This window comes from Pecten maximus, chromosome 18 (genome assembly GCF_902652985.1).
Source record: "Pecten maximus chromosome 18, xPecMax1.1, whole genome shotgun sequence".
In the NCBI taxonomy this organism is placed as follows: Eukaryota; Metazoa; Mollusca; class Bivalvia; order Pectinida; family Pectinidae; genus Pecten; species Pecten maximus.
In genome coordinates this window covers 21,197,462-21,258,409 of record NC_047032.1, presented here as the reverse complement: position 1 = coordinate 21,258,409, position 60,948 = coordinate 21,197,462, and the positions used below count along the sequence as shown (strand labels likewise).

Below are 60,948 nucleotides of genomic sequence, written 5' to 3'. Positions count from 1 at the left end.
GTAAAAAAGAAAATCCATATTTAGTAGAAAAGTGGAATAACAATATTCAATGCGAGAATAACAATATACAAGATTGTTTTGAATTTATATTCAAGAAATTGTCTGATAATGTCTTAAAAATTTTTAAATGGAAGCTGATACATAATATTATTCCAACTAGGAAAAATCTTAAAAGATGGCGGATTGAAAGTACAGATGTATGTCCATATTGTAATAAAGTTGATGACAACTTGCATTTTTTCATAGAATGCTCACATCTAGATGAGTTTTGGAATACTATAACAATGAATTTACATAAAATGGGAATATTTACAAAAATAAGAACACTAAAATGTATTGTCATTGGGTATCAACCAGGAAAAAAGAAGTTTCAACAGTTGAATTTTCTACTTGTACTAATAGGCTATAATATATATAAATCATTTTATGTCAGTGAAAAAAGAACAAAAACTGTAGATATTTACAATATGTTCATGGCAGACCTAAATTTCTACACGAAGTATTTTCATAAGGTCCTGGACCAATAGTTGTATGGTATGCCGACTTGGAACCTGGGCAGATCTTCGTCTTAATGCTCCAAATCCATTCTAAAAATAGATTAAATGAAAAAAATAACATGAACAAGATAAATTAGTTAAAATAATAACTCGACCTTCTTTTAATATAACGTTAAATCATTGTCATTTTTGCAGTTTGTTATAACTAATTAAAACACCTCATGGATGTTGTACGTTGTAATATTTGTTTCTCGATCTGGACCAAAACTGCGAGTCAGAATCACAGGTAGGCCTAGAACTAGTAAGAATCAGAAATAACTTAGTCTAAGTCTTTGGTAAAGCAGTATATGATAGAAATTATTCTCAATAATGTAAATTTAAATTCTGAACTGTTTACATAACTATGAATAAGACTTACTCGGTAATACTGTAAAGCGCAGTCTCCAAACAACCGCAGTCGATGACACGTGTTGTGGACAGACACACGTTATACACTCCTACACGTGGTAAACTCGGCAAGGAGCACTTGATTCGGAGTAAGCTCCCCTAACAAGGCTGCACAACACCATTTTAACATGTACGGAATAAACGGAATGAATGAATGAAGTATGGCGAATGCTAGCCCTCGTGTGTGAGGACATTTTTTGTATTTTGTTGGTGTCTTTGAAAATAAAATTTTTGAACCTAAAAAAAAAAAAAAAAAAAAAAAAAAAAAAAAAAAAAAATATCATAATTAATATGCAGTCATACAATAGACCGGAATATTTCCAAATGGAAGAGTCCAGTGTCATATTGGTAGACGACTGAGGGCAATGGATCACAAGGCTGTCGTCAGTACCAAGGGGAAAATATATCGGTCTACACAACACATTAAATGACTTCTTTATTACATAGCAATAATATCATTTCAGAATCAAACAACAAATCACTTAAAATGATGATCTGCGGTATGTTCGTGTTAAGTCTCCTTGTGATAGGCCGAAACTTTTGCCGATTTATAGTGCTACCTCACTGAAGGATACTGCCGAAGACACCCCAACCGGTCACATTATACTGACAACGGGCCAACCAGTCGTCCAACTCCTTGTATGCTGAGCGGATTTTTCTCTCTATCGGTTCGGTACGAATACGGTACATAATAGTTCTCCCCCCCCCCCAAGATTTCAAAAGATCGTCGAAAACAGTGATATCTTTACTATTAGGAAAGTCATATTTATACAGATTAGAATCGGTTATTCACAAATATGCGTGTTCAGTGTATTATATACAATTGTACATATATCAATGCAATAATTCTCGAATTACGTAAAGGGTACGATATAAAATATACACGTATCACATTATACCTAACAAATTCAACTGTCATTCGAGTTCACAAACTTGACAACGAAAAATAAATACACATACTTATTCTTTAAAAAAAGTCGGGGTTTGGCCATGTTTTTAATTGATTTAGAAGATTGTAATCATATCAAGTGCAAAATGTTAAAACAAAATATTGATGCTCAACGCATACTGTTATACAAAGGTAAAAAAAAATCACATTTGCCATGTTAATCGAAATTAAGTAGCATTCAACTCCAAATATTATTATCAAACGAAACTGATCTGAAATGTTAGATAGCCTGAACTGTCAAGAATGATGCCGTCATAAAAAAAACCTTCTTATAATTTGGTAGGGATAACGAAGTTTGTTACTACTCGAGAAGCATTGGAATGTTTTTTAGCTTTACATCATATTCAAATCGCTCTACGTTCGTGGTCGATGGATACTACTCAAACTTCTCATGTTGGTTACCCTAAGTCCGTAGATGTGTCTATTCAAGTTTGGGTCTGATTAGGTTTGTTTGTTTGTTTGTTTTTGTTTAACGTCCCATTAACAGCCAGGGTCATTTAAGGACGTGCCAGGTTTTGGAAGTGGAGGAAAGCCGGAGTACCCGGAGAAAAACCACCGGCCTACGGTCAGTACCTGGCAACTGCCCCACGTAGGTTTCGAACTCGCAACCCAGAGGTGGAGGGCTAATGATAAAGTGTCGGGACACCTTCACCACTCGGCCACCGCGGTCTGATTAGGAAGGTAAAATGGCTCAAGACTACAAGCAATATAGTTGTATCAAAAACATGTACTGTGGTGGCGTCGCAATCTAATTAAACTATAGGCGAACATAGCATGACTAGAGTACATGCATAGCTTGGGTAATCTGTCGGTCTGCTTCAAGTCATTTCGTTCAACGATGCATATACCTATATACTTGCTGTACAGAAATGGTTAACTTCAGATATATGATGTGAGGAAAGGGTGATATCGATGACATCGAAACATTGAAAATTCGACCTGAAAGTGAAACATTGTGATAACAAAGGTCACAAGAACGTTATAAATTCACTTCCAAGATTCTGGAAGTAGTCATTTGATTTGCTAATCCAAAAGGTCATCCTGACGTGACACCTTATGCGATTTCGTTAGATGTTCATGTTACGTAGTGAGAATGACAATGAGATTGATGGCGTCAATGTATTTCACTAATTTAAAAACAATATTACGATCCCTTCTCTATATACGACCGACTGATTTAGTGGTAAATTTTATACATTTTGTATATCTTTCCCGTTTTATAGTCAGGTAATGTAGTCATTAAATCTTCTAATGCGGCAAAATATAAACTGTAAAAAACACGTATACGTTTAATTTAAGATATCACCCTAAACCATACACGATATGGAGGTTTCCATGAGCCTGCTGCCATAGTCATTTTCCATATTGTAAAGGAAATTTGAACCTGCGATGTTTTGCGGTGCAGCCTTCGCTGAAGAGTTTTTTTTTGTTTCAAATTTTGGAAAGTGTGCGATCACCTTGCGTACACCGTACATAGCTATTGGATAATAACTTGCGGGGATATCGATGCCGGGTATCTTGGCTCCGCACAGTCGTTGACGCTATCTGGTCGCTCAAGCCAGTATGTGACCATTTCTCCTTTTCCCTGAAATAACAAAGGTCACTTACCTATAAATTATTTAAATGTTGTTTCCCTTTTAATATCCCTTAAATACTGCTTCGTGTACCAATAATTATGTCACCGCTGTACAACCAAATATCCATTTTTGTTTGATGTAATTATGCCATTGCTGTACAACCAAATATCCATTAATGTTTGACGTAATTGATTCGTTAATGAGTTCAGCTTGTGGCTTAACACCAGCGATACATTAAATGTACAAGTTTAAAAACTGTTGTGTTACGTGATTATACATCCTCATATGAAGACAGGTGTCAAAAAAGACGAAGCCAGGTCAGAAAGAGTAGAAAAGGAAAGATTACTTTGGTCTGGTTTAATTTCCCATGCGTGCAATATGATACGGTACGTTCGAGTTAAGTCTTCTTTGTGAAAGGCCGGACCTTTTGCCGTTTTGCAGAAAACACACAGATGAACAATGTGCAATTAAAACGTAAGATTTATCAATTCTGAGCATATAGCCTCGTTTACTTAGCGTGGTAAAACTATTTGCGAAATATTTACCAATTATTAACGACTTTCCTAAAAAAAAAAAGGTTGTGTCAACTTACCTTTATCTCCACCATACCACGCAACTTTGGTTGGAAACAGTCGTATTTCTTCAAGGCTTCTGCAGTTACCTCAGAAATTTGAATTTTAAGAGCTACAATAAAGTTGGATATAAAAATTATTGATATAAAAGTGTTGTTTTTATTTTCATTTAGAATATACGAAAGAGGTAACTATCCGCTTGTACTTTTGTCATTTAGTGTATAACATCCCTACCAGGACAAACATGAATCGATAAAATGTGACTCTTGCCTCTCTTTGCTTGATGTGTCTGGATGGAGCTTCTAAATGTCATTATCATTCTAGTAGGGCGTAAAATAATATCAAACCAACTTTTGGTTGGGTTTCGTGCGGTTATGGTTATTTAACGCCCTCCTAAAGGCTGTGATTAAGGATGGTTTCCCCAGTGTGCTAGATGCAGTGTAGTGATGTGTATTTTAGGATGCTGGCGTATGTTCGTGTGTGTCGCATTGTGATAATGCAAGACTGATGTCTTCATAGTGATACCCCACTAAACAAAATTGTAAGGCATCAAATAGGACATATCACCGATCATATAAGGTCAACCGGCGAACAAGTCTACATGTCGCAACCAGGAGACAGAACACAAAACCTTCATCACTGGGGTGAAATTCAACTAAAGGCCAACAACCAGGCAGTTTCAGAGAGGAAGAATGTGTTTAGAACAAAGTGAATACATAAAATCCCATATGATTTGATGGAAGACACGAAAAGAATAAATATAAGTTTTAGCCCCACATGTCAATGAGGAATCAGGACAGACTGAGGGAGCAGTTTGCAAAATGGTGTCCTGAAGGAGCAATTCGACGATGTTTCGACGGATTATTATGCTTTGAATTTACAAATTCGTATTGAGTGACACGGTTTGTTAAAGATGAATGTTTCAATGTTTCTTATGGCGGTCGTTATAGTATGCGCCGTGTCAGTTTGAAACATGTTTTTAGTCGATTGAAGTGAGGTGGGATACTTTTTCATTTCGCTCGTGGGGGAGTTGCCAACCTTTTAGTTTCTACAGTACAAAGACCACTGCCATATATAAAAAAAATAAATTAACATTTTATTTGTAAGGAAACATGGTCAATGGTTCGCTCAAGTGATACTTACGTTTTCCAGTTGATTCCATTCTCGAAGCCACATTTACGGTGTCGCCAAACAAACAATATCTCGGCATCTTTATCCCCACTATACCGGAAACGACTGGTCCTGAGTAAAAATATCATGAAACAAACTCATTTTAAAGCTTCAGAGGGAAATTTACCGTTATATTAAAAAGAAAAATTCTACGTGTTTGCTATTACTTCTAGAGAAAAAAAACATAAACAAGAAGCCAAGATGGCCTGCATCGCTCACCTGATCAGTAGCATGCTGGGAAGAAGAGACAATAAGTTTGTTCAAATTGATGACCTTGATCTGCATTCAAGGGCACAGCGGTCAAATATGCTAAAATCTCTAAATTCTCGATAACAAATAGTCCTAGGGAAATGATATTGGGTCTGTAGCATGTTAGGGTAAAAGGGTACCAAGTTTAATCAAAAGAATGCCATTGACTTTCATTCAAAAACACAGAGGTCAAATAGGCTAAAATTGTTAAACTTCTCAATAACCAAGAGGCCCAGAGAATTGATATTTGTTCTGTAGCATGCTGAGGTAAAGGGTTACTACTTCTGCTCAATGAATGACCTAGACCTCCATTAAAGGTCACAGGGGTAAAATAGGCAAAAATCTTTAAACGACTTCTTCGCAATAACCAAGAGTCCCAGAGAGCTTATATTGGGTATGTAGCATGCTGAGATGAAGAGCCAATAAGTTTGTTCAAATGGATGACCTTGACCTCTATTCAAGGTCGCAGCAGTCAAATAAGCTTAAATCTTAAAACTACTTCTACTCAATAACCAAGAGTCTAAGGGTCATGCATCGCTTAGATCAAGAGAAGACCTTCATATCAATATTGGCAATTTGCCCTCTTTTGCCCCGCACCTCATGCTCTTGGTGGTAACGTAGTGAGAATGACCATCTAGATTTTAATTAAATTGTGTTGTGATATTGTAATACTGATATTACCGGGGACTTGATGTATATGTCACCTAAAGATATAAAAAAGGGCAATAACTCTTACTGGAAACACCACTAAGCCATAATAATTATGTCCTCCATAACGAAGGTGGGATCATATTGTTTTTACTCCGTTTCTTATTATTAACATTTTTTTTCTTCTCATTTCTTCGCCGAGGTTTCCGTCACGTTTCTCAGAAACGACTTGGAGCATCTTCATGAAACTTAACAGCCACACTCATTCAGGACAGTTCACGTATGTTTATTTTTATTGCAATCGGAAATCAATGATAGCCGTCAGAGCTAATTTCCGTCTCCAATTCCGATACAAAAATGGTACATAGGGATTTTAGGGATGCCGAATAACGTGTACATTTTCGGAAAGTTTGGTTACCACTGTAACGAAATGGAGGACTCTGATTGGTCGAAATTTAGAAATTGTAAGATTAAATTGAAAATTGGTATAGATAGGTTATGAGGGATATCAAACACATTGGTATGACTGTTGGGATGTTTGGGGAACATATGTAATGGTCCCCATTACAATCAGCACTTGTTTTTTTTACCAATGAAATATCGAAAATTATTCAGTTTATAAAAGTTTTTATGATACTTTTCACTTGTAAAAAATAATCCAAATGTTTACCATGGAAAGATACCATGCTCTGTCGGTTACAAATGCATCTCATAAAATTCCGAAAATAAAATGAAACAACAAACATTTTTTTATAATTTATGTACAGACAAATAGTCTTTCCCATTTTTCCAGTCCTTATCCAAGATGTTAAGACGCAATATAAAAAAAGTAAATTGCTGTCGGACGGACGAACGTTCGCCGGGCTCTGACATAAGTTCATCAATTTAATTCTAATCACTGATTAAGAAGAAGCAATTGTTGACGGACGGACGCCACGTTATTGCATCAGCTTACCGTGGTCTCTTCGAACCAGGCGAGCTAAAAAAGAAAACATTTGAAACATTTTTCAATATGTCATCCACATAATATTTATCATGTAATGCGGTAATAAAACCACGATGAAGTTTGTTTGATACGCTCCAGAGACTTGGTTTGGTTTATTTTGTTTAACGTCCTATTAACAGCTAAGGTCATTTAAGGACGGCCTCCCGTGCGTGCGACATGAATGCGTGTGGCGAGTGCGTATGTGTGTTTTGGGAGGCTGCGGTATGTTCGTGTTAAGTCTCCTTGTGATAGGCCGGAACTTTTGCCGATTTATAGTGCTACCTCACTGAAGCATACTGCCGAAGACACCCAGCAGCACACCCCACCCGGTCACATTATACTGACAACGGGCGAACCAGTCGTCCCACTCCTTGTATGCTGAGCGCTAAGCAGGAGCAGCAACTACCATTTTTAGAGACTCTGGTATGTCTCGGTCAGGGGACAGAACCCAAAGCCTTCCTCACAGCGGCGAACGCTCAACTAAAGGCCAAAAGTAAGGCATTGTCAAGGGAGACGTTAGGAAGAATAGAGTTGTTCAGAAAGAAGAGAAAAGATAAGATCCCAAATTTAGTCGCCTCTTACGATCATGCAATGGGGGCAGCAGGTGCAATTCTTACGCCCTACCTGCAGGGCAGGCTCAAGAGACAATACAAGTCGTTTGATGCAAACCTCTATAGAGGCTAATGTGATACATTGTACTAGCTTACCGGTATGTATTCCAACTCTAACTTTAACACCAATGTTTTCTTGTGAAACATGAGGTACAACTACTTTAGAAGAAGCATCCAGTAATGCCATTGCCATTAACGATATCTCCTTGGCGTGAAGATCTCCGTTGACTTCAGGTATCCCAGATACCACCATATAGGCGTCACCTAAATCGGACATAAAAAATATAGTTTAACAAACAGATGGTTTTATTGTTAATTTCAGGTACCCTAAATACCACCATATAGGCAGCACCTTAATCGAAGAAAAACAATATATAGTTTTACAAGCGGATGGTTGTATTGTTCCGGTAACTTCAGGTACCCCAGATACCACCATGCAGGTGTCACCTTTATTAGACAAATTAATAACAGTTCTACAAACGGATGGTTGTATTTTTCGTTACGCTCCTTTATAGAACAACCTAAATCAATGCAAGGGGATTGGAGTGGAGGTTGTTTGGTTTGGTTTTATTGGTTTAACGTCCTATTAACAGCTAAGGTCATTTAAGGACGGCCTCCCGTGCGTGCGACATGCATGCGTGTGGTGAGTGCGTATGCGTGTTTCGGGAGGCTGCTGTATGTACGTGTTAAGTCTCCTTGTGATAGGCCGGAACTTTTGCCGATTTATAGTGCTACCTCACTGAAGCATACTGCCGAAGACACCCAGCAGCACACCCCACCCGGTCACATTATACTGACAACGGGCGAACCAGTCGCCCCACTCCTAACTTCCTGAGCGCTAAGCAGGAGCAGCAACTACCATTTTTAAAGACTTTGGTATGTCTCGGCCAGGGGACAGAACCCAAAACCTTCCTCACAGCGGCGAACGCTCAACGAAAGGCCAAAAGTGAGGCAGTGTCAAGGGAGAAATTAGGAAGAAGAAAGTTGTTTAGAAAGAAGAGAAAATATAAGATCCCAAATTTAGATGCTAGTGGAGGTTGTCTGACGGACGTATTACGCTTTATTGCAGTTAGCAAACGGACCTTTCTTGCCTGGTTGTTTAAAAGTCACTGCAAGTAAAGGTTCATATAAGGACGAGTGCCCAAGGATTCACAATCGGAAGAAAGCAAATCACAGAAAGAACGGCCAGATTACTATTCTCTTAAATTGTTCAATGGGGATAGCAGATCTATTTTTTTTCACTTTAAGGTAAAAGAGCGATAAAAACCGATGTCTCGCATAATCAAACAAGAGGCCCAGGGGCCTAAACGGTCATCTGACTCTAAATTAAAACCCTTATATTATTGTAGTATGCATTCTCTGTAGCAAGTATATAGTGGCACTGTTAGCCATGGTGGCCATCTTGGATTTCTGACCAACCCAATAAATAACAACACTTGGTCTGGACCATCTAAGGATAATTTCTGGTAAGTTAGAGCTGAATCCCACTGGTGGAATTTGAGAAGTTTGAAATAGGTGTTGTTCAGGAAAACCATGATTGCGCAATCATGTTACAAAATGGCCGCCATTGCTGCTATGTCAAAGTTTTTACGAGGCTGAAAAAATAACAACACCTTGTTGGCCCTCCTTTCTTAACATCCTCACCAATTTCCAGCTCAATGGCACCAGTGGAACTGGAGAAGAAGTTTAAAATGTGTTTTTTAAGATGGCGGCTATGGCGGCCATCTTGGATTTCGGACCGACCCGGAAAATAACAACACTTGGTCGGGATCATATCAGGATCGTTTCAGGCAATTTTCAACTCAATAGCACTGGTGGAACTTGAGAAGAAGTTTAAAATGTGTTTTTCAATATGGCGGCTATGGCCGCCATCTTGGATTACGGACCGACCCACAAAATAACTACACTTGGTCGGGATCATATCAGGATCATTTCAGGCAAGTTTCAGCTCAATAGCACTGGTGAAACTTGAGAAGAAGTTTTAAATGTGTTTTTCAAGATGGCGGCTATGGCGGCCATCTTGGATTTCGGACTGACCCGAAAAATAACAACACTTAGTCGGGATCATATCAGGATCATTTCAGGCAAGTTTCAGCTCTATAGTACTGGTGGAACTTTAGAAAAAGTTTAAAATATGTTTTTCAAGATGGCGGCTATGGCGGCCATCTTGGATTTCGGACCGACCCGAAAAATAACAACACTTGGTCGCGATCGTATCAGGATCATTTCAGGCAAGTTTCAGCTCAATAGCACTGGTGGAACTTTAGAAGTTTAAAATGTGTTTTTCAAGATGGCGGCTATGGCGGCCATCTTGGATTTCAGACCAATCTAATAAATAACAACACTTGGTCGGGATCATCTCAGGATCATTTCTGGCAAGTTTCAGCCCAACAGCACTGGTGGAACTTGAGAAGAAGTTTAAAATGTGTTTTCAAAATGGCGGCTATGGCGGCCATCTTGGATTTTGGATTGACCCGAAAAATAACAACACTTGGTCAGGACCATCTCAGGATCATTTCAGGCAAATTTCAGCTTAATCCCACTGGTGGAAGAAGATTGAAATGTGAAAAGTTTACGCTCGGGTCAGATGACCTAATAAAACACTTGTAGTTTGTATGAAAGAAATAAAGATGAAAAATGGTTTCGCATTCAAAGAAAGTCAAGCCAATGTATTATGGAAAGCATCCATATGTTGTAAATGCATTTGGTTATAACAAATACACAAGGTAGAGCAGGCAGCAAGATAGAAGGACAATCACACTTCATCAATTATTGAAATCAGATTATGTATGTATCGACTGAAAAGGTTGATATAATTTATGATGCTTGCTTACTTATTCAATCCTTTTTGTCTAGTGCTGTCATGGTCGATGTGACTTGAACTCATTAACGGACTGTTAAAGCGTTCATGAGTGCACCGCATACTGTATTCGTTTCCGAGAATGTAAAAACGTAAAGGCACAGATGTCCGATTTAGTTCCCCATAACACGCACACATTAACCATAATAAACCAAATCATCTTGACGTGCGTAATGATCTGTTTGGTTTTTATACTAGATTAATTAAAACATCAAACCATCTTGATGTCAATAACGATTGGGTTGTTTTGATACAACGTCCCCTGATCAGCTAGAATAAAGGCGGTTTCCAATAAATGATAGTCGTGCAATGATTGTTTTGTATATAATACGCTATATACAAGTCAATTAGGCGAGCAAGAAAAGAGTAAAATGAGAGACGATTAATTTTTTTATAATAGGTACTATCGCTTTGGTATCTAGTAAATGAATTCAGACGACGTGTATTTTAATATCAAAGGAAATTCATCAATTTTGCTACAACATATACATTGTTTAATCCGATGCTTATGAAGCTCCGTGGTGATGAAATAAGATACCATGATCGTTCGGAATTATAGACAACTTTCTTCCTGATATTCTGTAAGGTCATTCCCCACACGTTTTTTTTTGTCTTATTGCTGTACCTTTCCATCTTTCTATATGCTTTGAATACGTATGATTTACTAAGGCAAATTAATTGCAATTCTAGTAGCAGCGATTGCCGTACAAGTGTCTCGGTGTCAACGGCAGAAAATATCAAAAGCAAATAAAAAAATATGATGGTTTAACGGGGAAAAAGGTTATTAAACTGTTCCCGCTTTTCTAATCAAACTAGTAAGGATTTTTACCATTAACATGTCGAAAATGTCAGCATTTTTTAGGAAAAACGTGACGGATAACGGACGCTACGTCATGAACTCACCGTTCTCCAGACAAAATGACATAAACCAAGCTAAAAACATAGCAAGAAGTGTTGTTGTTTTTCGGTCAAAAAATTTGATTTCCTACAGACCAATAATTATCTTTTCAAGAAGACTTTGAAAAGTATGCATCGCATATCATTTTTTGTATGTGTTTTATTCGCTGTTTATGCCTCCGCCTTATAGCAAGGTAGCCTTTTAGGTTTGGTTTGGTTTGGTTTATTTTGTTTAACGTCCTATTAACATCTAAGGTCATTTAAGGACGGCCTCCTATGCGTGCGACATGTATGCGTGTGGTGAGTGCGTATGTGTGTTTTGGGAGGCTGCGGTATGTTCGTGTTAAGTCTCCTTGTGATAGGCCGGAACTTTTGCCGAGTTAAAGTGCTATCTCACTGAAGCATACTGCCGAAGACATCCAGCAGCACACCCCTACCGGTCACATTATACTGACAACGGGCCAACCAGTCGTCCCACTCCAAATATGCTGAGAGCTAATCAGGAGTAGCAACTACCATTTTTAAAGACTCTGGTATGTCTCGGCCAGGGGACAGAACCCAAAGCCTTCCTCACAGGGGCGAACGCTCAACTAAAGGCCAAAAGTGAGGTATTGTCAAGGGAGACATTAGGAAGAAGAAAGTTGTTAAGAAAGAAGAGAAAAGATAAGATCCCATATTTAGTCGCCTCTTACGATCATGCAATGGGGGCAGCAGGTACAATTCTTACGCCCTACCTGCAGGGCAGTCAGAGTCGTAGATAACTTTTAAAGTATTTAGACGCCGAACTTATATCCCTGCTACCCGTCATTCGTAATATACATTTATTCACAAATTCATATATTGTATGAATCAATGAAAATTAAACAAATTTAACCTCTTAAAAATTTATGAAAAGCGAAAGGAAAAAATACACGCAAATCTATATTATTTTTGTATCCACGATATTCCTGTATATTTTTGTTTCAGAAAAGCAACCAGTTAAGCAACCGTCCAACTACTTTTGGTTACCATGTCAACCGAATGAAAACAGCATATTTTAGAAAATAGTACCACGTTATCAGCCATCCCTCAAAACGTTTATACTAATAATTAGCTCATTTGAACAAAATCACGATATTGACCAATCAGAAGCTTCCATTTTGATATCATTAAAGTTATGGATACACCGACAAATTATAGGCATTGATAAGTTTGGTTTGACTTTATTTCTTTAACGTCCTATTAACAGCTAAGGTCATTTAAGGACGGCCTGAGGTGTTAGAAATAAGAAATTGTTCAGAAAGAAGAGAAAAAATTAGATCCCAAATTTAGTCGCCTCTTACGATATCATGCACTTGGGGCAGCAGGTACATTTAGTACGCCCTACCTGCAGGGCAGCATTGATAAATTAAACTGGTTTGTTGTAATTATCTATAGCTCGTCAGCCCTAAATCAATTTTAACCTTCAATGTTTCACTTTTACCAAGTTTAAGATTGATTTAGGGCTGACGAGCTATAGACTATTACAACAAACCAGTATAAGGTGACGATTCGAAAACCTGTACATAGTGACCATAACAAACAAAAATTACGAGGAGTCTGTAAAGTACAATTGCAGTTATCAGCCCACAAAAAGCTACACACATATTTTCAGCAACATTGGACAATACATGTAGATAACAAAATACACGGGATTTAAACTATCGGTGAATGGTACTTGCTACAGAGTCAATCGCCGAGACGAGGTTGTCCTTGTCCTTGGGATGGACCATACATATACATGTATAACGCATTCCTACTCATTGAAACGTGAGGACCTGTCTCGGTCCATCGCGTGCAATAAATCATTGACCTAGTTTCTATAACGACATAACTGTTAAAATATACAAAATGTTAACGATATCTAGCTGTTGGTCTGTACCTCAAGGTATAAGTAACTATTACCAAAATCCTACACTTTTAACAATTTCATGTGTTTGACGATTCGTTTCATTTCCACTATTACTTACCATTTTAGGCCGGTGTGATTTTCCGTGTTGATGTTCAGAATGTAATAATAATAACTGGAGAATATGTTGACACATTTTTGATTAAAATGATCAAAGAATAGTTAGTTTAATGATAATGAATTTAATTTTAATTAAATACAGGTGTTGATATCAGACAAGGATGTTGACAGATTTTAAACAAAAAATGATCGAAGAATAGTTAGTTAAACGATAATTAATTATTTTATTATATATAGGTGCTGATATCAGACGTCAGTATAATGTGACCGGGTGGGGTGTGCTGCTGGGCGTCTTCGGCAGTATGCTTCAGTGAGATAGCACTATAAATCGGCAAAAGTTCCGGCCTATCACAAGGAGACTTAACACGAACATACCGCAGCCTCCCAAAACACACATACGCACTCACTACACGCATGCATGTCGCACGCACGGGAGAACATACTTGTTCATTATAAGTATAGATACTTAGTACTGAGAACTGCAAATAAAACCAGGCGCTTATTGAAAAGTATATGAAAACGAGAGTTATGACCACGCATATTTATGACATCAAATGGGACAAAATTTATATCGCACAAGAAATTGTCCAATGAGATGATGTCGATCATCAAACCTTCCCATGGTAGTCGTTGACGTAAATCTCTTAAAACCTGTGCGGTTGGCTTTTACGTCAAAGTCCGGTCATGTCATGATAATCCTGACTTTGGGAGTGTACGATTGGAACTGAAGGTCTCGACAATCATGAGATCCACGTTACCTCATGCAATGTTATTAGTATCCGTAGACGTGTTTTTTTTTTTATTAAAAAGACGAAAATCATCAATGCAATTACGTTAGAACGTTAGGTATTTGCGAGAAAAAAACAACTTATCCCTTGAGAGCAAAAGGCAGACATCCAATTAAGCCCTGGTTAAAAAATCATATTCATTATGATGACATACACGTTAGTTATACATCTCAAAACTACGCACAACTACAATGATTGCTCGTTTTACCTCACAGACTTAATGACTCGTTTCCAATTGAATATACCTTTACTCGTTACCTGGTGACGCGGGTCATCTGCGTTTTCTTTAACACACACTATATGTACATGCAGAAAATGTATCATTAGGTTTTTCCTGGTATGCACTATTACCATCGTTTGTAGAAGTCAGCTATATATATATTGTATATATAAGATGACAGAAGAGATGCATGCTTTTATTTTTATGTAAGTAGTGTTAACGTTCTTTCAACAGGAAAAAGGAAAATAGGAAGTGATTGCCTGTCCGTATTGTTCTCCCAAAATAACTGATGGAATATTTTAAATTTTACTAATTATGGTTACCGTGGTAACCAGATATCACTTTTCACTATTCCCTGCATGTAGTACGTAAGCGATCGAAAGAGGCGACTAGGACGCTTATTTCGCTCGATTTCTGTATGTTCATTAGGCAAGGTCGGGTGACTTGTTGGATGTCTTAGGCAATCTGCTTCCGAAAAGTTGAAATGCTAGTCTGCATCAGATTCGCGTAATTAGAGCTTTGAACATTAAAGGACGGCCTCCGTTGTTTTTGAGACGAACTCTCGAATATAGATGGTCAGTCTCACTACGTTACATGAACATCTAACTACATCCCATAAGGGGCCACGTTCTGATGACCTTTGAGATGTGAATATTTCACTCTCAGGGCGAATTGTCAATGTGTCGATGTCCTCGAAGCAAACATTTCGTCACAGTATGTACATAGCTTTATACTTTGTGGGACGAAATTACTTCAAACAAATTGACAGATTATGCACGCTATGCACACCCTTGTCATGCTAATTCGGACATATAAAATTCACTTCCAAGATCCTGTAAGTAGTAATTTGATTCGTTAATCCAAAAGTTCACCCCGAAGTGACCCCTTATGGGATGTTGTTAGATTCATGTACCGTAGAGAGGATGACCATCAAGATTTTAATTAGATTGGTTTTGAGAGTGTGCGGTATGTTTGTGTCTTTGTTATGGCATTCGATGACGGAAGCCTTTATAGTGTAATCGGAAAGGACTACAGATTTCGTTGGCAACCTATCAACTTAAGGCCAAAACAGTAAACATGACTTTTGGTTAGGTTTATTATTGTTAAATGCACTACCAACAGCTAAGGTCATTTAAGGAAGGACTAAGGACTACCGTGCGTATGGTGAGTGCGTACGGTGAGTCTGCCCTGCAGGTAGGGCGTACCTGCTGCCCCCATTGCATGATCGTAAGAGGCGACTAAATTTGGGATCTTATCTTTTCTCTTCTTTCTTAACAACTTTCTTCTTCCTAACGTCTCCCTTGGCACTGCCTCACTTTTGGCCTTTAGTTGAGCGTTCGCCCCTGTGAGGAAGGCTTTGGGCCCTGTCCCCTAGCCGAGACATACCAGAGTCTTTAAAAATGGTAGTTGCTGCTCCTTGCTTAGCGCTCAGCATATTAGGAGTGGGACGACTGGTTCGCCCGTTGTCAATATAATGTGACCGGGTGGGGTGTGCTGCTGGGTGTCTTCGGCAGTATGCTTCAGTGAGGTAGCACTATAAATCGGCAAAAGTTCCGGCCTATCACAAGGAGACTTAACACGAACATACCGCAGCCTCCCAAAAAAAACACATACGCACTCACCACACGCATGCATGTCGCACACACGGGAGGCCGTCCTTAAATGACCTTAGCTGTTAATAGGACGTTAAACAAAATAAACCAAACCAATAAACCAATCATTTTACGTTTCTTTCAACCACAGAAATCAGCCGGTGTTGATGCAAATTCAAACCCCATTGATGACACAAAAATAGAAACAAGGATTTTTGTTTAAATTTTTTTTTTTTTTTTATCCTTTTATTTCATTTTAATGTCAACTTAAACAAATAAAACTGTAATTAACAGTACCATATCTTGGTGTATGAATTAAAGTCAAAATTATAAAAAATTAAAATTGTAAAAAAACTAACAAAAATGAAAAATACCAAATAAAAGTCACACATGTATATAAATGATATCTATACAATGGATTATGTAAATGTACGAGAGGTTTTACATATAATGGCTGATAAAAAATACAAATACAATGAAAAAATGGAATGTTTAAAATACATTCATCTTTACATTAATTTAATGAAAGAAAAAGTAAATTACTCCACAGTTCTGAACTGTACCATTTCAGACACATCTTGGAATGCTTAATACCCAAATGCAAACATCCTATTTTGCTTTTCAAGTATTTGTTTTAAAGCAGAATTTCCTTTGTGGTTTGTTGCCCTTTAAAACTGCTTTGATGTTGTCATTAGCCTTTTCAAGACCTTGTGTAAATTTCACAATGTTATTATGCCTTTCTACAAGTTCACTCACATGGCAACGCAATAATAGCATAATTTAATGAAAGAAAAAAGAAATTACTTCAAAGTTATGAACTGTATGATTTAAGATACATCTTGGAACGCTAAATACAATAACATTCATGAGCATTAATCATGTAAATTGCTTGCAAAATACCATTGATTTCAAAGAACCGGAACATAGCAAAACATATTACATTTAATTATTTGTACATAACTTTCTTGACCATAAAATGTTTAAGATAAATCTTGATATGAAAAATACATTCATTGACATTAATTAAAATGTAAATTAATGTCATGGGCAAACATACTAATATAAACAACTCTTTAGGTAAATGATTGCATTAATTACATTAACACAATGGGCCTGCATCGCTCACCTGGTATCAATCTCTTATTAGGTCATCTGACCCGAAGGGTCAGGATGACCTATAGTCATCATGCTTTGTCACATTTCAATCTTCTCAAGTTCCGCCAGTGGGATAAAGCTGAAACTTGCCTGAAATGATCCTGAGATGATCCCGACCAAGTGTTGTTATTTTTCGGGTCGGTCCGAAATTCAAGATGGCCGCCATAGCCGCCATCTTGAAAAACACATTTTAAACTTCTCAAGTTCCACCAGTGCTGTTGGGCTGAAACTTGCCTGAAATATTCCGGAGATGATCCCGACCAAGTGTTTTTATTTTTTAGATTGGTCTGAAATGCAAGATGGCCGCCATATCCGCCATCTTAAAAAACACATTTTAAACTTCTTCTCCAGTTCCACTGGTGCCATTGAGCTCGAAATTGGTGAGGATGTTAAGGAAGGCGTGCCAACAAAGTGTTGTTATTTTTTCGGCCTTGTAAAAACTTGGGCATGGCAGCAATGGCGGCCATTTTGTAACATGATTGCGCAATCATGGTTTTCCTGAACAACACCTATTTCAAACTTCTTCTCAAATTCCACCGGTGGGATTCAGCTCTAACTTACCAGAAATGATCCTTAGAGATGGTCCAGACCAAGTGTTATTATTTATTTGGTCGGTCAGATATCCAAGATGGCCACCATGGCCAACAGTGCCACTATATACTTGCTACAGAGAATGCATACTACAATAATATAAGGGTTTTAATTTAGAGTCAGATGACCGTTAAGGCCCCTGGGCCTCTTGTTTGTAACCTGAGGAACCTTTCAGCCATATATCATGTCCCTAGCTTGGCCTTTTGGTATTTCAGAAGTCGTTAAATGGTTTTAAGATTCGACCTTGAATATGGGTCAAGTTCATTTCTTTTCACAAATTTTATCGGGCTTCATCCGAGAACCTTTCAGCCAAATATCGTCCTTCTAGGCATTTTGGTTAATCAGAAGAAGTCATTTAAAGGTTTTAACTGATTTGACCCCTTTGACCATAAATATTGGTGAAGGTTATTTCTTTTCGCAAACTTTGTTCCACTTCATCCAAGGAAGTTACTATTCAAATATAAGGTTTCTATGCTTTACAGTATTTCAGAAGTCGTTTGAAGGTTTCGAATTATTTGACCCCTGTGACCTTGAAAGCAAGTCAAATTGGTTTTTCTTTTGCAAACTTTGTTTAGCTCCTTGCAAGAAAGCTACCAGCTAAATGTCATGTCACTAGGCCTTTCGGTATTTCAGAAGAAGTCTTTTAAAGGAAAAGTTGACGGACTCAGGACTGACAGACGGGCAACGAACGCTACACCATCATATAAGCTCACTTGGCCCTTCGGGCCAGGTAAGCCAATAACTAAACTAGTGAACCTTTTGTACTTCCAACTTTTTTCAGTCTTTTTGAAGACATTTGTTTTGACGATGACCCTCCATGTGGCACTTCGAACAGTTTGTTCGTTTTTCCTTCTGGCGTTGACATTTCTTAAGTGCAAACATCCTATTTTGCTTTTCAAGTATTGGTTTTAAAGCAGAATTTCCTTTGTGGTTTGTTGCCCTGTAAAACTGCTTTGTGATGTTGTCATTAGCCTTTTCAAGGCCTTGTTGTGTAAATTTCACGATGTTATTATGCCTTTTTATAAGTTCACTCACATGGCAACGCAATAAGTGCATATATGGTGTAAAATCACGGCACTGATACACCGATACATACAGATTGCTCCACCCATCTACATGTTTTTGAAGAATATCAGGTTTGGATCATTGGTTGCCAGTAATGCTGTGATTACACTAAAGCGATCCCAGATATCTTGAATTTGTTTTGATCTCTCCTCATCCAAATGTAAATCAGATATCTGCAGTTTGTCCAGTAACAAATGCTTTTCTGGTCCTTGCAAATCTGTATACTCTAATTTGCTAGTTGTTTCTTTGTTCACGTGGAAACTGAATTTGATGCCCAATTGTTGCAAAATATGTTCAAAACATTTCATGTATTGAAATGTTTTTAATATCTAATCCTGATTTAAAGGTAGAAGTTGTGGAAATATTGTCTAGCATTCTTATTTCTGCAACTAAAAGCGAAAACAGTTTATCAGTTAATCTCAGAAACATATGGAGGTTGTCTACAACAACATCACCTAGTGGTATTTCCTCAAATAAAGGCTTCCTTATTATTGAGAATAAAGTTTTCTTGTTTTTTTTTCCGATCCCACAGACTCTCATTGAAGTAATTAAGCCTTGCTCCTTGATCAACATTTGACATAGACCATGTTTTAGAAATAGTTCCTCTATCTTTCCTTCCACATTTACAGTAAATGCATGTGAACTCACTTTGTATAGACGGTATCCCCACACATGTCAGCAAAAAACTCTCCACCCAAGTAAATTCTGACAGTAAATGTAGGACTTTCCCTTGTTAATCCTTCACATCACTGCGGATGTCTGAGAGACCCAGTAACATCTCTTCATACTTTTCTGCAGTTTTGATAATTGCAAGTGGATAATTCCCCTGCGCTGATCCACATCTGGACTCATTTACAACTGTAAATGTTACATTAACAAAGTGTAAATGTTTTCCCACCCTTGTACCGTCCCCAGACACCTTAACATGCAACACATTGTCATTTTGTGAGAACTCTGGATCATCTTTTAACAATTTTTCAACAACAACTGTCAGCCTCTCTTTAAGTGACTGTTGCACTCCCAAACCGTCTGGGGTGTCAGTTATTGTAAATTCACTGTTCAAAGCATTAATATACTATGATAACTTATAACTGCGTGGTAGTGATTTATATATGATTGATATTTCATGATACGCTTTTTGTGATATGTTGAAAGAATCTAAAATGTATAACAATATGTTCAGCTCTTCAATTTCACCCTGTACCATACTTAAGTCTATGTTATCTTCCTCTGTTTTCTCATAAACTTTCAAACTTTCCACTACGCTGTATATTAACAGATACAACTTTACACCCACTTTCCGCTAGAAATGACAAGGCTGTTCTACAATGTTCTGTTTCCATTTTCCGTAATTTAGACTGGTGAGATTTACTACAATCTTCAAATGACTTTCGTTTTCCTCGTGAAGAACAGATATTGGTAATGTTGTGCAATGGTTTAGTTTTGCCACATAACTTATCTTTCCCTACTTTACTACTAAGCTCTTCGTTTTGTAAGAAAGCAATATTTTCAGTTAATGTTTTGTTTTCTTTTTGAAGTTTCTCATTTTTTCTTCCATTTCCTGTACTTTCTTTTCCATACTGTGGCGATCTATGCCAACATTCCAGTTGTAAGATGATTTTTTCAAATTTTCTACAAACTCTCTATACTGTCTTCTACCCTTTTTGCATGTTTTAATCCTTTTTGTTTCAATTTATTAAGTACAGTCTTTAAATTTTGAACTTGTTTAGCATTGACATTAAATGAAACATTAAGTTCTTCTTCCAGAACCTTAATAAAATGCAATATTTTATCAGATATAGACTGATTCCAAAATTTGGATTTCAGAATAATGAAAAGAATGTATCTACTGATATACATCTTGTCAAAATTGACCAAATAACAACCTGGGATTATTTATAACTGCAGTTTTAGAGTCTATAGTCATTTCAAAAGTACACAAAAGTGTGGAAGTTCCAGTTGAATTTAAGCAGAATATAGAAAAGTGTATATACTAATATATATCGTGCCAGAACTGACAACCATATGTTATAACTAGTATCTATAATAGATCTGCATTCTGGAGAGCTGGAAGTTTACCGGCATTTCCAGAACAAACTACAAATGTAAACGTTACACACATTCCTCTGTCTAACTCGAATTCTTCTTGGTGATCTGGGTACAATATGTACTCCCGAAGTGGCCTTCTTTTGTACCGTCAATACTTGACTGTTTCCGTTTTCACAAAGAAATTGTCACCATGTTCATTTATCACTCTATAGTCCCATCCCACCCCCAATAGACATTCCAGGTCTTGCCTTTTTTGATGTTATAAAGAACTCTGTGTGTGGTCACTTTATAGATATTTCCGTTTGACTGCATATCTTTTAAGTTGTCAGTATCATACAGTGGAATTCGGATGGCAATTTTCGAGTCATTTTGTATGACTCTACTGGACAAATGTTCTTTGATCTGAACCTGCAATAGAAATAAAAAAACATGACAAATATAACAATATTATCAGCCAACAGCCTTAATTACCTTCGTTAAGAATTGTTTTTTAATTGGATGAAGTAATGTTCTATGTGATTAAATAAGAACTACATTAAAATTTTATCCCACAAAAAATTACAAAACACTTCAAATTAATAGGTCTCAGGAGTTATCAAGGTTCAACTGTAATATGTTTTTCATTTTTCAGATTATTAACTACATAATGATGTATTATGAATGTGTAGTCATTCAAAAAATATCAATGACCATATTGAATTATGCTACCTTATTTAGGAAATGCTCCAAGTTTAAACAGTTGGTTTATTTTTGTTCTATGATCTATCAAAAGCTAGGGTAATAGTTATGGAGACGGAGGAAAGCCAGAGTACCCCAAGAAAAAACAATGACCCATCATCAGTACCTGGCAACTGCTCAACAAGAGATTTGAAACAGAGAGGCAGTAATGTGATGTGAGTGCATGTAGTGAATATGATGGTTTAAAGCTTTGTACAGATATACACAAGAGGCATATTTGTGCTGCATTGCTCACTTGGAATTCATAGGGTTATAGAATTACCTTTTATGCGAAATCTGTTCCCCTCCTACAAATGATGTTTCTGTCCAAATTTGGTAAAAATCCATTAAGCACTAAATGACAAGAAGCGATTTCCTCAATTTTCCTCATTGGGCCCCGCCCCGCGGGCCCTTGGGGTGTCAGGCACCACTTATACAAAATCTGTTTCCCTTCCCTTAAGCTTTTTTGTGAAAAATTTTGGTTAAAATCAATGCAGTGCTTTATGGAACTTAAAAGGAAATGTTGACAGACGAAGGATGGACAGACGGACGGACGGATGGACAGATGGATGACAAATGACGCACCATGACATAAGCTCACCGGCCCTTTGGGCCAGGTGAGCTCAAAACTAATGCTTGTACTTACAGCGAGTTGCTTACTTAGAGCATTGCTTGCATTGTCTTTTGTGGGTAGGTTGCATATATCACCTCTTTCTCTCCACTCATCGTAGGATTTCGGCCAACCTGGAATACATATTTTTAAAAGTTAATCAACACCAAGGTAGTCACAATATACTCAATTGCTCAAATGTACCTTTATATTTAATTGAAAAGAACATTGTGTTATAAATCATATATAATGTCGTTTATCTCTACTCTCTGGTGACAGCAGGCAGGAAATATTCTTGTCGTAGCTGGCAACTACTTCACTAAATTGTATGTTGAGTGTATATATTGCATACCATTCTGAGCAAACCAAAGTATAAAAAGCTTCAGGTATTTAGTGGTCACATAATATAATATGACAATCCCATGCAAATACAAAGTTAAAATGTAATTTATTGATGCACGACACAGCATGTGCATATCAAATTAACATGGCTCAAGGAGTCATTTACTTCAAGATGTAAAAGATATGTGCTCTTTATCAACTCCGAAATGAAAATGCATTTTTTATTACGTATATATCCCGATTTCAAAGGGCCATTATCATAAATAAAAAAAGTCAAGCTCAGTGGCAATCAAACTAAGTTGAGCATTTAAGATATTTAATCGTGTCACAAAGTTTGAAGAAAATCAGTTCATATTTGGTCGAGTTATTGCACAGAAACGAAGTGTGACAGACAGACGGACGAACCCAAATTGAAATCCTCATCTGCACTGCAAGCGGGGGATAAAACACAAATGGGATTGAATGAAGCAAGACAATTTAATACATGTCTTAATAAGATGGATTGACAAAAATAAATTATAAAACATGTCTTAAGATGGATTGACAAAAATAAATTATAAAAAAACAACCAATTACCAATGTAGTGGATTTTAACTCTTTCTTCATCATCAGTTCCCTCAATAGTTACAGGCCATAGTTTCGACGAGGTTGGTTTCTTTGGTCTTTGCCCCACTGCTGGACAGGATGTGTTCAGAAGTTCACTAAAATGGTTAATATATATATATATATGTGTATTTATATGAAAAGCAGGGTATTTTAAATGTGCATGATCATCAGCAAACAATCAATGGGCTTTATTATTGTTGTTGGTAATTATATAAGTGGGTAATTGCAATCAATTCATTTTGATTATCAAGTTCAAAGTGAGCACTGTGAGATGTTATACCCGTATGTAGCGGGGGACGTTATTATAAGTTGTATGTTAACATGCAAAGCTGACAATACTTTCATGTTTTGGGTCTATATGTTGTGTTGTCTGTACTCAGTGCCCTAGTGTCACCTGACCTTTGTTTGTTACAGTCTGTAGACGTGTTCTGTCGGTGTCACTAGTTCTGTGTTAGGGTATTTGTCCGTGTTTCTTGACTTGCTGTTGATGTCCGGTGTGTCTGTGGAGTCCTCTGTTTTGATTGGTCCGTGTTCTCCTGTCTTGGTATAAGTTTCAGTGTTACTTTCATTTCGGGGCATTACGTTGGATCGGGTTCCTGAGTGCTGCCATTTAGCAGTAGGTAATTAAGTAATTAGGGTAGATTAGGAAAATGTAGGAATTTAGATTGGGTGATAATGGGAGGACGGGGGATGTAATAATGTTTTAGAATAGGTGCAATGTATGTGTAAGCAGCCAGGCCTGTAGTTTTGTTTATGTTTGAGTGAACCTATTCATTTATCTATGTTGTAAATATTTATGTTATCTTTGTAATAAATATGTTAAGTTTAATTTCCTCTTGGTTATCTTTCTTCAACATACAAACAGGAGTGTCCATTCGAATCTGGGTTGCTTCGGACAGGGAGAGTCGGGTGTAGTTTGTCAAACACAAACTGGGCCCGTCTCCCTCCTGTTACATGTATAATAAACGTTGAGATATTTTTATGCATGATATTGATAATCCATGATTAAGTTGCAGTACCTGGTGATGACAACTTCATTTTCCCTTTTCTTTGTGTGTTCACATAATATTTTCTTTGTAGCGACCGATTTCATCAGTCAAAATGTAAGAAAGACAGCCACAATTCACATGAAACGTGTAGGCCGGGCAATAATATTGAGGGTATGAAATTCACACGGACAACGTTATAGGGATGGGATGGTCAGTCGAATCGCTACATTCTCAATCGAATCATATTGCAAAAGATGCGAGAAAGTAATATATATCCCTACTTTAAACTCAGTGACACTTACTTGTATGTACTGACCTGCCCGCCATCTCGATTTGTTATTTTTCGGTACCGCCTGACTTCGTGGTCTTTTGCCGCCATGATGTTTACTTCTCTTTTTCTGCCGATTTAAAGTTCCCGCCTATCACAAGGAGACTTAACACGAACATACCGCAGCCTCCCAAAACACACATACGCACTCACCACACGCATGCATGTCGCACGCACGGGAGACCGTCCTTAAATGACCTTAGCTGTTAATAGGACGTTAAACAAAATAAACCAAACCAAACTTCTCTTTTTCTGTCAGGTCACGTGACTCCCATCAAGGGAGATAACTCGTTAAATAACAACATTTCGCGACATGAGAGTACCGATTTTACGACAAGTATCCCCAAATGAAATTAATCTTGAAAATGTTATTTTTTCTGTACACAGGACAAGATATTTCTTTGGCTGATCCGTCTATAAAGCGAAAATATACAGTTCTAATATAAGGGAAAACTGCCCGCAATAATAGTTATGGTCATTACAAAAATAAAATAAAAGACATGTTTACCTATGGTCTCGACTTTGTAGACATCGTATTCTTCTAATGTTGAATCAAAAGTATTGTAGAGCAGGTTAAGAAAGTCAACCACTTCAAATGGAGTGCAAGCTGAGCAGATCGTGGTGAAGCCGACTACGTCGGAGAAGAACACAGTTGCGCTGTGATACATCCGCGGTTCAACCTTTTGGTTTGCCATCAGCTTCTTAGCCACTGAAATCGGAAGCATCTCGCAAAGAAGAGCCTCGCTTTTCCTCCTCTCCTGTCTAAGGAGTGATGTTTGAGCCTAAATGTATGAAAGAAAAAAAACAACATCGCCTTAATTCCTTAGCGCTTTTTTGGTTTTTAACAGCGAAAAGTAATCGCAGCAGCCACATCATTTGTTAACAACTGTCTTGGACGACGCAAGGGGATATTTAGAATAAGACTAACGAAATGAACGATTTAACGTTGTTTCAACAGCTGTGTACATTTTGTTTCAATACTTATAGAAGTAACAACACACCCCCCCCCCCCCCCCCCCCAAAATGAATCCAATAAATGCAATGTTTATCAACGGGATCTCTTCAATTATCTCATGTATGCACCGTGCCTTCAGCCAATTATCCGACATAAAATTCTGTATATGTATATACAGCACGAATGTATATACAACGTTTCTCTAAACTCGCCCTTCAGTTTCATTAGGTTCATTTCTTCATCACCGAGTCTTGTCCTCCAAATAATGTTTTCAGTATTTAAATAAAAGGATTAAAAAATGTCTTCTGATTCATTTATTAGGCCCTGCTTACCTATCCCCTCCATATTCATGAACGATTCATTAAGCCGCTGTGGACTAGTAGTGATTTAAAGGAAAGATGACATGGCATGCACTGACTTCAGGCAAGTAAAACTGCATTCTTACATTTTAAGCAACATATTTCCACAATTATATTGATTACATTATCAAGTAAAAAAGGGTATTAAACGGAACAACACCAAGCACACAAAATATCTTAGATATATCATGGTACACGCACTTACATACAATAGCTAAAATTACGAATATGGCTATGGTTATAATAATATCTTATGGTACAGAGCGACAGCTTTTAAAAGTTTTCTTATGGAATGGTTTTTGAATAGAAGTTTAAAACATATTATATTGCTACAGACACTGTCTCATATAGGTTGTAGATCAATCCACTCCAATAACGGTAAATGGTTCACTGAAGTTGGGCCTAAAAATTCAATTAGTAAGAAAGCGCTGTATATATATCTCAAGTCCGAAGTTGGCAATTCAAATAAAACTGCGCAGGCAATTGTCTCCGTATCAAGGAGACCATTCACAAATAGTTGCTGAAATCGAATGTAAGATAAGAATGACTTGAAATTACACGTACTTTTAGTGAAATAACCACCCGATGAATCTTTTGAGTTAGTTTGAAGACTACTACCAATATGAGAGGGTAGAGGATAACGGCTCCGGTCATTAGTCCAATACTCATGTAAAAAGTCGTGTTATCTGCATTTAGCTCCATCTGCAGTGCCGAAAGGATGTTCTGTGAGGAGAAGAAATTAAAACATATTTAAGCCATAAAACTACTGCCCTCCCTAAAATTTGACTGGTTCAGTTTGGATAGATGCGATATATATGCTTATTCGAATGATTCATGTATGCATCAAAATAAAATTTTGAGAAAACAAAATTTCATATTATTAAAATAAAAACATTGAAAGAAATCTGTCAGCAATCGACTATCATTATTTAACACCAACTGTCAATGAAGAGCCAAATTGTCAGTTCATCTGTTTAACTACTGATGTACATTTCGAAAAAAAAGATTTAATTAGATATTCGTCAAGGTAAATATTTTAATATAATGATAAAACTGAAAGTGTCCGACCAGAAAAATATCCTAAGCGTAAATGTTCACCAGCTTCGTTCTCATTTTGAGAATGTGACTAACCAGATTTAAACACGATTTGAATAGCGGATGCCGTCGATAGAGAAAAAGTTTACCCTTCCGAGTCAATGTACTTTGTCAAGGGACTTCACAAACTTATGTGTACATATATGTGACCCTGTGTTGTCGATTTTGAGCAAAGACTTTCTGCTGTACGTACACAGTTGAGTATCTTACCGTTCCTATTGTGTCCTGGATGTCCTTCAGGATGTTGATGTACGAGGTCATATTTGCAAACCACTTCAACGAAGAATTAGGTGTAATAACGTTTCCAAGTATCTCACTTCTCATATCTGCTATGATCACGCTTAATTCAGTGTCCGCATAGAGTTCGTTTATCATGGAGTTTGCAAGTGTAGAATAGGTAATGCAAAGATTTGTGTATAAATTCGCAACCGATTTCTTTTCGATGTACATCATCAGCTCGGAGTCAGACAAATTTCCTGTAATAGAAACAAAAGTTTGATATGAACTTAATCCTGAATTTGATTTAATTTCCTATATATTGCGTGTAATAAAAATAAAAGTACACTGTATGTATATTTTGGATTAAACAGCGAAATCCTTCAGTGAAGAACTTTAAACGAATTCGAGGAAGGACGGCTTGTGTACCTTTGCGCTGCGTTTCAGAGCGACAAAATAGTTCATTAAGTGAGAATACATGTTTTTTCGAGTACGGAGGAAGATATAAAGAGTTAAGATAACAGATAATTTCTCAATAGCGATTAAATACATCTTCAATGTCTATGTCATAGAATCGTTGCGATAAACGTTTTAAGTTCCTGTTGTGCTTTTAACGAGCCCTGGTGCTTCCAGCATTACTATCCGGTATTTATTCATTTCAGACTCTCTTCATAATTAGGCATAACATCACTTGCTATGTCACAAAAGCAATTTCATGCATTTTTTTTTCAGTAACAAAATTTCCATGTATCCACAACCTCTAAATACTTCTACCAGTTTTGTTTGATTTGTTACCAGTTTAACGTCCTACAACAAGTATGATTATTTTTATCTAGTTTAATTTTGTTAAACGTCCTCCAGGCTCCAATGTGGAACACGTGGGAGTAATGCTTTATTCAAGGTACATGTAGCTTTATACACATAAAGATATAGGTAAAACTCGTACGTGTCTACCTTGTGGCATGGAGGGGGGTCAGACCAAACCAGGTAAACTGACTGCACCATGGGCCTCCTAAACCAATTAGTAAACGTATCTATACCTACACTAGGCCTATTATTAACTTACAGCCATGTGGAATCTGACATCCATGGCAACTCTCAACCGTTTTCCAAACTTGGTCAATGCTGCACCTCTCGTTATAATATGCTATCTCATTTTGAAACTGCCTTCATTTGCAGCTTTAATACTCTCGACCCTAACTAAAACAGAGAAAGTTTACTCCTGTTTGTAGGGAACAACCAAACAATTGAACAAATAGACTTTTGAAACGTCACATGTGTATAGAACGTTGAGCCGGGGATAAAATGTCTGGCAGTCACTGATTGGCTAGTATGTTATGAAGTAACAAAACAGATATGTAGCCTGATAGGTAACTATCCATAAGAAATGTTGATATAAATAAAGTCCAATGGAATTAATTTCCAAAAGTTCAGGTCATAATAATAAACAAGTAAACATTTGAGATTTTTGAGAAGTTTTACTGCGAAATTCACCCATTTATGAAATGGCTGCCCTGGAAAAATTTGAGCTGAAGGACCCAACTTGTTTTGGTTACGTGTTATATGAGACCCTAAACTTTTGTTATAAATAAACCATAATTGCCATATTGAATTCAAGAATTTTAATGATATATTTCAAAACGTTAACACTAAAGTCTATGGGAAAACAATTGGTTGGTTGGTCCCTATATTCTTCAATGCTAGGCTAACTTTCTGATGCACCTTTTGTTATAAATATAGATTAATCAGTGTAACTTAAACACTCACCTCCAAAACCAGGTACGTCCTTAAATGGTCTTGGTTGTTTATAGGACGTTAAACAAAACAAACCAAACCAAACCAACTCTATTTTTTGTAAACATTTTGTAAAGGGAGGTAACCAAACATTATTTACTATCCGGTATCTGTTGGTCCGTGCTGCAGTGTTAGTTGCGTGCTATTTTGTTTAGATTCATTACTTTTATCGCCATTACAATATTGATACTATGTATGTATGTAATCCATTATGCGGCCAAAGGGAGTGGGCTTACATGTATGTAGGCTTTTGCCTGTTGCCCAATACCCATTGAATTTAATTCAATAAAATCTTCGTGATATGAAAATATTGTTAAACGTCCATAGCAGCTATGGCCATTTTAGGATGACCTTCCCGAGACGTATGTGTGTCGTGTATATGAGTTTTGGGCGGCTGCAATGTGTTCATGTTTGTCCCCTTTAGCGCGAATTTGATATCGATTTATCGTGCTACCTTACTTGAACAAACTGCCAACAACATTCAGCAGGACACCTCACCAGTGACATGATACTGACAACAGCTGCCACACTCCCAAAATGCAGGCGGTAACTACCATTTTAGCTCACCTGGTCCTCTTGTTATATTTGGTATGCTGTTACTTGGATACTGATTTATTTATATTATGTGGATTTTAAGTTTGAAACGATTTAACATAGTAAAGGATAATTTCTATTAGATGGTATGAACATTTTGATTCAGGCCCATCCAAAGTGGCAAAGGGTGGGGCATTTGGTCAAGTTATCTAAAATGTCTTTTTATTAATTTATTTCCCCTTTGTTCGTCTTTCTACACAATTCCCTTATGCCAACCTTGTAAGGAAGGCTTTGGATTCTACCCCCAAAATAACTACACTACACTAATCTAAATTTGCATATCAAAAGGATGTTGAAACAATGACTGAATTGGTAAGAAAATATTTAAATTTTTAACACGTCAGATCATTCAACTTCAGCATGTCTAGGTATGACGATTGGGAAAATGGTTGATATTTACGCAATTATCCCTTTTTGCCATGTCTCCTAAATCCTTGGTATTAGGGTACTACGTAACACTTTATTACATCTTTGGCCTGGGAAGGTATATCCCAGAATATATAAAAAAAAAGTTGGTAAGTCGAATATGTGAATTCTTATGGACGCTGGATTTTTTTGCGATCACAATAGACCATTTAAGATTTCATCTCAGGTGATTTGATTACACCACCTACCTTTTGTGTAAAAGGTGCTCCCCAGTGCCCGCTCTATGCCTGTCTCGTCCTTGGCTAACAGCAGCATGTGATATGCAAACATAGATCTAGAAAGATGTCCCGATACAACAAGATCTATAACATCAGCAATCCAGTCAATAGCCACAGCATTAAGCGCCGTATACAGTGCAATGGCCTCGTATCTGGTTATGTTGCTGTTCCTCACTAAATCGCGATACTGATGTATTCTCTCGGAGAACGTTTCTTTAGATCTGTAGTATATAGGAGCATTATTGCTTCTCGGCCATATATTGATATCAGCAATTGCGCTATCTGTGGTTTCGTAGGCTGATAAAAGTGTGTTAAATATTAATAGATCTCTATTCGAGCTCAAATACATAACACTCGCTCCACGTTCTTTTTGGATTTCATGAATAATTGTTCCTATATCCAAACTAGTATATATTCCCTCTTTTATGACAGTTTTAACAGCGTAATTGGGAGTGTTTTCTAAGACACCCATCAACGTTATCCCAGTCAGAATTATAATTGGTATAAGTGTCAGAAAAAGAATCTGTATCATTTGACATCGCTGGCCTTTCGTCGATAAAACGTCTATGTCATTTTGGTAGCAACATCCTGTTGAAACTGTAACAATGTCATTGTCCTTTTCGTTTAATCTGGAAAAGGGTGACGCTAATGGTGAATTTTCCTTTTTTGATAACGTCTTACTGGACAGCTTCAACAACGAAGACATGTTTGTTTTCTCTGACCGGATTATCCAGTGGAACGGCTACTCGTTCCTCAGCGCTATAAAAAAATAATACATTAAATTAGTCCTCATTAAACATCACCAAACATGTATATAGTTGTTTTTCAATGACTGATATCCCATTCAGTCATGATTTACAGAAAACGAGCCAAATGTCATTTTCGTTTGTTATTGATTAATATAAGGAAGACTGACGACCTATTCTAACGAGCGGCTCTAGGACGCCATCGTTTGTATAGGGTTGCTATGATAATCAATCTAATTAAAATCTTGATGGTCATATTTTCATGTATGTTGGCGTGCTTTGGGAGGCTGCTGTGTTTAACTAGTTTGTAGCAATCTCACTAAAGTATACTGCCGACGACGCCTAGCATGAGTTCTCAACCGGTCAGATATGTTCGTGCAAGTCTCATTTTGATAGCGCGGAACTGTTTTGCTTTAGTAGAGTAACGTTCTCGCAACAATCAGCCATGTAAAGACAGGCCCAGAGTTTAAAAAACACACATAAAATGAGCAAACAAAATACCCAACTGAAAACACAAAAATAGCACGATAATGATACAGATCTAAGTGTGGTAACCGGACCAGCAGATATATAGCACGATAATGATACAGATCTAAGTGTGGTAACCGGACCAGCAGATATATTTTGATCTCTTCAATATACTTTCTTCTTCCTAATGTCACCTTTGACAATGCCTCACTGTTGGCCTTTAGTTGAGCGTTCGCCGCTATGAGGAAGGCTTTGTGTCCTGTCCCCTAGCCGAGACATACCAGAGTCTTTAAAATGGTAGTTGCTGCTCTCGCTTAGCGCTCAGCATATTTGGAGTGGGACGACTGGTTCGCCCGTTGTCAGTATAATGCGACTGGGTGGGTTGTCTTGCTGGGTGTCGGCGGCAGTATGCTTCAGTGAGGTAGCACTATAAATCGGCAAAGGTTCCGGCCAATCACAAGGAGACTTAACACGAACATACCGCAGCCTCCCAAAAACACATAAACGCACTCACCACACGCACGGAAGGCCGTCCTTAAATGACCTTAGCTGTTAATAGGACGTTAAACAAAATAAAACAAACCAAACCAATCAATACTGTTCCCACTAAAAGTCATTTAAGCGAGGGAAAAAACAGGATCAAAACATGGGTTTACATTGCGACCATTGGAAAGAGATAGAATAATATTATGACCAAGTATTCTGGAATGGTATTACTAACTTGCCATATACAATAGGCCCACAGGGCCTGGATTGCTTACCTAGATTTTGCAGAAAACACATCAAAATACTTGCATTTAAGTTGCATAACAATCCTGCCCTGCAGGTAGGGCGTAAGAATTGTACCTGCTGCCCCCATTGCATGATCGTAAGAGGCGACTAAATTTAGGATCTTATATTTTCTCTTCTTATTAAACAACTTCTTTCTTCCTAATGTCTCCCTTGACAATGCCTCACTTTTGGCCTTTAGTTGAGCGTTCGCCCCTGTGAAGATTTGATTCGGTTTGGTTTATTTTGTTTAACGTCCTATTAACAGCCCCCTGTGAAGAAGGCTTTGGGTTCTGTTCCCTGGCCGAGACATACCAAAGTCTTTAAAAATGGTAGTTGCTACTCCTGCTTAGCGCTCAGCATATTTGGAGTGGAACGACTGGTTCGCCCGTTGTCAGTATAATGTGACCGGGTGGGGTGTGCTGCTGGGTGTGTTTCGGCGGTGTGCTTCAGTGAGGTAGTACTATAAATCGGCAAAAGTTCCGGCCTATCACAAGAAGACTTAACACGAACATACCGCAGCCTCCCAAAACATACATACGCACTCGCCACACGCCTGCATGTCGCACGCACGGAAGGCCGTCCTTAAATGATCTTAGCTGTTGATAGGACGTTAAACAAAATAAACCAAACCAAAGCATAACAATCATTGTTCAACTATTTTAATGCCTCCCATATTTTGTTTGGTTGGCCAATCTGGCCCAAGGGACGCCATGTCCTCCTCTCATGCAATTTGAGTCTCCTGTGTCAAGTAGTGATCCGGAATAAATTTTATTAAAATCTGTTCAGTCATTAAGGACGAGTAGCTATCTAGAGGATTTACCTAATTTCCCCTGATGGGCCCGCCCCTCCTGCCACAGGTAGCCGCATCCTTCGTTTTTATAACTGTGAATTCCTTTGCCCAATAATACTCAAGACCAGATTTCATAAAAATCCATTTAGTCGTTCAATACTAGTAGCAATTCAAAGGATTCGCCTCAATTTGCCCTATTCCGCCAAGCCCTCGGGAGCCATATCATCCATATTTACGTTTAATTAAAAACAAAAGTAAAAAGTAAAACAAAATTTAAAGCCGAAACTTTTGTGAGTTTAGTAAAAAGTAAAAAGTATTTAACTTTTTGGTACTAATGTATTAACATATCAGTCTGTTCTTGTTTTTGCGGATAATAATCACCCTTTGGATGAAATGCAGCTTCGTTAACTGTTAATATGTATTCCTTTTTTTCTTTAGGTATTTGTTGCAGGTAGGGCGTAAGAATTGTACCTGCTGCCCCATTGCATGATCGTAAGAGGCGACTAAATTAAATTTGGGATCTTATCTTTTCTCTTCTTTCTTAATAACTTTCTTCTTCCTAATGTCTCCCTTGACAATGCCTCACTTTTGGCCTTTAGTTGAGCGTTTGCCGCTGTGAGGAAGGTTTTGGGATCTGTCACCTAGCCGAGACATACCAAAGTCTTTAACAAGAGATCCCAGAGGGATCTTGGCGCCCACCATTGAACGATCTTGATAGGTTCCATGTTAGATTGAGCTTTTCTCTATTTTCCCCTTCCTTTTACTAATCTGTGTAAATTGAGAAATATCCCTCTAGTACTTTTCAAACAAGGGGAAGCTATATATGAAATTTGAGAAAGACCCCTTCAGTACTTTCTGAGAAATAGCGATACCAAACTTCAATTGTCAAAATCCAAGATGGCTGCCTAACGGCCACGTTGTTTTTCGATTGGTCTCAAAATGCAATATGCATAACAAGGCACCAAGGAGAACCTACATATGGAATTTGAGAAAGATCCCTTCAGTACATCCTGAGAAATAGCGATAACATACTTCAATTGTCAAAATCCAAGATGGCTGCCTGTCGGCCATGTTGTTTTTCGATAGGTCTCAAAATGCAATATGCATAACTAGTCACCAAGAGGAACCTACATATAAAATTTGAGAAAGATCCCTTCAGTACTTTCTGAGAAATAGCGATAACAAGAATTGTTTACGGACGGACGGACGGACGGACGACGGACCACGGACGCAGGGCGATTTGAATAGCCCACCATCTGATGATGATGGGCTAAAAATGGTAGTTGCTACTCCTGCTTAGCGCTCAGCATATTTGGAGTGGGACGACTGGTTCGCCCGTTGTCAGTATAATGTGACCGGGTGGGGTGTGCTGCTGGGTGTCTTCGGCAGTATGCTTCAGTGAGATAGCACTATAAATCGGCAAAAGTTCCGGCCTATCACAAGGAGACTTAACACGAACATACCGCAGCCTCGCAAAACACACTTACGCACTCACCACACGCATGCATGTCGCACGCACGGGAGGCCGTCCTTAAATGACCTTAGCTGTTAATAGGACGTTAAACAAAATAAACCAAACCAAACCAATTTGTTGACAAGGACTGATTAGTGGTTAGTTTGTGTAGGGCGGCAATATGTTACCATCTTTTAACGTTTCAGTGATATTGCATATGTAAAATCATTCTTAAGTGACCCAATCATAATCAAATAATTGAGGTCAACCAACTAGTTGCAAGCCCAGTATTGATCAGTTTTCCTGTCATATCAACATGTTTAGATACAATTCCTTTGAGTAATCTAGCATGAGCCCATTAGGCAAGGCTAATTTTCCTAGTGTTATTTCAGGAATATTATCTATATAAAGAATTTGCTATAATACTATACTATTAATCAGACGTTGGTTAATACTTGGCTAGTTTCCATGCTAAATATTACAAGAGTTTAATCCCGCCGATGTGTGCAGTTGTGATCTTCCTCGCATATTTCGCGAGTCCGCGGTGGCCGCGTGATTAAAGTGTATCGACACTTTATCGCTAGACCTCCGTCTCTTTGTTGCGAGTTCGAAACTCACGTGGGGCAGTTGGCCTGTACTGACCGTAGGCCGGTGTTTTTTCTCCAGGTTTCCTTCACCTAAAAAACCTGGCACGTCCTTAAAAAAATCTGTCTGTTAAACAAATAAAGCATACCAAACGCATAAATCGCAACGTTTATTTATATTTGTTCCGGGCGTAACGTCCATAAATAATTGCGACACCAGGGGTCACAATTAGGGCGCAGAAGTCCCCATTGCTGATGTTAAATATCATAATACCAACATTAATTAGAATTCGCACTTCAGATGATATACACTTATTGAAATAATATATATAACTGACAGATTTCTGAAGCATTTCGCTAGTTACCGAAGTCATGCTAATTAAAGTCACGCCGACCGACTTGCTAATCAGCGCATGCATAGGGATATATTGATGTTGATGTTTTATTGGGGGCATTAAGTCATGTGCACGTTTTGTTTTGTGTTGGGGGTTAACGTCCCCGCAACAGCCAGGGGTATATAAGGACGGGTATCTCTAGGAGACATCAACAAAGCACGATCTACGATCAACACATGCAGTAAAATACAGCTGCCCTTCTTCTTTGGCTCTTCAATGTTCCCTGTTCCTAGATCAGAAGACATAGGAAAAACCACCACCGACCATTGGTTTGGTGTCTTAAACGTCCTATCAACAGCTTAAGTCATTTATGGACGGCTCCCGTGCGTGCGCTATGCATGCGTGTTGTGAGTGTGTATAGTGTGTTTTTGTAGGCCCCATTTCGTCTACCCAGAAGGTAGGGCGTAAAAATTGAACCTGCTTTCCAAATTGCATGATCGTAAGAGGCGACTAAATTTAGGATCTTATCTTTTCTCTTCCTTCTGAACAAATTTCTTCTTCCTAATGTCTCCCTTGACAATGCCTCACTTTTGGCCTTTAGTTGAGCGTTTGCCCCTGTGAGGAAGGCAAAAAATGGTAGTTGCTACTCCTGCTTAGCGCTCAGCATATTAGGAGTGGGACGACTGGTTGGCCCGTTGTCAGTATAATGTGACTGGGTGGGGTGTCCTGTTGGGTGTTTTCGGCAGTATGCTTCAGTGAGGTAGCACTATAAATCGGCAAAAGTTCAGGCCTATCACAAGGAGATAACACGAACATACCGCAGCCTCCCAAACCACACATACGCACTCACCACACGCATGCATGTCGCACGCACGGGAGGCCGTCCTTAAATGACCTTAGCTGTTAATAGGACGTTAAACAAAATAAACCAAACCAAAAATTCTCAATTTTAGCATATAGTTGAACGTTCGCATCATGTCAGGCAGGCTTTAATTTGGGTCCTGTCGGTATCTGTTTCGCGTTGTTAAATGAGACAAACATGAACATACAGTAACCTCCCCCCCCCCCCCCCCCCCTTCCCACACACACACACACACCTAAAAATAACCGTAAAGTTCCCTCATCAGGCTATTTGCAACTTTGGATGGGGTTTCCCGCATTCAATTCATTTATTGACATAGAGCGCAATGGAAGACTAACTTTTACAATGTCTGATTTTATTCTATGTACCATAAGACAACTTAAACCCCATTCTTAGAAAGTGGTCCTCCAATACGCTGGTATCGAAAAATTGAACAAACGCAGTAGATAAAACATTTTTTATTTGGCATTAACAGTATCAACTTAAACTGATAACATTAACTTCTTATTTCAAACACTCCGTATTAATGAAATGGTAGAGTCACCGCTTATAGGAATCCGAGTGATCGGAGTTCGAATCACGGAAATGTATCTTTGCATATTTTGTTATGTTTCTTAATATGCTAATGCTACATATCAAATATCAAGTCCCTGTGCCTTTTGCTTATTAAAAAGCTGTTTACATGTTTTAGCCTATTTGACGCATCTGACCATGATAGTAGGTCAAGGTCATTCACTTGAACAAACTTGGTAGCCCTTTATCCACTTTATCCAGGTATGCTACGGGCCAAATATAAAGTCCAAGTTGAGAAGTTGTTTAAAGTTTGAGCAATCGTAAATATTTTCAAAATGGCGTAAATCCTGAACCGGAAGTGCGAAAGGAAAACTGAAGGTATCAATATCATTACATTGAAATACTGCATCGATCTACACAGGAAAGAAAATCAGAAAATAAATAGTTCGAAATTTGGTGACGTTTGACTTCATAGTGGACTTTTTTTACCTCTCACCTTAGAAATTGTATGTAGAAATATGTCGTCATGGCGGACATATTGGATTTCGGACCGACCCGGGAATAACAAACCTTAATCTTGACCATCCCTCAGTCATGTTATTAAAGTTTGTGGTGAATCCCAGTGGTAGAATTTGAGCAGCTTTCAATGTGAATAGTTGCTACACCCAAAAGATCAAAGGAAATATTCAAAATTGCATACCACGTTAACGGCAAATGGTACCGAAAGACTAAAGACATCAAAATACAAAATACCATATCGACAAGAGACATACATGGATGGGTAGTGTAAAATACCTATTTAATATGACAATGTTACTTTATTTCATATGGTACTAAATCACAACGCATAGGAAGTCAACGGACCATGGCGATCTATTTTGGTACTGTGGTAATCACTGGGGTCACGTGATATTTTACTGAAATTTTAGCCCGGACTATCGCTGTGCGTGGCCTAGGTCAGGATAAGCGGAAATCGACCATACTTATTTAGTTGCTCCCTACGATAATGCAATGGGTGCAGTAGTTACTATTCTAACGCCCTACCTGCAGGGCAGGAGACCAAACACAAACATTAATATGACCTCGCATACTGGGTGCAATATAATTTTTCATATCGAGTCGTTATCCAATTAGGAAATGTAAATCAAAGTGTTAAGAGTCTATAATCTATATTTTATCAAATCAATACTTATAGGCCAGGATTTTGTCCTAAATGAATAAACAAATAATCATCGGGTTGAACTAGTTTTTCGGCTAAGATACAGGCCCATTACAGAAGAAAACGCAAAAAAACCCTCTTGTTTTGCGGCGACTAACTCTCGCGATTTCCGCATCACAACACGTTTGTGGCGATTACGTTACGCATGTAACGCCAGTTCCATGTACACCTATATATGTACATACAAGTGAACACCTACGTATATAGGTGCTAATCGCATTTGAAATACTGATAGAACTCGGAAATAAACAATAGAACGAAACTGTGTCAACAACGATCAGTATGTGTTGAGATGTCATTGGAGAAACATGACATGCCGCTCCTTATGGCTTAAGAAAAGCAAGTCAATTGATACCGATAATGAAAACACGAGATTAGTTGTTTTGTTTGCATTGTTTAACTACGTCAGCTACGGTCGTTTAAGGAAGGCCTCGTGTGCAAGATGAATACGTGTAGTATATAGGGAGGCTGTCGTATGTTTGTGATTATCTCCTTGTTAATAAGTGCGGAATTGATGTCGACTTCAGTCACATTATGACAACGGGCGAACCAATTATCAGTTTTACAAGAGCGATTAGCGCTTAGCAGGAGTGTAATATACCAGCAGGTGCAATTCTGACGCGCTCTTCATGCGATTTCAGTGTACTGAACGTTTGCTGAGAAAAGATAAAGGAATAAATCTTCAATTGTAATATCAGGTGAAAAGAAATTATTTTGTAGAAATTCAAAAATGCATGGAATGAAATATGGAATAGAATAATCGGGAATATTTTTGCATAAAAGTAAACGAAGAGGAAAACGAAATTGAAACTCAAATATACAAATATAAATACACAAAGAAAAATTCTTGCTCAAGAAGCGTAACATATTCTGCAGTTTTCGTTAGCACTAATATGTTATAATCGGGAGGGGTGTGCTGCTGTGTGTCTTCGGAATTTTGCTTCAGTATCGCATTGTGATTTCGTTTGGCGTTATTTTACCTCTACGGTTACACCTTTTGTCGTAATCGAAAATTGCATACAACGAGACGATTCTTACATTAAACAGGTAATTTAAACATTTATTTTGCAATGATGCTATTCATTTGTTCACGCAGATAACACTTTTAATAATGCCATTGCACAGCCTCGCCTAGGGGTAATGATGCTTTAACAGTCGGCATAGGTTCCGCCATATCACAATGAGACAAACACCAACATTGTATATTGTTCGATCTTTCACAATTGCTAAAACATGGTCACGTAGAGGTTAATATTGTGCGATATTAACCTGATGTTTCTTTTTTGAGAAATACCAAGTCATTATTGCGATGATGACGTCATTTTCGTTTTAATGTCACAATGAATACCCTGTTATTATTATAAATATACTGCAATTCCACCCTTTTGCTGACTAGTTTCATATCATATTCCTTCCCTGACACTGCCTCAGTTTCGGCCATTTCTGGAATACTACGAGACATACCAGACTCTACAAAATGGTATTTGCTATCTACTGCTTAAAGGGAAGTCGTATACCGATATATCAACACGACTGATGATGTGAAATAATTAAATGCATCACTTCATATTGTCTCAATATTGATATTCGAATGGACATGGAGCTCTCAGTATTGAATGACAAGCAAATGATAACTAGATAACCTGTCGATTAATTCCTCCATTACTTTAAGTCTAGCCATTGCAGCAGTTATAACATATATATGTAAATTATGAATACAAGGCGTACATGTGACAATTTCTGGAAATTAATATTGAATAAGAGTTGCCAAACATTGTATCAAATGTTTTCGAGCCCTACCTGCTTCAGCATTTTTTTTTTTTTTTTTTGAGTTTTACGACTGTTTCCCCGTTGAAAGTTTGAAATGACCGGGTCGCATGTCCAGCTGGATGCTTCGATCGGACATAACACCCGTTCTAGTTACTTGATAATTTGGTTTAAAAAATGAATAAAAAATAATGATAAAAAATACCGTTTTACATTTTACATTGAACCATGTCTGGCATTGAAAATTAAACCTTTACCCATTCGGTAAAAATTCTGAAAATAATTATGCGCCCGACAACAAGCCAAAGATATTTTCAAACGTGAATGTAAAAAGAAATTAGCTTACTTGTGAATCCATTAATATGACGTGCCACCAAACTAAACAACGATAAAAGTCCCTGTACTATTCAAAAAGCTTCTTCTCGTCACCAGTGGATCATTTTACACAGCGTCCTTTTGACAAAATGAAGCTGCAGTCTGATAAGAACTTTCATAAACGTAGATACAGGTAAAACAAGCAGTATATTGATTTCCTGAGCAGCGTCACTGTGATTGGTCAGGTAAACGACGAGTGTTTCGCTACCTGGATGAGTGCCGATTGAATTGAATCACTGTTTCTGTTAGGATGGCGGTGATTGACTGCACGTTAAGTAGGCGGAGTTACCGAGTACTAGTATGGCGTTTTCCATTTTATATTGGACAAATTTTGTATCTGGAACTAGGAAACTAAGCCTGAGGTCAGAGTTAGCTGTTAAATCGGACCATATACTGAAATTTATCTATGACCCGGAGATGCAACATGTACAGGGCCGAGTTCAAGCCAGCATGAGAGACAGAAGCTATCATGTTAACGTGAGTAGATCTGGAGGGAGGGTCGAACATACACGACTTAATGTATATAGTTTGATTAAATTAAGTGTCATCTTTCTCGCATTAATATTCTACCATGTAGGACTATGTACTGTACGAGCGAGTTAGGCCTACTGTAGTACAAGTGGATTTGACAGTTATAGTCACCACGCCCACCTACATTTTGTAGGACATGGGACGGTTAAACGATGCCATTCTAGTTTTAAAACGTTTGTATCAAAGCAAGGCATTTATGTCATCACAACAGCACAACAGTCACAGTACAATATCGTTTATTGCATATTTCAGATCACACTTGGTGACAACTATACAACAGCTTATAGCATGTGTGATTGTGTAAATGGCAAGGACAAGTGCCATCACAAAGCTTCACTCCTGTTATATGGGTACAGTATTTTTTCATCAACAGAATTAATATTAATTAATAAATCATTAGTACATGTACATGACATCCATACATGAATTTATAAGACAACTAAAATAATTTTCATACTTGAATATGCAATCTGAATGTCCAGTTTCTGTCAAATTAAACTGAAGGATTTCATCCAATATTCAAAGGATACAAATCATGACAATCTCAAGATTATGTTGTATTGTCTAGTTGTATACAATTAATTACCTAATGGATTTACATTAATTGGTGTTATTTCAGTTTCCTTTTATATTTAATATATGCCTACTCACTAGCTACTGTACAATTTGTAGGTACAAAAATGTAAGCAAAACCGACATACGGGCAACGTGGATACAGCATCCGAAAAGTCTTCCACCCAAGCAAAGACAGACAATGGAAGAATTATTTCCAGCTCCGCCCAACCTAGCTAATTACAGGTAAACATTTGTGTTGGAACTAAACCAGATGATGAATAAGCTCTGATATACATACACGTACAGTATTTCTAAACTAGAAATTGTCATGGACAATTTGACGGGCTTTACACTATTTAGCATAAATGACCTAAAAGCTTGGTATTTCCAAACATAAAAAACTATTTTAGAACACTTGATAGGTCATCCACATTCTAGTTTTGATTAATCTGGCATCTGAGATATTACATTTCAGCAAAGGAGTGGACGAAGGGAAATAACTCGTACAGCCTTGTACGAGTTATCTCCCCTCGTCCAACTAACGTTATATCTCAGATGCCGTTATATATCAGATGCCAAATTAATTCAAAATGGCGTTCCGCGTTAATGGTAAACGTTACCGAAACACCAAAAAACATGAAAATCATCAGAATAACATTTTGAATCATACTTAAATTTCTTTTTTTGGAAAAAGATTAAAAAATGAAGATTTTTTAAAAATAGACTTATTTGACCCCATAGCGAACGCTTTTATTTGACCTCTGACCCTAACACTTTTAGTGAGTAAAAGCTAGAACCAGGCTTTAACTACAAATAACATAATTACCTGACCCCTGTAAAATGAATGCTTTTTTAATTATGGGGATTTTAAGCTTTTTAATAGATGACGTCATGGCGGCCATCTTGGATTTCAAATCAACTTAAAAAATAACATTACTTGGCCAGGACAATCCAAGGATTATTTCAGCTAAGATTGAGCTGAATGCCACTGGTGGAACTTGAGAAGAAGTTTAAAATGTAAAACTATTTTTAATATAGAATATATAGTGGAAATTAAAAATGGCGTATACCGGAAACCGTATGGGTCACAGAAAAACTGAAAACGTCAAATTTATCAGAATGACATTCTACATCATACGAAGAACTTTTTTTGGAAAAAGATTGAAAAATGAAGATTTTCTATAAATAGACTAAAATTTTTGGTGAGTAAAAGTTAGCGCTAGTCATTATCTACAAATCACATTATTACATGACCTTTGTAAAATGAATACTTTTAGAGTTATGGCCATTTTAAACTTTTCAATACATGACGTCATGGCGGCCATCTTGAATTTCAAACCAACTTAAAAAATAACATAACTTGGCCAGGACAGTCCAAGGATTATTTCAGCTAAGATTGAGCTGAATGCCACTGGTGGAACTTAGAAGAAGTTTGAAATGTAACACACTTTTCTATTGAAATATATAGGGGGAAATTCAAAATGGCGTACAACAGAAACCGTATGTGTCACAGAAAAACTGAAATCGTCAAATTCATCAGAATGACATTTAACATCATACTAAGATTTTTTTTGGAAAAAGATTGAAAAAAATGAAAGTTTTTTAAAAATAGACTAACTTGACCCTCAGGCGAGCTTTTTTATTTGACCTCTGACCTTTAACTTGTAATTTTATAAAAGTTAGTCCCAAAGGTACTGTAACATAATATCATAACATGACTCTTGTTTCTTGAATACTTTTCGAGTTATGGCCATTTTAAACTTTTGAGGTATGACGTCATGGCGGCCATCTTGGTTTCTCTACCTACTTGAAGATGTTGCTGTCACCCCTTCAACTCATGCCATATACAATAGGCATAACTGACTTGGCATACCTTTTACAACATACATGTACATGTATACACGTAGCTGTTACTGGCATTACATTTTGAATCAAATTAGTCTTTATAATTATTCTATAACTATGTTAAACTGTTTTAATGAATATCTGATGATGTAAAGTAATTATAGCATGTAATCAAAAGGAATACTTAATTTTTTCAAGTTAATATGGCAATCCATTAGTTATGTAACTACATGTAGGCACCTTGAAATTGCATTGGGATCTTGGAAGTCAAAGACATTCCCTTGGTTCCAAGGAAACAAAGTTGGGCCATTTTCCTTTTTTCCATCTTTAAAATGACAACTACAGATTCTATCTGCATCAGAAACCCTCCTATCTTTCCTCCTGAAATGGATGTATAGTAACCTCATGATTATTCACTTTTCATATGCAATATGAGTTGTGGTTTTACATTTTGACAATTATAAAATATTTTTTCAGCATAACTTTTGATAATTTCATAATGTGTATTTTTTGTTTATTTTTTTTTTTTTATATTTTATTTGTTTTCAACATTAGTGTTACAAGATTAATTTGTGCATATTAATAAATCTATTTGTAGTTACATTTTGTGGATGGCAATTTTATTTCTTTATTACATGTAACTTGTTTGTTACAACTATATGTAGCATCAGTTAAGTTTAACCATTAAAAGACAATCATTTTTATAGAAAATTTTGAAGAATATTGGGTATACCTGTTTTAAGATAATAAAGAAATTAATTTTGTATTTAAATTATTAGGAAATGCTTTGAAGCATATAAAATTTTAATAAGAATTTGACCCCTGCTTTTTATTAGCCCACCATCATCAGATGGTGGGCTATTCAAATCGCCCTGCGTCCGTGGTCCGTGGTCCGTCCGTCCGTCCGTCCGTAAACAATTCTTGTTATCGCTAATCCTCAGAAAGTACTGAAGGGATCTTTCTCAAATTTCATATGTAGGTTCCCCTTAGTGCCTAGTTATGCATATTCCATTTTGGGACTGATCGGAAAACAACATGGCCGACAGGCAGCCATCTTGGATTTTGACCATTGAAGTTTGTTATCGCTATTTCTGAGAAAGTACCGAAGGGATCTTTCTCAAATTTCATATGTATGTTCCCCTTGGTGCCTAGTTATGCATATTGCATTTTGGGACCGATCGGAAAACAACATGGCCGACAGGCAGCCATCTTGGATTTTGACCATTGAAAATTGTTATCGCTATTTCTGAGAAAGTACCGAAGGGATCTTTCTCAAATTTCATATGTGGGTTCCCCTTGGTGCCTAGTTATGCATATTGCATTTTGGGACCGATCGGAAAACAACATGGCCGACAGGCAGCCATCTTGGATTTTTACCATTGAAGTTTGTTATCGCTATTTCTGAGAAAGTTCTGAAGGGATCTTCCTCAAATTTCATATGTAGGTTTCCCTTGGTGCCTAGTTATGCTTATTGCATTTTGGGATTGATCGGAAAACAACATGGCCGACAGGCAGCCATCTTGGATTTTGACAATTGAAGTTTGTTATCGCTATTTCTGAGAAAGTACCTAAGGGATCTTTCTCAAATTTCATATGTAGGTTCCTCTTGGCGCCTTGTTATGCATATAGCATTTTGGGACCGATCGGAAAACAGGATGGCCATCAGGCAGCCATCTTGGATTTTGACAATTGAAGTTTGTTATCGCTATTTCTAAGAAAGTACTGAAGGGATCGTTCTCAAATTTCATAAGTAGGTTCCCTTGGTGCCTTGTAATGCATATAGCATTTTGGGACTGATCGGAAAACAACATGGCCGACAGGCAGCCATCTTGGATTTTGACCATTGAAGTTTGTTATCGCTATTTCTGAGAAAGTACTGAAGGGATCTTTCTCCAATTTCATATGTAGGTTCCCCTTGGTGCTTAGTTATGCATATTGCATTTTGAGACCAATCAGAAAACAACATGGCCGACAGGCAGCCATCTTGGATTTTGACAATTGAAGTTTGTTATCGATAATTCTCAGAAAGCACTGAAGGAATCTTCCTGAAATTTCATATGTAGGTCCCCCTTGGTGCCAAGTTATGCATATTGTATTTTGAGACCAATCGGAAAACAACATGGCCGATAGGCAGCCATCTTGGATTTTGACAATTGAAGTTTGTTATCGCTATTTCTGAGAAAGTACTGAAGGAATCTTTCTCAAATTCCATATATAGGTTCCCCATGGTGCCTTAATCTTAAATTTCATATATAGGTTTCCCTTGTTTGAAAAGTACTAGAGGTTTCTTCTGAATTTACACAGATTAGTAAGACTTAGAAGAAGAGAAAAGTAGAGAAAAGATCAATCTGACATGGAACCTATGAAGAACATTCAATGGTGGGCGCCAAGATCCCTCTGGGATCTCTTGTATATATATATAATCAATTAATTAATTAATATACCTGTACTAGTTCCATACACAAAATTAAGTAATATTTGGAATTAAAAATATTTTTAAAAATTTGGTTAAGAACTCTGGAATAATGCACTGATAATACTTTTATCATACACATTCTATGCATGGTTTTATAAAATCGCTTGTATTGTAATTAAAGCTTCAACAATCATTTCGAATAAAGTTTGAATATTCTTATTTCTGGGTGTAAAAAGATGTAAAATATATCCTACATTGTTTTGTATAAACACTATTCTTTAAATAAATATTTGTGTATAAATTGATGAATTACAAGTTATTTTTTTTAATTGAAAAATGTTTCAAACAACAAGTTTTGAATAAATAGTTGTACCGGTGACAGCGAGCGCCAATGACCACTCCCCTTCATTATGCATGTTTGTTACCTTGTTGCTATATCACATGTATGAGTGTAACATTATGTACTAAATTAAAGGAGCTTGTATGCATTATGCACCATAAAACTAGTTTCGTGTCTTCTATATATAATTACATCAGTCAACAAAAGTATTTACAACGGTACCGGTACTGTACGTCTGTAGCCTATGCATGTACAGTCAGTGTGTATCAGATCAATCGCAAACAATATTTCACTTTAACATTGCTTAATATGTCAACCAACCTGCACAGTTTCTCCCACTGCCTCAAAAATCGTTTCGGGAATCGAAAAAAACTACACGTCTCCCGCAAACTCTGGTGATTACACCCGAACACGAAGCACAACATATCGCCGGTGTACACACGTGTGGTTTGTTTATATCCAGCGCGTGCACCGGAAGTGACTCCATGACGAGACTTTCCAGCCCTATAGGTGGTTAGATTTTCACCTGTATTTGTTCAAATGCTGTAATGTTAATAAAATGAAATCTATATTGTTATAAACAGTATACAAAGAGCTGCGGAACTTCATAATTGCAGAATAACGAACAACATTTTGGACATCATAATTGAATTTTTTTTCGAGCTGTCGTGTATATTTGTTACTATTTTGGTCATTATCGAATCAGTGCTAGCTTGCGTTATTATAACCACTTTTTAATCCAAAGACAATTATTTGATTTTTTATTGAGGGTTGGTAACAGGGGCGAACACTCTCCTTCTTTTATTGAGGGATAAGTTGACTAATTATGTTTTCAAATAGAGATCCGTATAAAAGCATCGAGCGTTTATTTGTTCTTTCAAAACCTTAGTCAGGGACGTATTATTACACGTCCTTAATGTGATAATACAGCCAGCTGGCCTATGTTAATATAATAATTGTATAGCCTTTTACATTATATTTGCCTTTGGCGCCACAGTCTTGCGTTACCCCGATGCTTAGCTTGGCTCTCCCTATAAGCGCATAGATGCGGTGTATATCACATGACGAGGATTCTTATTGAGAAAAATGGCGTTACCATGAGTTCATTTTGGCGCAACGGTGATAACCTCAAAAACTAAGGTCATTTTAGGACGACCTCTCGTGCGTGCGACATGTATATGTGTGGTGAGTGCGTATGTGTATTTTGGGAGGCTGCGGTATGTTCGTGTAAAGTCCCCTCGTGATAGTCCGTAAATGCTGCCGATTTATAGTGCTACCTCACTGAAGCATACTGCCGAAGACGCCCAACAGGACACCCCACCCGGTCATATTTTACTGACAGCAGCTGCTACAAAAAAAATGTACTCCTGCTTGGCGCGCAACATTTAGGAAGTGGGAAATTTTGTTGCCTGTTACCAGTATGTCACCGGGTGGGGTGTTCTGCTGGGTGTCTTCGGACGTGTGTTTGGCTAGCACTATGAATCGACAAACGTTTCGGACTATCACAAGGATACCAAATACGTACACACTCATCACACGCACGGCAGGCCGTCATTAAATGACCTTAGCTATTGATAGAACGTTAAATAATAATATTCCAAACCTTCCAGGGGCTAACGCTCAAGTAAAGGCCAAAAGAAAAACAATGTCCAAGGAGACATAAGGAAGAAAGTTGTTGAGAAAGAGAAAATATCCTAAATTGAGTTTCCTCTCACTATACACGAATGGGGGTAGCAGGTACAATTCTACTTGACTTTTAAATACGGTCTCTCCTTCATGTTTCGGGAGGCAGTGGCATATTATTGTTATCTGATTTTCCTAAGTCATGTGAGATTGTTATGTAAATAGTGATACTGATATTGTGCATCTATACCCATGGTATTCAGGTAATTTTAGTCAAGGGGTTTAGAAATTACACAAATCTGATAGCTTCGTATTGGTTATAAACGTATCTCGATAGGACTGTCAAGACGAGCAACAACCTTTTTTAACCGGGCACACATATCCACACCGATTCATTTCTTTAAAACGAGAAGATCCACCAAAATGCCATGCATGTGACACTCAATTCACCGTGGAGCATTTTCTAATAGCATGTTCCGATTTCAAGCACATTCGTGATAACTACTTTCGAGTCCCAGATACATTGTATGAAAACTCTTTTGAATTTTGTGGATTCGGAAACACTAATTAGCTGTTTGAAAGATATCGATCTATTCTATTTTTTTTAAACATAGTGATTTAATTATACAATACAAATGCTTTTAAAATTGATTTTTTTTTCTGATTTCAAACGCAAACAGAATAGAATAGTACTTTGTTTTGCCCTAAATAGCCCTAGCTGTCGATGGGCCGTAAAACCCAAACATAACATCATTTCATGATTATTATTGTTTACCAACGTATATGTACACTTCCACACAAAATCACACTCAAACTAGCACCTGCACTCTAAGGTTGATTTAGTTCTAATTATCAGTTCATCAGGTTACTGTATCCATTCTCCACAAAGACGCAAACAAAGCGTTCCAGAGCGTTCTCTCGTGACAAGTTGACCTGTTCTTGGTATTAGCATTCTTCGCAACAGTTAAGACTCTATTTCCGTACACAAGTCCACATTAGGGTAGCCATTACCACATCATTTGTATTTGAGCATTTGAAATCGTTAACATATCTCCACACATGATAATTATCTTTTCGTTAACATAGAGTACGAGGAGGGTGATTTGGTACTCAAACGCTCACAGCGCGTTTGCGCCCGTCGAGCGATGGGGATTAAAACCCCGCTGCAATCCCGCCGTAATCCCGCGCAAGCGATGTCGCTGCGATCCCGCTCACGCAGCGATTTCGCTCTGACAAGGCAGCAACCCCGTTCAGCCAGCGATTCAGCTCCAGAAGGCCTGCAAGCCCGCTCAGACAGCGATCCCGCTCCGGCGGGCCAGCAAACCCGCTCAGCCAGCGATCCCGCTTCGGCGGGCCAGCAAACCCGCTCAGCCAGCGATCCCGCTCCCGTAACATGGACACAAGAAATCCGGCAATCTTTTTTTTAAAAATATAACGATGAATAAGAAGGAACTCATATTTATTTCATCAGAAGCGTTCGCAGAATATAATATAACGTTTACAAAATATGTTTCGTATTCACTTGCTCGAGTTGTTTTCTGCTTGTGTAAGTATCAAATCAAGAGTAATTTGGTAGCGTGAGTAATGAAGTTTAGTTTAACAAAAATACATTTGATGGATCTTAAAGTATAATCATAGAAAAAAGTTAAACACAAAGTTATTTTTTAAACAACATCTTGTATCTAAAAATGTTCATACGGAGAGTAGTGTAGTGCAAAATGCAAATGTATATCTGATTTCAATTAGATTGAGTATTCTGATATATTTCTAAGTTGTTTTGTCTTTTTGGTGTACATACAGTACATGTACATGTTAGCTGGATCGTATGAAAGAGGAACATGACGCAATTTGGCCTGTTTCGACCTAAAGGTGACCATTTTCAAATAAAAAGTAGTTCTCAGATTTGATATTCGCTGGTGTCAATAACATGGGGGAAAACGTTGTTGATGAAATATTTAAGTTTGGATGTCAATTAGACTAACTACATGAATAATAGAAAACAAAACCATCAGTTTATGCAGCATATGTAAGATTAAGAGATCAAACCACCAACATTTATCTATTTTGCATACATATGTACATATCTACAAGTTGCGAAGCTTACATCGATGACAACTGAGCAAAAATATGAGTTCAATATATATGTTTATATCTATTTTGGTATAAGGTGATGTAGATTCGCAATAAGTCACGTGATATTTCACATGTACATGTGCTCTAGTTATAAGCTCTCGCTAGCGCTGTGCGCGAACAATCATTTATCTTATATATACATTTGTGCGTGGTATACCACTTAAAGTATCGTAGTGATGTATGATATATTAAAATAAAGAAGGCAATTAGTTCTGTCAGTGAAACATTTTCTTTGATATAGGCAGGATTTGAAATGTGGTCGAATTGTACGATCGCCAGCCCATGCCCGTCTGAGTTACCTACAAATGTATTCAATGCTCGGTAAACGTCGTAGTATGCACAATGCACGCGCAATGTACAGGGTACCGAGACAGTTTTTTGACGGCTGGCGATGGGCAGTATACACTGATACATGTAGGCTTAGTTTGTTGTCCAATCCATTCATATATATATATATATATATATATAATATTTATGTAATTCTCTGAATGAAATATTTGAAATGAACTGTGGTCATCCTTATCATTTATGTAAGCTGAGACGGTAAAATGTACAGTATTGTAAACTTATTAATCTGTATATCACCCGTTTGATAGGTAACCAGTCTTGACATTTTTCATAAAATGAAAACACATTCGTTTTGAACAACCGAACCCATAACGTATGTCTCATACATGTATATACATTATACATGTACATGTACATTTGTATGTGCTTGTTGAAACAAATACATGATTTATTACGGATAATGTTGTTATTATGATTAGTATTGTGTGTGTATATATATGTAAATTGTATATGCACGTTTGGGTAAAATATCCAAGTTCGTCCTTATTAAAGTAATATGAAGATCAATAAATAAGTGTATCACGATATTGATCTATATAGGCTATGCCTGATGTCCAATCCTTTTGACTTAACATCTCGTCAATAAGATGTGTTGAAATAAAAATTATGGATACTGAGTGTTCTATTTTCTTACGAAACCTCACATAAATAGTTACCCTGATTTTTTATTTAAACATATTTGTATTGTTACTTATATGTATATAAGAGATTGGGCAAAAACCACCTTTCCCGACACAAGTATACATGAAAAAAATACAGCAAGATGGCATAATATAATATTTTAATATAATATTATTTTTAACATTTTTACAAATTGGTTTGAGCGGGAGAGAGAGAGGAGGGGGGTATATATAAAGATATAGTGAAAGTTTGGTTTGGTTTGGTTTATTTTGTTTAACGTCCTATTAACATCTAAGGTCAAGTAATTGCTCTTATTTCAATGCATGTGTATATCTTGATATGTTGTAACCATTAAACCAATACGTACACATTATAAATGTATAACTTTCAACAATACAAATTACGTACCCAATTTAAATCTGAAATATATATATGATTTAATAATGATTAACACAACTATCATCGCATACGGATTTAACGGGTTTTACTTCCGCTATTACGGCCTCAAAAGGAAAACGGCAGGTGTCTTATTCTAAAAGACCTAAATGTAAGAGGTGAGATACAGGTAGACTTGTAAACATGGAGCATAGGCTAAATCCTTCTGTAACAACATTCTGCCCGCAGGTAAAAAAAAAAGCCGTAGGGGTCCGATGGGGTCACTGCGATACAGGTATACTCGCTATTGTAATCAAAATCTGTGATTGGCAGATGTTAACAGCAGGTGAAAACATTTCTATAACGGTAAATACACTGTACACGACCGGTATTTGTCCTGTGTATAGAGGATTTATCTATTTAACATTGATTAACTCCAATCATGATTTGTAAATGACGCGATTTTAACCACGTGGTCTCCATACACAGTTTTATTTGGATACTATAACACATGGAAATGTGTTACATGAGGAACATTAACGTTGTATCAAACGTACATATATATGAAGAAACAATCCAGGTACAAAAACATAATATTCATAGGATTATATTACATACACGTAATCAAAGAGATTTTTTTTAGAAAAAAAAGGACAAACCATTTAGAACTTCGTTTATAATTATGACCTTTTAACAGACCTTTTAGTTTAGTTTTATTTGGATTTGAGCGGTAATGATATGTAATTTCTTTGCAAATTTTCAATGATTGCGTTTTTACAGGAAAACGGATAATGATACTCATCTCCTACATTATCTGAAGACAAAGTTCATATCTTCTCCTGAAACTCTTTGTTACCTACCAGTCTCAATGGAAAATTTACGTACACTGTGTATCTAATACAATTACAGTTAATCTAATCCCAGGCTTCTTCATCGGACATAAACTGGACTGGCCAATAGCTCGGGGAAGGACGAAATACTTCACATTGTTTGGGTGTTAGGTCTTGATAATAATGGTGACTTTCGCATAGTCAGTACGTATTTTTTTTTGTTTTTACTTCCGAAATAAAAAGGACAGGAAATATTCCCATGTTGTCGTTATAATTGATTAAAATATGTTTAAAATGTGTTTTTGTTGACGTTTTTATCACATACACATGACAGATGACACCAATGTATTGTTTTTCTCACAATAAGGAAAGAATATTTGACTACACACACAATCATTCTGTGGTCTATATAGTTTAAACTGTATTTTATTTGACAATTTCCATTTAATAGTATATATACAACATAATACAGAAGTGTATAAACATACATATATACTATAATCCTCTGTCTTGTAATCGAAGACCGTAGTACATGTATTTCTTTGCTGTCGAAAAGAGATCGGTAAGGCAATCGATTATCCTTTACAAAAATGTTCGATATCTCGCATAATAATTGTGTACCAGGCTGCTAAAATGGTAACAATTCTTTCAATTCTTTATTAGTCTTGCGAGTATACATCTCTTCAACATGATACGTTTACAAAAAATATAATCCAAGTCAGCTCGAGTAGAGCAATGCACTTGTGACGATTTTTTTCTGATAATAAAGTAATTACTGTGAACGCAATGCAAGCTGGAACGGCGCAAATTGACAAGTTCCCACGGATGTCTCTACTTTCTTTTGTTCAGTCGGTCGGTAATTACCCGAGTTGACGGTACCCGACCTCGGGCTCCGCCTCTCGTTCTGTGATTGGCTAAGAAACGGCACGACTCGGCAATCAATTACAAGGTGAATCTGTGAATATAGTCGACATACAATGTTGCTAGTTCTTGATTGGCTACTGCGTCGATCATCTAGAAATGTGCACGCCCCTAGTTATAGGTTATACATCATTGTGTGTGTGTGATAAAAATGTGTTTGTGTATAAGTATCCGATATGGAGAGTACGAAAGCTGGTCATTACCATATAAAGGGCGTAAAATCCGCAGACACTGTTGAAACTCTGGTGATAAAGTTATTTTCTGAAGGATTATCTTTTACCGAAATATCCAAAAGAACTGGTCTTGCTAAGTCTTCGTGCTTCCGCATAGCGGATAAATACATCACGAATGGAACGGAGGATCAGCCACGCGGAAGACCCATTTTTTCACCTAAACTTACCCCAGAAGTACTACAATTTATTGAGTACCAGAAGACCAAGCAAGCTGCAGTGTATGCTAATGAGATATATGTTAAGCTTTTGGAGGAAAATATATGTAATATAAACAATATACCAAGTGTGCGAACAATTCAATATGCAATAAATAAAATCCCCGGAATGACATATAAAGTGATGCAGAAAATTCCGTCGGAGACGACAACGGCAAGATTTGAAGGTCAGTTCGACCATTATTTGGCGGAAGTACTTTCGTATAAACCTGAGCAGCTGCATTTCTTTGACGAGGCATCCGTTATAAGAACTGATGGGAATCGCAAACGAGGACATGCCGTTATAGGCGAAAAGGCAGTGGAAGTTCAGAAATATGCGAGCAACGCAACCTATACTGTTAATTTATGTGTTGGGTATTTCGGCATTGATTACTTCAGTATAATCGATGGTCCATCAAATGCGAATATTATGATACAATTCTTTGATGATGCATTGCAGGAAACAAATCATATCGGTAACCCGATCTTTGCAGCTGGCGACTGTGTTATCATGGATAACTGCGGGTTTCATCATCAGCGGTTTGGCGAAACTTTCCTCAAGAACATGTTGGGACTTCAGGGATTACATTTAGTATTCCTGCCTCCGTATTCGCCGGAATTAAATCCAGCAGAATTTGTGTTCAAATGTATGAGAGACGGACTGAAAAAAAATCCAATTTTGACCTACGAATACACAGAATATTCGGTTGTTAATGCGATCACTGGGATTTCTGAAAATATTGTCCCTAAAGTGTTTTCCAAGTGTGGCTATGTTTAAAATAAGCAGTCACAGATCAGAGGGAAATATTGCTGATGTATACATATTTTGTCAAGAAAAAAAAATACTGCCAACATAATAACAAAATGATATTAATTATATCCAACACGAAAGTCTTGGTGAATCACTATGCTGTCTGTAAAGATTTGTAATTAAATTGCATCAAATTATCTCCTAAAACAATTTGTTTAAATATAAGCTTTCAAATCTTTGCTCGCTTATTAACTGTATCTTTGACACAATTCATTGTATACTGAAAATTACCACAGCTCTTCCTTATTGTTGTTGCGAACATGTGCGATTTATAAATTAAAAAAAAAAACTATTCTTACTGTTTTAAACAAGAATTAAATATCATGTTGATATGTTAAGTTCTCATGCGACAAGTATTAATTGAATACTAGCTTAGCTGTTCATTACTACATGTACAACTGTATGAAAGCTACACATACTCTCCTCCATAAAATTACAGCCAATTCTGCAATTCAGTATTATTGCCAGATTTTTTAATTACGACGTTATTTTCACAATCAAGTTGAATGGGATACTTCATCATATGATCATGTTGCTGAAAAAATAATTATATGTCGAAGCAATCAACTTTTGAAACAATAAACACATACAAAATTTTATGAAAAAGGGCTAGACAAATGTTCATGGGCTTGATGATTTGTCCATCATGTATGTATTTTTTTTGTTGGTTGATTTTACTAAAGTTTCAAGAAAATGCATTTGACTAGTACTGTTCATTATATGAAATTATGTATTTGTTGTGTCTCTGAAAGTAGTAGTGCTTTTATTTGTGCTGCCATTTTTCATTGAAAGTATAAGAGTTTAAATAAATTGTAAGTAACCGAAATGAAATTTCCAACCTTGCAAATGTATCAAATATGCTAATAAAATTTACAATTATTTCTTTTATTTTTCCTTTTCCTCGCTTTAGACCGTTATCAGAGACTGTAGGTTGGTGGTTTTATTCTGGTACTCCGACTTTCCTCCACTTCTAAAACCTGACGCGTCCTTAAATGACGTACAACAAAAGATAGCCCGAATTTCCTCTGGCCCCGACTCCATATCCCAGAGTAAACTCTGTCTAAACAAAAGTAAACCAATTCTCCATTCATTTCATAAACTTAATGTGGTATGGTACAATATGCTACTTTAATAATTGAAGGTGTAGTCAGGTAAACAAGTAATAAAAGTATTGGATTAGTGAAATAAAAGAAGACTTTAATCAATAAGAAATTATCTTTATGCTCACATTAAATTCATCTACTTTCCGGTATCCACTATATAGATTTCCATGTTACAAACCGGACATATCGGATCATGGTCATTCATTTGAATAAATTATTGGTCCAATATCATGATCTTGGGCTTTGGTTGCTTATGAAGTGGAGGATGACTTGGGATTTTAGGTTTTAAGATAATATCAGTTTAATGGATCGAAACTTTGAAATTGACGATTTTGACCTAGGTTACAAATTAAAACAAAATAATTCATTCATTTTAATTTCATTTAATTTTTAATAATATAAAAACATGCCTGTGTGAATACACAGTATTGAATACATATCAATTTAATGGAAATTAACGTGTTATCTCATATAGCATAGATTTACATTTCACATTTTAACACGTGCTTGTAGAACTTGGTAATAAAAAGAAAACATTGGTGTTTACTCCCTTTATAACTATTACTGTGTCTTCAGTCCTTTAAGGAGTTTCAAACAAAGTACTGTAGATTATGGAGTATCTCTACCAGGGACGTGTAATTTACGTCTTCGATGTCTACCTATCATTTATCATAAAATAAAAATTACTATCAAAATAATATTTCTTTTCTGAGAAAACTCTGAACAAAAACATCATGTTATTACAGTACATACTTCAAATAGCCAATATTTCTCAAAATTGTCCCGTCTCTCATGGATTATCAGCTGGAGGAAGTGGTGGTAGCTCCACATTCATTGGTTCTACTGGGAGAGGAGGAAATACATCCTGATGCTCACGAGTAGCTGTGCATGATGGCCCAGGGGCCGGGGTATCGAGACTAGCGACATGTCTATATGACGTCCCAGCGTAGTGGGAACTGGATAAGACCACTGGGACATGTTACCAGACATGAGACTTGGAGACCAGCAATAGTTCGGATAATGCCCAAGATGATTTTGTGTCCATGGTGAAAAAAATGGCATTATGTTGGGGCTTTGAGGGAGCGTTGGATTACTCGAAGATATCGGTTAATGGTCGAGCTCAATCCTGTGCTGGAATTTCCTGACACAGTCGGGACAGCTTCAGAATAAGGAGATACGGAATCGAACGACTCTAAATCGTATCCACACTTCGCAGATATTTGGTCTCGGGCTTCAGAAATTAATTTTTCTATTGACTGGCGATCAACAATTTCTGGAGTTTTCCCACCGGTAGCAATTTTGATCAGGCGAAGGTCTTTTTGGAGTTTTTGCGTGCCGTCTTTGTTGCGATATTTTTGAGGAAATAGTAATTTCAGTTTTGGTCTCATACTGCTTATGAATGTTGAATTGTTTTTAGCAACAAAAACATGCATCGTGTCCAGTTGTGCTGTTTCCTCCTTGAGTGTCTTTTCCAAACTGGAAATTTCTTTTTCAAGCTGTAAATCAAAAACAAAATCTAATTAAGTAATGATTATGATTAAAGTGGTTACTAGTAACTGCAAATAATATAAATATCGAAGATTATATGCAATTTGTTCCTGGTTAAAAAAAAGATATAATTTCACTCTAATTAAAACAATTATATATACAATGTAGGTATTCCTGGCTATTTTGTTTATATAATACTGGACATGCCCCTGTTCCTACGCAATGCACAATAGTTTGAATGTGAAAGAAATCAAAAATTGACATACCGAGTTTTCCGGACACATTTTTTCTTTATGAAATTTAAAGAATTCTTACTTTCAATTTCCATGTCATTCCACTTAAATTGATCATCCATAGATAATTTTATTCAGTATAGCTGAGGATGATTTTACGAGATATACACGGCTTATTTTCCGTACATGTGTAATAATAAGCTACTGGCACTACTGGATATCCCGAAGATGTTTTAATTGCATATTAAACGGTAAATTTTCGGCAAGTGTTTTTTTACGATTTTATTCAACACTGTACAGTTCACAAAAAGTAGCATGGTATAAAAAAATACGTAATAACGAAGCAATACCCTACTTGTGTTACGCCACGGGAAAAGTGCGGTAAAAAGAGAAACCACTGGAAAACGGTCATATTTTGATGTGGAAATTTTGAATGCAATTAATAAACATTTGTAGTCATCCCTGAAAACCTTTTCATTTCAACACGTTGTCAGATGACATTCCATACGGAAATGGGCAATTTTACACAATATTTTCCTAAAATTGTATATACATTATAGGTTCACTTACCTCAGCGAGTTCTGCCTTGAAATCCTTATGTTTTCCTAATAAACCGCAGTAATGGAAACCATCACATGCCAGGTAAGGACAAGACTTGTTGCCGCGATTTCCCGATGCCCTGTGGCCTTGATGATGGCAATTGTCACAAACCACTTTATTAATTCCACATCCAGGAATTGCGAGAGGCTTTGGAACGGGATATAGCCTTTTTGTTTTTAGCTCATCTTTTTTCTCGCTAATCTTTAACGACATTTTTCTCTGGTTTTCAACTAAACGTTCCATTTCCTTTGAAATAAATCCGCTGCACGAATCACACTTTTGGGTGTCTACTTGCACAAAGTTTTCTTCAATTTCTTCGTTGGCGTCATTTGGAAATAACCGTTTTGCACCTCTCCTCAATGCCTTAACATTTCCACGATCCGAGAATAGACTCATATGTAACTTCATGGTCGCTTTTGTGTCTGGAGTCTGTAGACTTATTATTTTATCATTCAGCATCCGTTTATAAACGTCCGGGATATTCATAGAATCTACTTCCCTGGGACGGAGGTATTTCAGCGTTCGGTCGCTTGTCACGCTTCTCGTTAGAAGCTCAACCTTGTAAGTTAAGAGACCGGAGTCGATGGACTCTATAAAATCATCTGTTGACATCCTGACCAGATTGTACACGAGTGTGAGTGTCGATTTTGCACAATTACCTGTGAAAATGGCGCCAAAATTACCGATAGACCTCGATCTAAAGCCCCGCCTACATTTTTAGACTAGCGAACAGCCAATGACAGACCGTTTACGACTCGTTTGATCATTGCAAACTTCACAAGAAATTATCTCGCCGCGGTAACTGTAGGCTCGACATTCGTGGGAACTTGTCAATCTGCATCGTTCCAACTTGCATTACGTTCACAGTAAATGATTAGCTACTATAGTTGGGAAACTATTAGCACTGATTTCGATATCTACCGTTAATATACATGTAAGTGTATGTCCGTGATATTAGCCATGCAAGAGATGTCCCCGACGGACACATAAATAATGATAGTAATAAAAACACAATATCTTTAGGCCGTGGATTTAAAACTACAAAAAGTTCAAATAATTGTAAAGTTTATGAAACAGAAATTCAAAGATATGTTGCTAGCTAAATACTTCAAATGTCTACGTAAAAATAAGTCGAGATCAAAATAACGAGCCCCTTATGTGGCCTCTCCGAGGTCATGCACAAAACGCCATCTATACAAAGGTCAGCTAAATCAGAATTGTAATAATGCTGCCGTGGACACGTGGCTCATTGTCCACTATTAAAATGGTTACTGGATTGAGCACATTTTCGTGTTCCCCATATCCCACTTGAGGTGCACAATAATTCTGACAAAGATCCGACCGTCCCAAGTACTCTAGAAATGATGACAAAACCGCCTTTTGACCCGTCCCCATTCCGTAAGAATGAAATAATGCTACTGCGGACACTTAGTTCTTTGTCCACCATTAACCAGAATGATTACATTTTCGTTTTCCCAAAGAAGGCGGTCACCAGTAAGCAGTCACAGGATACATTTACAATGTATTGACTCAGCTCCTACCACTAAATGACGACTATATCCAGTATTACTGGATTTATGACTCGTGAGTGTTCTGACACATGCATGTAAAATAGTCTATTTGAACTTTAATAACTACAATATTTCCCTACAAATAGTTTTTATCAAAATAGGCTGACATCAAGTACACTGTCATATTGTACATCATTGCAGATATTATTCAACTTACAACAACGATGTCATGAGCAATACATTACACATATGAATTTGTTTTTTTTATAGTTGAGGTACATCATCCAATACATACTTACGATGGACGATACAACTGAAAACATATACATGGTAATTAAAGTATAATTAATTGACACCAGGCTGTTGAAAGTCTACCGTCATTACTGATTGAGCTGGTCCTATTCAATTCCGCTACAAGTCCGCTCGAGCGGGCCCGCTACAAGTCCGCTCAAGCCCGCTACAAAACCGCTGTGAACCCGCTCAAGCCCGCGCCCGAACCTGCTGCCAATCCGCTCGAAGCCCGCTCGAAGCCCGCGGCAATCCCGCTGCAAACCCGCGCAAATTCTGAGCGGAGAGCTGCGCGGGTCAACGCTCTGTGAGCGTTTGAGTACCAAAGCACCCTCCTCGTACTGTACCTTCACACATGATAACTATCTTTTCGTTAACATACCTTCACACATGATAATTATCTTTCTGTAAACATACCTTCACACATGATAATTATCTTGTCGTTAACATACCTTCACACATGATAATTATCTTGTCGTTAACATACCTTCACACATGATAATTATCTTTTCGTTAACATACCTTCACACATGATAACTATCTTTTCGTTAACATACCTTCACACATGATAATTATCTTGTCGTTAACATACCTTCACACATGATAATTATCTTTTCGTTAACGTACCTTCACACATGATAATTATCTTGTCGTTAACGTACCTTCACACATGATAATTATCTTGTCGTTAACATACCTTCACACATGATAATTATCTTGTCGTTAACATACCTTCACACATGATCAATATCTTATTGTTAATATACCTTCACACATGATAATTATCTTGTCGTTAACATGCCTTCACACCATACGAATAGCCATCGCTGGTAGTAAGCAGAGGACCACCCCTCTCACTACCAGTTGGCAAGACGGTGAACACCAGTGGCGTTGCCTCCTGCAATGAGTCGTCTAGGGACCACAGAACCAAATCAAAAATAGAATGTGGGTTTTCCCCGTTTGGGCAGAAGATTTAATAGGAGGGTGAATACATCGGGGCCTACTGATTGGATATTTAGATGAGAGAAGTTTCCAAAGTTTTAATATGTGGGTTGGACAATACATGTAGATGTAAAATATATAGAAAAACAGTTATTTTTTTGCTAGCCTGTTTTTGTCAGGGTGAGTTAAGTAAGTGTGTATTTTGTTGTTAATTTAGATGAATTTTTGGTGCTGAATTCAATATGGCGGCCCCCATATAAAAAAAGTTCAAATTGGTAGAATTTTTTATAATTCCATTTAGAGGTTTCCGAGATGACATACTTCAAAATTATGGCTACTGGACCAGTGTTGAAAACTCCATTTAAGCAGTAAAGTGATAAACGTTAACATTACCGTCTATGGGAAATCATTTGGTTCCGTGGTCCCTATAGGGAGCTACCGGATTTGACATTTTATGCCGTTCAGCGTCCCTGGACACCAGATGACGGGACCCATCTGAACATGTTCGGCTGGGATTTTCATCATGGAGATATTTTGGCAGAATTTAAGCAGGAAATTAGATTCTGAGCTTGTTTATCATGAAAATATGGGACTGTGTAGAGTGTAAAGGGTGCCATAGACCTTGATAATACGAAAATATAGTATTTATTTCAGTGGTAGCTGTATGAATCGTGTTTCGTAGTCCCGTGGTATGTCTGGTTGTTCTGTAGTCAGTACCCCGGTTCGATTTTTGGTGTTTTTTCTGGTTGTACTCTTGTCCCTAGCCCGGTTCGGTGTTCGGTGATGTGATTGGTTGTTCTGTTGTCACTACCCCGGTTCGAATTTTGGTGGTTAGTTTGGTAGTTCTGTTGTCCCTAGCCCGGCCCACTATCCTGTGTGTGTGTTTTGACTCAATTATATAAATAATTGCTCTTGTCCTAGGTTTTTTTTTAGATTAAGGCGAGAAATAAGGGGGGTGGGGAGATA

The 60,948-nt window shown here is 37.3% G+C and overlaps 2 protein-coding genes and 1 long non-coding RNA gene across 3 annotated transcripts; 1 reads left to right on the top strand and 2 right to left on the bottom strand.

The window, feature by feature from the left end:
- Window positions 1-455: 455 nt before the first annotated feature.
- LOC117316161 lies at window positions 456-1,179 on the bottom strand. Its single transcript, XR_004529836.1, has 2 exons — window positions 916-1,179; window positions 456-587 (listed from the first exon to the last, which is right to left on the bottom strand). It is a non-coding gene; the product is annotated as an uncharacterized LOC117316161 (long non-coding RNA).
- Window positions 1,180-2,464: 1,285 nt separating this feature from the next.
- On the bottom strand, window positions 2,465-40,127 carry LOC117316159. The gene is made up of 9 exons (XM_033870669.1): window positions 40,013-40,127; window positions 30,129-30,917; window positions 27,121-27,386; window positions 26,380-26,538; window positions 25,010-25,283; window positions 7,802-7,969; window positions 5,186-5,284; window positions 4,063-4,154; window positions 2,465-3,478 (listed from the first exon to the last, which is right to left on the bottom strand). Exons 2-9 carry the CDS (start codon window positions 30,862-30,864, stop codon window positions 3,371-3,373), a joined length of 1,902 nt encoding a protein of 633 aa, XP_033726560.1. The 5' UTR covers window positions 30,865-30,917; window positions 40,013-40,127; the 3' UTR covers window positions 2,465-3,370.
- Window positions 40,128-52,755: 12,628 nt separating this feature from the next.
- Window positions 52,756-53,784, top strand: LOC117316305. Its single transcript, XM_033870847.1, has one exon. The coding sequence runs from the start codon at window positions 52,756-52,758 to the stop codon at window positions 53,782-53,784; it is 1,029 nt and encodes a 342-aa protein (XP_033726738.1).
- The last annotated feature ends 7,164 nt before the right edge of the window (window positions 53,785-60,948 follow it).

Coding starts and splice junctions, on each gene's coding strand:
- LOC117316159 (XM_033870669.1), bottom strand. CDS start 30,864: ATGTCTTCGTTGTTGAAGCTGTCCAGTAAGACGTTATCAAAAAAGGAA. Junction 27,387..30,128: donor GAGCACCTTTTACACAAAAG/GTAGGTGGTGTA, acceptor TTTCTATTACAG/GAAATTTGTCTGACTCCGAG. Junction 7,970..25,009: donor CTACAAAGTCGAGACCATAG/GTAAACATGTCT, acceptor TGTCCGATTTAG/GTGACGCCTATATGGTGGTA.
- LOC117316305 (XM_033870847.1), top strand. CDS start 52,756: ATGGAGAGTACGAAAGCTGGTCATTACCATATAAAGGGCGTAAAATCC.